At 50.1% G+C, this 60,066-nt stretch overlaps 48 non-coding genes and 1 pseudogene across 48 annotated transcripts; 24 read left to right on the forward strand and 25 right to left on the reverse strand.

Moving 5' to 3' along the window:
- Nucleotides 1-6,347: 6,347 nt before the first annotated feature.
- Nucleotides 6,348-6,419, reverse strand: trnag-ucc (transfer RNA glycine (anticodon UCC)). The gene has a single exon. It is a non-coding gene; the product is annotated as a tRNA-Gly (tRNA).
- Nucleotides 6,420-6,506: 87 nt separating this feature from the next.
- trnav-cac (transfer RNA valine (anticodon CAC)) lies at nt 6,507-6,579 on the forward strand. The gene has a single exon. It is a non-coding gene; the product is annotated as a tRNA-Val (tRNA).
- A 1,526-nt stretch (nt 6,580-8,105) lies between these two features.
- On the reverse strand, nt 8,106-8,177 carry trnag-ucc (transfer RNA glycine (anticodon UCC)). Its single transcript has one exon. It is a non-coding gene; the product is annotated as a tRNA-Gly (tRNA).
- An 87-nt stretch (nt 8,178-8,264) lies between these two features.
- Nucleotides 8,265-8,337, forward strand: trnav-cac (transfer RNA valine (anticodon CAC)). The gene has a single exon. It is a non-coding gene; the product is annotated as a tRNA-Val (tRNA).
- A 1,526-nt stretch (nt 8,338-9,863) lies between these two features.
- trnag-ucc (transfer RNA glycine (anticodon UCC)) lies at nt 9,864-9,935 on the reverse strand. Its single transcript has one exon. It is a non-coding gene; the product is annotated as a tRNA-Gly (tRNA).
- Nucleotides 9,936-10,022: 87 nt separating this feature from the next.
- trnav-cac (transfer RNA valine (anticodon CAC)) lies at nt 10,023-10,095 on the forward strand. Its single transcript has one exon. It is a non-coding gene; the product is annotated as a tRNA-Val (tRNA).
- Nucleotides 10,096-11,625: 1,530 nt separating this feature from the next.
- trnag-ucc (transfer RNA glycine (anticodon UCC)) lies at nt 11,626-11,697 on the reverse strand. The gene has a single exon. It is a non-coding gene; the product is annotated as a tRNA-Gly (tRNA).
- An 87-nt stretch (nt 11,698-11,784) lies between these two features.
- On the forward strand, nt 11,785-11,857 carry trnav-cac (transfer RNA valine (anticodon CAC)). Its single transcript has one exon. It is a non-coding gene; the product is annotated as a tRNA-Val (tRNA).
- Nucleotides 11,858-13,383: 1,526 nt separating this feature from the next.
- trnag-ucc (transfer RNA glycine (anticodon UCC)) lies at nt 13,384-13,455 on the reverse strand. Its single transcript has one exon. It is a non-coding gene; the product is annotated as a tRNA-Gly (tRNA).
- An 87-nt stretch (nt 13,456-13,542) lies between these two features.
- trnav-cac (transfer RNA valine (anticodon CAC)) lies at nt 13,543-13,615 on the forward strand. Its single transcript has one exon. It is a non-coding gene; the product is annotated as a tRNA-Val (tRNA).
- Nucleotides 13,616-15,141: 1,526 nt separating this feature from the next.
- trnag-ucc (transfer RNA glycine (anticodon UCC)) lies at nt 15,142-15,213 on the reverse strand. Its single transcript has one exon. It is a non-coding gene; the product is annotated as a tRNA-Gly (tRNA).
- Nucleotides 15,214-15,300: 87 nt separating this feature from the next.
- trnav-cac (transfer RNA valine (anticodon CAC)) lies at nt 15,301-15,373 on the forward strand. Its single transcript has one exon. It is a non-coding gene; the product is annotated as a tRNA-Val (tRNA).
- A 1,689-nt stretch (nt 15,374-17,062) lies between these two features.
- Nucleotides 17,063-17,135, forward strand: trnav-uac (transfer RNA valine (anticodon UAC)). Its single transcript has one exon. It is a non-coding gene; the product is annotated as a tRNA-Val (tRNA).
- A 1,530-nt stretch (nt 17,136-18,665) lies between these two features.
- Nucleotides 18,666-18,737, reverse strand: trnag-ucc (transfer RNA glycine (anticodon UCC)). The gene has a single exon. It is a non-coding gene; the product is annotated as a tRNA-Gly (tRNA).
- An 87-nt stretch (nt 18,738-18,824) lies between these two features.
- Nucleotides 18,825-18,897, forward strand: trnav-cac (transfer RNA valine (anticodon CAC)). The gene has a single exon. It is a non-coding gene; the product is annotated as a tRNA-Val (tRNA).
- A 1,530-nt stretch (nt 18,898-20,427) lies between these two features.
- trnag-ucc (transfer RNA glycine (anticodon UCC)) lies at nt 20,428-20,499 on the reverse strand. Its single transcript has one exon. It is a non-coding gene; the product is annotated as a tRNA-Gly (tRNA).
- An 87-nt stretch (nt 20,500-20,586) lies between these two features.
- trnav-cac (transfer RNA valine (anticodon CAC)) lies at nt 20,587-20,659 on the forward strand. Its single transcript has one exon. It is a non-coding gene; the product is annotated as a tRNA-Val (tRNA).
- A 1,526-nt stretch (nt 20,660-22,185) lies between these two features.
- trnag-ucc (transfer RNA glycine (anticodon UCC)) lies at nt 22,186-22,257 on the reverse strand. Its single transcript has one exon. It is a non-coding gene; the product is annotated as a tRNA-Gly (tRNA).
- Nucleotides 22,258-22,344: 87 nt separating this feature from the next.
- Nucleotides 22,345-22,417, forward strand: trnav-cac (transfer RNA valine (anticodon CAC)). Its single transcript has one exon. It is a non-coding gene; the product is annotated as a tRNA-Val (tRNA).
- Nucleotides 22,418-23,947: 1,530 nt separating this feature from the next.
- Nucleotides 23,948-24,019, reverse strand: trnag-ucc (transfer RNA glycine (anticodon UCC)). Its single transcript has one exon. It is a non-coding gene; the product is annotated as a tRNA-Gly (tRNA).
- Nucleotides 24,020-24,106: 87 nt separating this feature from the next.
- Nucleotides 24,107-24,179, forward strand: trnav-cac (transfer RNA valine (anticodon CAC)). The gene has a single exon. It is a non-coding gene; the product is annotated as a tRNA-Val (tRNA).
- A 1,526-nt stretch (nt 24,180-25,705) lies between these two features.
- Nucleotides 25,706-25,777, reverse strand: trnag-ucc (transfer RNA glycine (anticodon UCC)). The gene has a single exon. It is a non-coding gene; the product is annotated as a tRNA-Gly (tRNA).
- An 87-nt stretch (nt 25,778-25,864) lies between these two features.
- Nucleotides 25,865-25,937, forward strand: trnav-cac (transfer RNA valine (anticodon CAC)). Its single transcript has one exon. It is a non-coding gene; the product is annotated as a tRNA-Val (tRNA).
- A 1,530-nt stretch (nt 25,938-27,467) lies between these two features.
- Nucleotides 27,468-27,539, reverse strand: trnag-ucc (transfer RNA glycine (anticodon UCC)). The gene has a single exon. It is a non-coding gene; the product is annotated as a tRNA-Gly (tRNA).
- An 87-nt stretch (nt 27,540-27,626) lies between these two features.
- trnav-cac (transfer RNA valine (anticodon CAC)) lies at nt 27,627-27,699 on the forward strand. Its single transcript has one exon. It is a non-coding gene; the product is annotated as a tRNA-Val (tRNA).
- Nucleotides 27,700-29,225: 1,526 nt separating this feature from the next.
- Nucleotides 29,226-29,297, reverse strand: trnag-ucc (transfer RNA glycine (anticodon UCC)). The gene has a single exon. It is a non-coding gene; the product is annotated as a tRNA-Gly (tRNA).
- An 87-nt stretch (nt 29,298-29,384) lies between these two features.
- Nucleotides 29,385-29,457, forward strand: trnav-cac (transfer RNA valine (anticodon CAC)). The gene has a single exon. It is a non-coding gene; the product is annotated as a tRNA-Val (tRNA).
- Nucleotides 29,458-30,987: 1,530 nt separating this feature from the next.
- Nucleotides 30,988-31,059, reverse strand: trnag-ucc (transfer RNA glycine (anticodon UCC)). The gene has a single exon. It is a non-coding gene; the product is annotated as a tRNA-Gly (tRNA).
- An 87-nt stretch (nt 31,060-31,146) lies between these two features.
- trnav-cac (transfer RNA valine (anticodon CAC)) lies at nt 31,147-31,219 on the forward strand. Its single transcript has one exon. It is a non-coding gene; the product is annotated as a tRNA-Val (tRNA).
- A 1,526-nt stretch (nt 31,220-32,745) lies between these two features.
- On the reverse strand, nt 32,746-32,817 carry trnag-ucc (transfer RNA glycine (anticodon UCC)). The gene has a single exon. It is a non-coding gene; the product is annotated as a tRNA-Gly (tRNA).
- An 87-nt stretch (nt 32,818-32,904) lies between these two features.
- On the forward strand, nt 32,905-32,977 carry trnav-cac (transfer RNA valine (anticodon CAC)). Its single transcript has one exon. It is a non-coding gene; the product is annotated as a tRNA-Val (tRNA).
- Nucleotides 32,978-34,507: 1,530 nt separating this feature from the next.
- trnag-ucc (transfer RNA glycine (anticodon UCC)) lies at nt 34,508-34,579 on the reverse strand. Its single transcript has one exon. It is a non-coding gene; the product is annotated as a tRNA-Gly (tRNA).
- An 87-nt stretch (nt 34,580-34,666) lies between these two features.
- trnav-cac (transfer RNA valine (anticodon CAC)) lies at nt 34,667-34,739 on the forward strand. The gene has a single exon. It is a non-coding gene; the product is annotated as a tRNA-Val (tRNA).
- Nucleotides 34,740-36,265: 1,526 nt separating this feature from the next.
- On the reverse strand, nt 36,266-36,337 carry trnag-ucc (transfer RNA glycine (anticodon UCC)). Its single transcript has one exon. It is a non-coding gene; the product is annotated as a tRNA-Gly (tRNA).
- An 87-nt stretch (nt 36,338-36,424) lies between these two features.
- trnav-cac (transfer RNA valine (anticodon CAC)) lies at nt 36,425-36,497 on the forward strand. The gene has a single exon. It is a non-coding gene; the product is annotated as a tRNA-Val (tRNA).
- A 1,530-nt stretch (nt 36,498-38,027) lies between these two features.
- On the reverse strand, nt 38,028-38,099 carry trnag-ucc (transfer RNA glycine (anticodon UCC)). The gene has a single exon. It is a non-coding gene; the product is annotated as a tRNA-Gly (tRNA).
- An 87-nt stretch (nt 38,100-38,186) lies between these two features.
- On the forward strand, nt 38,187-38,259 carry trnav-cac (transfer RNA valine (anticodon CAC)). The gene has a single exon. It is a non-coding gene; the product is annotated as a tRNA-Val (tRNA).
- Nucleotides 38,260-39,789: 1,530 nt separating this feature from the next.
- Nucleotides 39,790-39,861, reverse strand: trnag-ucc (transfer RNA glycine (anticodon UCC)). The gene has a single exon. It is a non-coding gene; the product is annotated as a tRNA-Gly (tRNA).
- Nucleotides 39,862-39,948: 87 nt separating this feature from the next.
- trnav-cac (transfer RNA valine (anticodon CAC)) lies at nt 39,949-40,021 on the forward strand. The gene has a single exon. It is a non-coding gene; the product is annotated as a tRNA-Val (tRNA).
- A 1,530-nt stretch (nt 40,022-41,551) lies between these two features.
- trnag-ucc (transfer RNA glycine (anticodon UCC)) lies at nt 41,552-41,623 on the reverse strand. Its single transcript has one exon. It is a non-coding gene; the product is annotated as a tRNA-Gly (tRNA).
- An 87-nt stretch (nt 41,624-41,710) lies between these two features.
- On the forward strand, nt 41,711-41,783 carry trnav-cac (transfer RNA valine (anticodon CAC)). The gene has a single exon. It is a non-coding gene; the product is annotated as a tRNA-Val (tRNA).
- A 1,530-nt stretch (nt 41,784-43,313) lies between these two features.
- trnag-ucc (transfer RNA glycine (anticodon UCC)) lies at nt 43,314-43,385 on the reverse strand. The gene has a single exon. It is a non-coding gene; the product is annotated as a tRNA-Gly (tRNA).
- Nucleotides 43,386-43,478: 93 nt separating this feature from the next.
- On the forward strand, nt 43,479-43,551 carry trnav-aac (transfer RNA valine (anticodon AAC)). Its single transcript has one exon. It is a non-coding gene; the product is annotated as a tRNA-Val (tRNA).
- An 8,149-nt stretch (nt 43,552-51,700) lies between these two features.
- Nucleotides 51,701-51,882, reverse strand: LOC132898398 (U2 spliceosomal RNA). Its single transcript, XR_009656506.1, has one exon. It is a non-coding gene; the product is annotated as a U2 spliceosomal RNA (small nuclear RNA).
- A 275-nt stretch (nt 51,883-52,157) lies between these two features.
- Nucleotides 52,158-52,355, reverse strand: LOC132898745 (U2 spliceosomal RNA). The gene has a single exon (XR_009656577.1). It is a non-coding gene; the product is annotated as a U2 spliceosomal RNA (small nuclear RNA).
- Nucleotides 52,356-52,543: 188 nt separating this feature from the next.
- Nucleotides 52,544-52,651, reverse strand: LOC132896166 (U5 spliceosomal RNA; annotated as a pseudogene).
- A 346-nt stretch (nt 52,652-52,997) lies between these two features.
- trnad-guc (transfer RNA aspartic acid (anticodon GUC)) lies at nt 52,998-53,069 on the forward strand. Its single transcript has one exon. It is a non-coding gene; the product is annotated as a tRNA-Asp (tRNA).
- A 1,551-nt stretch (nt 53,070-54,620) lies between these two features.
- Nucleotides 54,621-54,784, forward strand: LOC132899045 (U1 spliceosomal RNA). Its single transcript, XR_009656617.1, has one exon. It is a non-coding gene; the product is annotated as a U1 spliceosomal RNA (small nuclear RNA).
- Nucleotides 54,785-59,184: 4,400 nt separating this feature from the next.
- Nucleotides 59,185-59,257, reverse strand: trnat-agu (transfer RNA threonine (anticodon AGU)). Its single transcript has one exon. It is a non-coding gene; the product is annotated as a tRNA-Thr (tRNA).
- Between the last annotated feature and the right edge of the window lie 809 nt (nt 59,258-60,066).

A 60,066-nucleotide genomic window follows, 5' to 3' on the forward strand; every position in this document is an offset into this window, starting at 1 on the left:
TGCAAAATATTTTGGATAAATCCTCCACTACCCCCCTTCGTCCGCGGTGAGTGGGACCATGAAACTCGCGGACGAGAAATGGAGTGCAATGTCTAGGCAAACAAAGGCGGCCCTGAGCATCGATCCGAACGCCGTCAGACGGCTGCGCGCCGCATGAGTCCCAGAAATGGTTGTCTGAGGCCGAAGCGGAGGCCTGGAGGGAGATCAAGTCAATGTCCGGAAGAACGGCACTAATCATACGGCTGGATGAGACCAGGGAGAGAGTAAGCGAAGGCGGAAAAACACCGGAGGCAGCCGCGGCTTTGGCAATGCGATCGGCGAGAGAGTTTCCCCTGATCTCAAAAGAGTCCCCAATACAATGAGCACGAGTCTTAACAATGGCTAAAGAGCGCGGGAGAAGACACGCTGTAATAAGATCAGTAACAAGCGAAGAATGAGAAATGGGCTTACCGTCTGCAGTGGTGAACCCACGCGAAGCCCAAATCCGACCAAAGTCGTGAGCAACGCCGAAAGCGTAACGTGAATCAGTGTAGATAGTGACGTCTGTGTCCTGGGCAATAACACATGCACGAGTTAGAGCGTATAGTTCGGCAGCCTGAGCCGAGGAGAAAGGAAGAGAAAAAGCTTCAACAGTTTCATCAGGAAGGCGGCACACAGAATAACCACACACGAAAACGCCGTCAGAGGGGCGTGAGCACGAGCCGTCCACAAACAGCGAATCACCTGAAAGTAACGGGGTGGAGCGTAAGTCGGGGCGGATACTTGTCTCGAAAAGAATGCTAGAAATGCAGTCGTGTGTTTCAGAAGGAAGAAAATCATCCTGTGAATTGAGGAGGCGCTGAAGCGCGTGCGCGAGAGAATCAAAAGAGGAGGAGGGCTTAACAGTAAGGTTTTCGGTGGCCAAAAGAATAGACTCGTATCCAGAGCGACGCTGCGCAGATAAATGCTGGGTACTGAGGTTCTTTAAAACGTGCACTACATCATGTGAGGTGTGGAGAACGAGCGGGTGAGACAAAACCAGCCGTTCAGCGTCCGTGACCATGACAGCACATGCAGCCACCGCCCTGAGGCAAGCAGGGAGACCCTGTGCCACAGAATCAAGAGTTTTAGAGAGGAACGCACAAGGCCGCATACCCCCCCCGTGCTCCTGCGCCAAAACCCCAGACGCAGTTCCCTGCTGGTTGCACACATATAAATGAAACGGCAAACGGTAATTCGGAAGTCCGAGAGCAGGGGCCGAGCATAAAGCCTGTTTCAAGGCCCTGAAGGCCGTCAGCATCTCATCAGACCACACCAGGGGCTGAGTCAAAGGGTCCGAGTGCAGAATTGCAGAGCGCAGACACTTGTCATAGGTGGAACAGTCAGGAATCCACTGGCGGCAGTAATTGATAAGTCCCAGAAAAGCCATGAGGGCGTGTTTGGTGGCAGGCACCTGAGTGTCTAGGATGACCTGCACACGCTCGGGGCTGAGCCTGCGGGAGCCCTGGGAGAGATCGTGACCCAGATATCGAACAGTGGGGAGGCAGAACTGAAGCTTAGTTCGTGAGACCTTGAAACCTTCTTGCGCCAGAAGAGAGAGGAGAGCGAGTGTGGCTTTAGCGCAAAGGTCCTCGTCCTCCGCCGTTACCAGAAGATCATCCGCGTATTGGAGCACGGAGGAGCCCGAGGGGAGGCACAAATCGGCCAAGGCGTCCCTCACTACGGCTGTAAAAACCGCGGGGGAATCGACATATCCTTGGGGTAACCTGGTCCATGTGTACTGCTTTCCCCTGTGCGTAAAAGCGAACAGGGGCTGCGTGTCGTGGCCCACAGGGACGCTGAAAAAGGCAGAACAGAGATCAATTACAGAGAAAAACGCATGTTCACACGGAATCGAGGCCATAAGAGAGGGAACGTCTGGAACTAATGGGGCGACTGGGATAATTAACTCATTAATCTTACGCAAATCCTGGGTGAAACGCCACGTGCCGTTGGGCTTCTGCACCGGGTTCACTGGAGTGTTATAAGGGCTGACACAGGGAACAACCACACCTTGCTCTAGGAGAGAACACAGAACATCATCAATGCCAGACAGTTTAGCTGGGGAAAGGGGGTACTGTTTTACATATACTGGCGAAGAGTGTTTAATGACCGCCTCGTAAGGGGTACAGTTAACAAAGCCCACCTCGTCCTTATGTTCCGCCCAAAGAGAAGCTGGGAGATCAGAAAGAGAGGGTGTGAGGCAGGTAACGGCACAAGCAGCATTGAGAAGGTTATGGGGGAGAGAAAGAGAGGTGAGGGCAAGAGCAGCCGACGAAGTGTCGTCTGGTATGTCAACAACCATGTGTGAGCCACTAAAAGAAATAGAGAGCCCTAGGAGGCTCATGAGGTCCCGTCCAAGCAGGTTAAAAGGGCAATCAGGCATGCATACAAAGGAGTGAGAAAACTTCAGTAAAGGATCAAGGGCACAAGTAACAGAAAGGGGGGGCGTGCAACTGGAATGGAAAGGAACCCCTTCTATTCCCACAGAGCTTACAGACCGTGTAGATAAAGGACCCGCATATTCCCTCCCCACTGAGGACATGGTAGCCCCGGTGTCGAGTAAAAAAGGATATTCAGTCCCTGCCAGGCATAAAACAATAGTGGGAAGATCTTCGTTAAGAGGGGAGCTGAATAAAAGATTTAACAGCAACGGTCGGGGTTTCATCGCTCTGAGGGCAGCCCTATGGGCGGGCAGGATTTCTCTGCCCTGTGGGGCTTGAACCGGCGCGCATGACGGGTTTCTCGCGTTCCTGCTCATCTCGCTGTTTCGCATGACATTCTCTTATCCAGTGCCCCTCTTTTCCACAATAGTGGCACTTTCCATTTCTCCTCCCTCCCCCACCGCGCGGCCCCATTCGGCGACCCCTCTCCTGTCGGCCATCCACCCGTCCGCCCGGCACAACAGATAAACATGCTTTATTCATCTTACAGTCTAGGAGACCATCGCTCTCCAGCGTGCGTACTCGCTCCCCGGCCTGGCGGAGGACCAGATTATTCCGGTCACTCCAGTGATGTTTTAAAACGCTCTGTATTTCGGGGCGACAATTAGACAAAAAGGTGGACAAGAACATTGGGTTCGGGTTTGCCAAATTGAGTTCGAGACCTCCCAAATGTTGCCAAACTTCCCCAAAGCGTTTCCAAAAGGCCGACGTCAGCTCAGAACGCTCCTGTTTGCAGTTAGTGACCTGTGACAGGTCTCTATTTGCTTGTTTTAAGGCGAGCAGGTATCGCGTCAACTGCTCACGAAGCTGCTGCAGCGCGTCCGGCGTGTCCTTCCAAAAGAAGGTAGTCACGGTGCGCCGACGCGGGCGACCGTCATCCCCTTCATACTCTTCCTTAATATTTTCAGCTTGATCATTGACGGGGGCGAGAACCTGAACGTTTTCTAACAGGGCTGTCTCATCATATGCGCCTCCTAATTTATTTTGCAGAATAAACCGGTAATCAGCTCCCGTAAGCTGACAATTACGAGAAACATTAATTAACTGATCAACAAAAAACAAGGGCTTATCGGGTGACGGAAGAAGCGAGATGATGTCCTTAAGAGCCGACGGGGACGGAGGAGTTATATCAATACCACTGCGCTTTGCGACCCATACACAAGCAGCGTTTTGTGGCGGATAAGGACGCGAGCCGGCGTCTGGACCCACATCGTCGGGATTATCCCAATCGTCATCATCAGTGTCATCATCGGTATCGTCACTACTTTCTTCGTCTTTGCCGTTCTTGGCTGATGCAGGCGCACCCTTTATCCCTCCGGGACGCTGCCCTCTGTCAACCGTGGGGGGGGGGCACGCAGACACAGCAGCCAAGGACGGATATATTTTAGGAATCGTTTTTACAGCTGACGGCGATTTACCAGTAATTTTTCCAGCCTTACTATAAGGTGGAGGTTTACTATCTAACGAGGCTGGAGGAGCAGAATGAGATTTGGATTTTCCTAGCGCCGCCTCCTCCGTTTCCTTGGTGACGGGTGCAGCCCGAGGCTTCGGGATGGATTTCAGGACTGAACGGGGAGTATAAGCCTGTTTAAAATTATCCCAAATCTTCTTCATATCATACCATTTGGCATATCCTTACCGCATATACGGGCGATCCCATCCGGGGTCCCCTAATCCCTCATAAATCATGCGATAGGCTGATGCAAGATAACCAGGATCGAATGTACCTTGACGAGGATATGAAGGAATTTGAGGGTTGGCCTCGGTCCAACCTGCCAAATTATCGAGCCAGGGAGAAACATAATAAGCAAAACCGCACCTAGTCATCCATTCGGCCGGGGTTTCCCCTGGCGCAGGCTTAGGGAACGAGCTTCCCATCGTACAATGACAACAAACGGATCTGAAGAGGAACAGACAACAAATATAGTACAAATTTGTATAGCGCGCTCTTCCTGGACTCGAACCAGGGAAAACTGTCCTCCGTAGGACACTACGAAACTACTGCCAACCAGGTAGTCAATCAAACATGTCTTACCTGATTGAGAGTATCACGTCGGGGTCACCAAATTGTTAGAACCTGTGTCTGTCTCAGTTCAGATGCGTTGACGTAAGAGCGCTCTGGAGCAGGGTTGAAACAAACCACACGAGTTAAATCAATCTGGTTTATTCAGGCACTGCTCAGTGATACACACAGAGAGCAGGGTTTATATACATCAGAAGCTTGCGTGACAAGATAAGTAAGGGGCTCGGGGGCACAAGGTCAACTCGCCAGATAAGGAGTCGTTTTTATTATACATGAAAGAGCAGACCATACACCCCCTAGAACAGGAGGAACCAGGAATGTGGTTTCAGCGAAACTAGAAGGTACAGAGAAAATAAAAGAGTATGTTCTCGCGATTATGCACGTTTACCAGGGTGTGAAAGGGTCATAAGTTCAGTACAGCTATGCACGAGAACACACATACAATCTTACAGACACATTTGCTGAACAAATCTTACACAGTGACTCTCCAGTTCTCTGTTTGTGGACAAATATACACCTGTGGCTTGTTGCCAACGAAAGGAAAACACGCAGGAGCCCGTGTTGTTCACCGCTTCATGGGTCGAACGTACGCAGGGGCAAACTGATGTCATTCAACCCTGCAAACAACTACTTACGTCGCTCGTGGAAAGCGGAAGGAACAGTCCTCAGTCATCTCCTTGGCCCGTCCAAACAAGGCATTTGATTTCTTCCCGTGATGTTGTTGCAGCGCTTTTCAGTGCTGATCCTCGTCACACTCGACCACCAGCTGATCTCTACGACGCCAAGGCCGTGCCCCTATCCTCGTGACAGTCGCTTAAGCGTGATCTGTGTTCTTCTTGAGGCCCAGGCAAGAGCTAACACACGCGTGGTTTCTGTGCTGTAGCGGCGGCCACGTTCGCTTAACACGAGAACGGTCCCCGATTCGAAACCGGGCGGAATCGCTGCTCGTTTTCTTGAACCTGGCAGCGAACAAATGGCGAGCTGCGATCTCTGCTCCGTCCGTGCCTTTTGGAACAGTCCCAAACCGAGACGCTGGAAAAGCTTCGCGTGTTTTCTGCTGTGCAGTGGTTTCCCCTTTCACCTGACAAGCGAATCGACGCTCCTGAGAAACCTGGCAGAGCCATGCTTTGCCTTTTGAGCTCTGCTTCCCTTAACGTCCAGTTATCGCCTTGCTAAAATCAGGTACCCTCGAAACAGCCAGAAGGACAGACCCTTAACGTGACCGGATTGCTTTCTGTAGCTTAGTGGTTGTCATGTCCTCCTAGGTGCAGTCGACCGTCGGGACAAAACCTCGTTTGCACAGTTTCCCTGCCTCTCTGGTTTTCCATCAAGGTCCGTGACGGCTGCTTTAAAAACAAAATCGGGCACGATCTACATTTCTGTTGGCTGTGGAAGCATGGACATTGCAATTCGTCAAGGGGAGGTGGTGTTCTCAAATGCCACTTCGTTGCTCGTTTACGGAGTGAGGTCAGGTCAACAGGGCTGCACACGGCATCAGACCGCTGCAAAGTGGCATTGACTCTGGAATGCTTCATCATGTCTCAACGAGTATTTGCCGGCCAACATTCAGACACATTTGCTTATTGACTCTCAAACCGTGACTGTGCAGTCCTCTGTTTGTGGAAAACATGCAAAGAAGCAGCTTGCCGCCAACGAAAGACAAGCACGCAGGCGCCCGCGTCCTTGAAGCACGCCCAGGTTTGCGCAAACCGATGCCATTCGACTGCATGCAACGCGAGCGGAAAGCAGAAGGAGCAGCCCTCAGTCACCTCCTTGGCAAGGCAGTGACGAGCAACCGATCCCTCCCGGGTGCCCGGCCACGCTCTCTGCCTTCCATCAGAGAAACGAAGCGTTAAAGAGTGTGCGTTGGCCGGGAATCGAACCCAGGTCAACTGCTTGGAAGGCAGCTATGCTAGCCACTATACCACCAACGCTGCGTGCCTGGCCTGGGGACAGATGCCTAAGTGCCATTGCTTCTGAACTTGAGGCCCAGGCAACAGCGGCTCGGTCCAAGCGCTGAGGTTTCTGTAGTGTAGTGGTTATCACGTTCGTCTCACACACGAAAGGTCCCCGGTTCGAAACCGGGCAGAAACAGCGGTGGGTGGGTTTGTTTATTTATTTATTTATTTTTGGAGTGACTGCTGAGCTGTGATCTCTGCTCTGACCGTGCCAACTACGGAAGTGTTTGCTTTTCACCAGCCAAGGTATGGACACATTTGCTGAACAAATCTTACACAGTGACTCTCCAGTTCTCTGTTTGTGGACAAATATACACCTGTCGCTTGTTGCCAACGAAAGGAAAACACGCAGGAGCCCGTGTTGTTCACCGCTTCATGGGTCGAACGTACGCAGGGGCAAACTGATGTCATTCAACCCTGCAAACAACTACTTACGTCGCTCGTGGAAAGCGGAAGGAACAGTCCTCAGTCATCTCCTTGGCCCGTCCAAACAAGGCATTTGATTTCTTCCCGTGATGTTGTTGCAGCGCTTTTCAGTGCTGATCCTCGTCACACTCGACCACCAGCTGATCTCTACGACGCCAAGGCCGTGCCCCTATCCTCGTGACAGTCGCTTAAGCGTGATCTGTGTTCTTCTTGAGGCCCAGGCAAGAGCTAACACACGCGTGGTTTCTGTGCTGTAGCGGCGGCCACGTTCGCTTAACACGAGAACGGTCCCCGATTCGAAACCGGGCGGAATCGCTGCTCGTTTTCTTGAACCTGGCGGCGAACAAATGGCGAGCTGCGATCTCTGCTCCGTCCGTGCCTTTTGGAACAGTCCCAAACCGAGACGCTGGAAAAGCTTCGCGTGTTTTCTGCTGTGCAGTGGTTTCCCCTTTCACCTGACAAGCGAATAGACGCTCCTGAGAAACCTGGCAGAGCCATGCTTTGCCTTTTGAGCTCTGCTTCCCTTAACGTCCAGTTATCGCCTTGCTAAAATCAGGTACCCTCGAAACAGCCAGAAAGACAGACCCTTAACGTGACCGGATTGCTTTCTGTAGCTTAGTGGTTGTCATGTCCTCCTAGGTGCAGTCGACCGTCGGGACAAAACCTCGTTTGCACGGTTTCCCTGCCTCTCTGGTTTTCCATCAAGGTCCGTGACGGCTGCTTTAAAAACAAAATCGGGCACGATCTACATTTCTGTTGGCTGTGGAAGCATGGACATTGCAATTCGTCACGGGGAGGTGGTGTTCTCAAATGCCACTTCGTTGCTCGTTTACGGAGTGAGGTCAGGTCAACAGGGCTGCACACGGCATCAGACCGCTGCAAAGTGGCATTGACTCTGGAATGCTTCATCATGTCTCAACGAGTATTTGCCGGCCAACATTCAGACACATTTGCTTCTTGACTCTCAAACCGTGACTGTGCAGTCCTCTGTTTGTGGAAAACATGCAAAGAAGCAGCTTGCCGCCAACGAAAGACAAGCACGCAGGCGCCCGCGTCCTTGAAGCACGCCCAGGTTTGCGCAAACCGATGCCATTCGACTGCATGCAACGCGAGCGGAAAGCAGAAGGAGCGGCCCTCAGTCACCTCCTTGGCAAGGCAGTGACGAGCAACCGATCCCTCCCGGGTGCCCGGCCACGCTCTCTGCCTTCCATCAGAGAAACGAAGCGTTAAAGGGTGTGCGTTGGCCGGGAATCAAACCCGGGTCAACTGCTTGGAAGGCAGCTATGCTAGCCACTATACCACCAACGCTGCGTGCCTGGCCTGGGGACAGATGCCTAAGTGCCATTGCTTCTGAACTTGAGGCCCAGGCAACAGCGGCTCGGTCCAAGCGCTGAGGTTTCTGTAGTGTAGTGGTTATCACGTTCGTCTCACACACGAAAGGTCCCCGGTTCGAAACCGGGCAGAAACAGCGGTGGGTGGGTTTGTTTATTTATTTATTTATTTTTTGAGTGACTGCTGAGCTGTGATCTCTGCTCTGACCGTGCCAACTACGGAAGTGTTTGCTTTTCACCAGCCAAGGTATGGACACATTTGCTGAACAAATCTTACACAGTGACTCTCCAGTTCTCTGTTTGTGGACAAATATACACCTGTTGCTTGTTGCCAACGAAAGGAAAACACGCAGGAGCCCGTGTTGTTCACCGCTTCATGGGTCGAACGTACGCAGGGGCAAACTGATGTCATTCAACCCTGCAAACAACTACTTACGTCGCTCGTGGAAAGCGGAAGGAACAGTCCTCAGTCATCTCCTTGGCCCGTCCAAACAAGGCATTTGATTTCTTCCCGTGATGTTGTTGCAGCGCTTTTCAGTGCTGATCCTCGTCACACTCGACCACCAGCTGATCTCTACGACGCCAAGGCCGTGCCCCTATCCTCGTGACAGTCGCTTAAGCGTGATCTGTGTTCTTCTTGAGGCCCAGGCAAGAGCTAACACACGCGTGGTTTCTGTGCTGTAGCGGCGGCCACGTTCGCTTAACACGAGAACGGTCCCCGATTCGAAACCGGGCGGAATCGCTGCTCGTTTTCTTGAACCTGGCGGCGAACAAAGGGCGAGCTGCGATCTCTGCTCCGTCCGTGCCTTTTGGAACAGTCCCAAACCGAGACGCTGAAAAAGCTTTGCGTGTTTTCTGCTGTGCAGTGGTTTCCCCTTTCACCTGACAAGCGAATCGACGCTCCTGAGAAACCTGGCAGAGCCATGCTTTGCCTTTTGAGCTCTGCTTCCCTTAACGTCCAGTTATCGCCTTGCTAAAATCAGGTACCCTCGAAACAGCCAGAAAGACAGACGCTTAACGTGACCGGATTGCTTTCTGTAGCTTAGTGGTTGTCATGTCCTCCTAGGTGCAGTCGACCGTCGGGACAAAACCTCGTTTGCACGGTTTCCCTGCCTCTCTGGTTTTCCATCAAGGTCCGTGACGGCTGCTTTAAAAACAAAATCGGGCACGATCTACATTTCTGTTGGCTGTGGAAGCATGGACATTGCAATTCGTCACGGGGAGGTGGTGTTCTCAAATGCCACTTCGTTGCTCGTTTACGGAGTGAGGTCAGGTCAACAGGGCTGCACACGGCATCAGACCGCTGCAAAGTGGCATTGACTCTGGAATGCTTCATCATGTCTCAACGAGTATTTGCCGGCCAACATTCAGACACATTTGCTTATTGACTCTCAAACCGTGACTGTGCAGTCCTCTGTTTGTGGAAAACATGCAAAGAAGCAGCTTGCCGCCAACGAAAGACAAGCACGCAGGCGCCCGCGTCCTTGAAGCACGCCCAGGTTTGCGCAAACCGATGCCATTCGACTGCATGCAACGCGAGCGGAAAGCAGAAGGAGCGGCCCTCAGTCACCTCCTTGGCAAGGCAGTGACGAGCAACCGATCCCTCCCAGGTGCCCGGCCACGCTCTCTGCCTTCCATCAGAGAAACGAAGCGTTAAAGGGTGTGCGTTGGCCGGGAATCGAACCCAGGTCAACTGCTTGGAAGGCAGCTATGCTAGCCACTATACCACCAACGCTGCATGCCTGGCCTGGGGACAGATGCCTAAGTGCCATTGCTTCTGAACTTGAGGCCCAGGCAACAGCGGCTCGGTCCAAGCGCTGAGGTTTCTGTAGTGTAGTGGTTATCACGTTCGTCTCACACACGAAAGGTCCCCGGTTCGAAACCGGGCAGAAACAGCGGTGGGTGGGTTTGTTTATTTATTTATTTATTTATTTTTGGAGTGACTGCTGAGCTGTGATCTCTGCTCTGACCGTGCCAACTACGGAAGTGTTTGCTTTTCACCAGCCAAGGTATGGACACATTTGCTGAACAAATCTTACACAGTGACTCTCCAGTTCTCTGTTTGTGGACAAATATACACCTGTCGCTTGTTGCCAACGAAAGGAAAACACGCAGGAGCCCGTGTTGTTCACCGCTTCATGGGTCGAACGTACGCAGGGGCAAACTGATGTCATTCAACCCTGCAAACAACTACTTACGTCGCTCGTGGAAAGCGGAAGGAACAGTCCTCAGTCATCTCCTTGGCCCGTCCAAACAAGGCATTTGATTTCTTCCCGTGATGTTGTTGCAGCGCTTTTCAGTGCTGATCCTCGTCACACTCGACCACCAGCTGATCTCTACGACGCCAAGGCCGTGCCCCTATCCTCGTGACAGTCGCTTAAGCGTGATCTGTGTTCTTCTTGAGGCCCAGGCAAGAGCTAACACACGCGTGGTTTCTGTGCTGTAGCGGCGGCCACGTTCGCTTAACACGAGAACGGTCCCCGATTCGAAACCGGGCGGAATCGCTGCTCGTTTTCTTGAACCTGGCGGCGAACAAATGGCGAGCTGCGATCTCTGCTCCGTCCGTGCCTTTTGGAACAGTCCCAAACCGAGACGCTGGAAAAGCTTCGCGTGTTTTCTGCTGTGCAGTGGTTTCCCCTTTCACCTGACAAGCGAATCGACGCTCCTGAGAAACCTGGCAGAGCCATGCTTTGCCTTTTGAGCTCTGCTTCCCTTAACGTCCAGTTATCGCCTTGCTAAAATCAGGTACCCTCGAAACAGCCAGAAAGACAGACCCTTAACGTGACCGGATTGCTTTCTGTAGCTTAGTGGTTGTCATGTCCTCCTAGGTGCAGTCGACCGTCGGGACAAAACCTCGTTTGCACGGTTTCCCTGCCTCTCTGGTTTTCCATCAAGGTCCGTGACGGCTGCTTTAAAAACAAAATCGGGCACGATCTACATTTCTGTTGGCTGTGGAAGCATGGACATTGCAATTCGTCACGGGGAGGTGGTGTTCTCAAATGCCACTTCGTTGCTCGTTTACGGAGTGAGGTCAGGTCAACAGGGCTGCACACGGCATCAGACCGCTGCAAAGTGGCATTGACTCTGGAATGCTTCATCATGTCTCAACGAGTATTTGCCGGCCAACATTCAGACACATTTGCTTATTGACTCTCAAACCGTGACTGTGCAGTCCTCTGTTTGTGGAAAACATGCAAAGAAGCAGCTTGCCGCCAACGAAAGACAAGCACGCAGGCGCCCGCGTCCTTGAAGCACGCCCAGGTTTGCGCAAACCGATGCCATTCGACTGCATGCAACGCGAGCGGAAAGCAGAAGGAGCGGCCCTCAGTCACCTCCTTGGCAAGGCAGTGACGAGCAACCGATCCCTCCCGGGTGCCCGGCCACGCTCTCTGCCTTCCATCAGAGAAACGAAGCGTTAAAGGGTGTGCGTTGGCCGGGAATCAAACCCGGGTCAACTGCTTGGAAGGCAGCTATGCTAGCCACTATACCACCAACGCTGCGTGCCTGGCCTGGGGACAGATGCCTAAGTGCCATTGCTTCTGAACTTGAGGCCCAGGCAACAGCGGCTCGGTCCAAGCGCTGAGGTTTCTGTAGTGTAGTGGTTATCACGTTCGTCTCACACACGAAAGGTCCCCGGTTCGAAACCGGGCAGAAACAGCGGTGGGTGGGTTTGTTTATTTATTTATTTATTTTTTGAGTGACTGCTGAGCTGTGATCTCTGCTCTGACCGTGCCAACTACGGAAGTGTTTGCTTTTCACCAGCCAAGGTATGGACACATTTGCTGAACAAATCTTACACAGTGACTCTCCAGTTCTCTGTTTGTGGACAAATATACACCTGTTGCTTGTTGCCAACGAAAGGAAAACACGCAGGAGCCCGTGTTGTTCACCGCTTCATGGGTCGAACGTACGCAGGGGCAAACTGATGTCATTCAACCCTGCAAACAACTACTTACGTCGCTCGTGGAAAGCGGAAGGAACAGTCCTCAGTCATCTCCTTGGCCCGTCCAAACAAGGCATTTGATTTCTTCCCGTGATGTTGTTGCAGCGCTTTTCAGTGCTGATCCTCGTCACACTCGACCACCAGCTGATCTCTACGACGCCAAGGCCGTGCCCCTATCCTCGTGACAGTCGCTTAAGCGTGATCTGTGTTCTTCTTGAGGCCCAGGCAAGAGCTAACACACGCGTGGTTTCTGTGCTGTAGCGGCGGCCACGTTCGCTTAACACGAGAACGGTCCCCGATTCGAAACCGGGCGGAATCGCTGCTCGTTTTCTTGAACCTGGCGGCGAACAAAGGGCGAGCTGCGATCTCTGCTCCGTCCGTGCCTTTTGGAACAGTCCCAAACCGAGACGCTGAAAAAGCTTTGCGTGTTTTCTGCTGTGCAGTGGTTTCCCCTTTCACCTGACAAGCGAATCGACGCTCCTGAGAAACCTGGCAGAGCCATGCTTTGCCTTTTGAGCTCTGCTTCCCTTAACGTCCAGTTATCGCCTTGCTAAAATCAGGTACCCTCGAAACAGCCAGAAAGACAGACGCTTAACGTGACCGGATTGCTTTCTGTAGCTTAGTGGTTGTCATGTCCTCCTAGGTGCAGTCGACCGTCGGGACAAAACCTCGTTTGCACGGTTTCCCTGCCTCTCTGGTTTTCCATCAAGGTCCGTGACGGCTGCTTTAAAAACAAAATCGGGCACGATCTACATTTCTGTTGGCTGTGGAAGCATGGACATTGCAATTCGTCACGGGGAGGTGGTGTTCTCAAATGCCACTTCGTTGCTCGTTTACGGAGTGAGGTCAGGTCAACAGGGCTGCACACGGCATCAGACCGCTGCAAAGTGGCATTGACTCTGGAATGCTTCATCATGTCTCAACGAGTATTTGCCGGCCAACATTCAGACACATTTGCTTATTGACTCTCAAACCGTGACTGTGCAGTCCTCTGTTTGTGGAAAACATGCAAAGAAGCAGCTTGCCGCCAACGAAAGACAAGCACGCAGGCGCCCGCGTCCTTGAAGCACGCCCAGGTTTGCGCAAACCGATGCCATTCGACTGCATGCAACGCGAGCGGAAAGCAGAAGGAGCGGCCCTCAGTCACCTCCTTGGCAAGGCAGTGACGAGCAACCGATCCCTCCCAGGTGCCCGGCCACGCTCTCTGCCTTCCATCAGAGAAACGAAGCGTTAAAGGGTGTGCGTTGGCCGGGAATCGAACCCGGGTCAACTGCTTGGAAGGCAGCTATGCTAGCCACTATACCACCAACGCTGCATGCCTGGCCTGGGGACAGATGCCTAAGTGCCATTGCTTCTGAACTTGAGGCCCAGGCAACAGCGGCTCGGTCCAAGCGCTGAGGTTTCTGTAGTGTAGTGGTTATCACGTTCGTCTCACACACGAAAGGTCCCCGGTTCGAAACCGGGCAGAAACAGCGGTGGGTGGGTTTGTTTATTTATTTATTTATTTTTTGAGTGACTGCTGAGCTGTGATCTCTGCTCTGACCGTGCCAACTACGGAAGTGTTTGCTTTTCACCAGCCAAGGTATGGACACATTTGCTGAACAAATCTTACACAGTGACTCTCCAGTTCTCTGTTTGTGGACAAATATACACCTGTCGCTTGTTGCCAACGAAAGGAAAACACGCAGGAGCCCGTGTTGTTCACCGCTTCATGGGTCGAACGTACGCAGGGGCAAACTGATGTCATTCAACCCTGCAAACAACTACTTACGTCGCTCGTGGAAAGCGGAAGGAACAGTCCTCAGTCATCTCCTTGGCCCGTCCAAACAAGGCATTTGATTTCTTCCCGTGATGTTGTTGCAGCGCTTTTCAGTGCTGATCCTCGTCACACTCGACCACCAGCTGATCTCTACGACGCCAAGGCCGTGCCCCTATCCTCGTGACAGTCGCTTAAGCGTGATCTGTGTTCTTCTTGAGGCCCAGGCAAGAGCTAACACACGCGTGGTTTCTGTGCTGTAGCGGCGGCCACGTTCGCTTAACACGAGAACGGTCCCCGATTCGAAACCGGGCGGAATCGCTGCTCGTTTTCTTGAACCTGGCGGCGAACAAAGGGCGAGCTGCGATCTCTGCTCCGTCCGTGCCTTTTGGAACAGTCCCAAACCGAGACGCTGAAAAAGCTTCGCGTGTTTTCTGCTGTGCAGTGGTTTCCCCTTTCACCTGACAAGCGAATCGACGCTCCTGAGAAACCTGGCAGAGCCATGCTTTGCCTTTTGAGCTCTGCTTCCCTTAACGTCCAGTTATCGCCTTGCTAAAATCAGGTACCCTCGAAACAGCCAGAAAGACAGACCCTTAACGTGACCGGATTGCTTTCTGTAGCTTAGTGGTTGTCATGTCCTCCTAGGTGCAGTCGACCGTCGGGACAAAACCTCGTTTGCACGGTTTCCCTGCCTCTCTGGTTTTCCATCAAGGTCCGTGACGGCTGCTTTAAAAACAAAATCGGGCACGATCTACATTTCTGTTGGCTGTGGAAGCATGGACATTGCAATTCGTCACGGGGAGGTGGTGTTCTCAAATGCCACTTCGTTGCTCGTTTACGGAGTGAGGTCAGGTCAACAGGGCTGCACACGGCATCAGACCGCTGCAAAGTGGCATTGACTCTGGAATGCTTCATCATGTCTCAACGAGTATTTGCCGGCCAACATTCAGACACATTTGCTTATTGACTCTCAAACCGTGACTGTGCAGTCCTCTGTTTGTGGAAAACATGCAAAGAAGCAGCTTGCCGCCAACGAAAGACAAGCACGCAGGCGCCCGCGTCCTTGAAGCACGCCCAGGTTTGCGCAAACCGATGCCATTCGACTGCATGCAACGCGAGCGGAAAGCAGAAGGAGCGTCCCTCAGTCACCTCCTTGGCAAGGCAGAGACGAGCAACCGATCCCTCCCGGGTGCCCGGCCACGCTCTCTGCCTTCCATCAGAGAAACGAAGCGTTAAAGGGTGTGCGTTGGCCGGGAATCGAACCCGGGTCAACTGCTTGGAAGGCAGCTATGCTAGCCACTATACCACCAACACTGCGTGCCTGGCCTGGGGACAGATGCCTAAGAGCCATTGCTTCTGAACTTGAGGCCCAGGCAACAGCGGCTCGGTCCAAGCGCTGAGGTTTCTGTAGTGTAGTGGTTATCACGTTCGTCTCACACACGAAAGGTCCCCGGTTCGAAACCGGGCAGAAACAGCGGTGGGTGGGTTTGTTTATTTATTTATTTATTTATTTTTTGAGTGACTGCTGAGCTGTGATCTCTGCTCTGACCGTGCCAACTACGGAAGTGTTTGCTTTTCACCAGCCAAGGTATGGACACATTTGCTGAACAAATCTTACACAGTGACTCTCCAGTTCTCTGTTTGTGGACAAATATACACCTGTCGCTTGTTGCCAACGAAAGGAAAACACGCAGGAGCCCGTGTTGTTCACCGCTTCATGGGTCGAACGTACGCAGGGGCAAACTGATGTCATTCAACCCTGCAAACAACTACTTACGTCGCTCGTGGAAAGCGGAAGGAACAGTCCTCAGTCATCTCCTTGGCCCGTCCAAACAAGGCATTTGATTTCTTCCCGTGATGTTGTTGCAGCGCTTTTCAGTGCTGATCCTCGTCACACTCGACCACCAGCTGATCTCTACGACGCCAAGGCCGTGCCCCGATCCTCGTGACAGTCGCTTAAGCGTGATCTGTGTTCTTCTTGAGGCCCAGGCAAGAGCTAACACACGCGTGGTTTCTGTGCTGTAGCGGCGGCCACGTTCGCTTAACACGAGAACGGTCCCCGATTCGAAACCGGGCGGAATCGCTGCTCGTTTTCTTGAACCTGGCGGCGAACAAAGGGCGAGCTGCGATCTCTGCTCCGTCCGTGCCTTTTGGAACAGTCCCAAACCGAGACGCTGAAAAAGCTTCGCGTGTTTTCTGCTGTGCAGTGGTTTCCCCTTTCACCTGACAAGCGAATCGACGCTCCTGAGAAACCTGGCAGAGCCATGCTTTGCCTTTTGAGCTCTGCTTCCCTTAACGTCCAGTTATCGCCTTGCTAAAATCAGGTACCCTCGAAACAGCCAGAAAGACAGACCCTTAACGTGACCGGATTGCTTTCTGTAGCTTAGTGGTTGTCATGTCCTCCTAGGTGCAGTCGACCGTCGGGACAAAACCTCGTTTGCACGGTTTCCCTGCCTCTCTGGTTTTCCATCAAGGTCCGTGACGGCTGCTTTAAAAACAAAATCGGGCACGATCTACATTTCTGTTGGCTGTGGAAGCATGGACATTGCAATTCGTCACAGGGAGGTGGTGTTCTCAAATGCCACTTCGTTGCTCGTTTACGGAGTGAGGTCAGGTCAACAGGGCTGCACACGGCATCAGACCGCTGCAAAGTGGCATTGACTCTGGAATGCTTCATCATGTCTCAACGAGTATTTGCCGGCCAACATTCAGACACATTTGCTTATTGACTCTCAAACCGTGACTGTGCAGTCCTCTGTTTGTGGAAAACATGCAAAGAAGCAGCTTGCCGCCAACGAAAGACAAGCACGCAGGCGCCCGCGTCCTTGAAGCACGCCCAGGTTTGCGCAAACCGATGCCATTCGACTGCATGCAACGCGAGCGGAAAGCAGAAGGAGCGTCCCTCAGTCACCTCCTTGGCAAGGCAGTGACGAGCAACCGATCCCTCCCGGGTGCCCGGCCACGCTCTCTGCCTTCCATCAGAGAAACGAAGCGTTAAAGGGTGTGCGTTGGCCGGGAATCGAACCCGGGTCAACTGCTTGGAAGGCAGCTATGCTAGCTACTATACCACCAATGCTGCGTGCCTGGCCTGGGGACAGATGCCTAAGTGCCATTGCTTCTGAACTTGAGGCCCAGGCAACAGCGGCTCGGTCCAAGCGCTGAGGTTTCTGTAGTGTAGTGGTTATCACGTTCGTCTTACACACGAAAGGTCCCCGGTTCGAAACCGGGCAGAAACAGCGGTGGGTGGGTTTGTTTGTTTATTTATTTATTTATTTTTTGAGTGACTGCTGAGCTGTGATCTCTGCTCTGACCGTGCCAACTACGGAAGTGTTTGCTTTTCACCAGCCAAGGTATGGACACATTTGCTGAACAAATCTTACACAGTGACTCTCCAGTTCTCTGTTTGTGGACAAATATACACCTGTCGCTTGTTGCCAACGAAAGGAAAACACGCAGGAGCCCGTGTTGTTCACCGCTTCATGGGTCGAACGTACGCAGGGGCAAACTGATGTCATTCAACCCTGCAAACAACTACTTACGTCGCTCGTGGAAAGCGGAAGGAACAGTCCTCAGTCATCTCCTTGGCCCGTCCAAACAAGGCATTTGATTTCTTCCCGTGATGTTGTTGCAGCGCTTTTCAGTGCTGATCCTCGTCACACTCGACCACCAGCTGATCTCTACGACGCCAAGGCCGTGCCCCGATCCTCGTGACAGTCGCTTAAGCGTGATCTGTGTTCTTCTTGAGGCCCAGGCAAGAGCTAACACACGCGTGGTTTCTGTGCTGTAGCGGCGGCCACGTTCGCTTAACACGAGAACGGTCCCCGATTCGAAACCGGGCGGAATCGCTGCTCGTTTTCTTGAACCTGGCGGCGAACAAAGGGCGAGCTGCGATCTCTGCTCCGTCCGTGCCTTTTGGAACAGTCCCAAACCGAGACGCTGAAAAAGCTTCGCGTGTTTTCTGCTGTGCAGTGGTTTCCCCTTTCACCTGACAAGCGAATCGACGCTCCTGAGAAACCTGGCAGAGCCATGCTTTGCCTTTTGAGCTCTGCTTCCCTTAACGTCCAGTTATCGCCTTGCTAAAATCAGGTACCCTCGAAACAGCCAGAAAGACAGACCCTTAACGTGACCGGATTGCTTTCTGTAGCTTAGTGGTTGTCATGTCCTCCTAGGTGCAGTCGACCGTCGGGACAAAACCTCGTTTGCACGGTTTCCCTGCCTCTCTGGTTTTCCATCAAGGTCCGTGACGGCTGCTTTAAAAACAAAATCGGGCACGATCTACATTTCTGTTGGCTGTGGAAGCATGGACATTGCAATTCGTCACGGGGAGGTGGTGTTCTCAAATGCCACTTCGTTGCTCGTTTACGGAGTGAGGTCAGGTCAACAGGGCTGCACACGGCATCAGACCGCTGCAAAGTGGCATTGACTCTGGAATGCTTCATCATGTCTCAACGAGTTTTTGCCGGCCAACATTCAGACACATTTGCTTATTGACTCTCAAACCGTGACTGTGCAGTCCTCTGTTTGTGGAAAACATGCAAAGAAGCAGCTTGCCGCCAACGAAAGACAAGCACGCAGGCGCCCGCGTCCTTGAAGCACGCCCAGGTTTGCGCAAACCGATGCCATTCGACTGCATGCAACGCGAGCGGAAAGCAGAAGGAGCGGCCCTCAGTCACCTCCTTGGCAAGGCAGTGACGAGCAACCGATCCCTCCCGGGTGCCCGGCCACGCTCTCTGCCTTCCATCAGAGAAACGAAGCGTTAAAGGGTGTGCGTTGGCCGGGAATCGAACCCGGGTCAACTGCTTGGAAGGCAGCTATGCTAGCCACTATACCACCAACGCTGCGTGCCTGGCCTGGGGACAGATGCCTAAGTGCCATTGCTTCTGAACTTGAGGCCCAGGCAACAGCGGCTCGGTCCAAGCGCTGAGGTTTCTGTAGTGTAGTGGTTATCACGTTCGTCTCACACACGAAAGGTCCCCGGTTCGAAACCGGGCAGAAACAGCGGTGGGTGGGTTTGTTTATTTATTTATTTATTTATTTTTTGAGTGACTGCTGAGCTGTGATCTCTGCTCTGACCGTGCCAACTACGGAAGTGTTTGCTTTTCACCAGCCAAGGTATGGACACATTTGCTGAACAAATCTTACACAGTGACTCTCCAGTTCTCTGTTTGTGGACAAATATACACCTGTCGCTTGTTGACAACGAAAGGAAAACACGCAGGAGCCCGTGTTGTTCACCGCTTCATGGGTCGAACGTACGCAGGGGCAAACTGATGTCATTCAACCCTGCAAACAACTACTTACGTCGCTCGTGGAAAGCGGAAGGAACAGTCCTCAGTCATCTCCTTGGCCCGTCCAAACAAGGCATTTGATTTCTTCCCGTGATGTTGTTGCAGCGCTTTTCAGTGCTGATCCTCGTCACACTCGACCACCAGCTGATCTCTACGACGCCAAGGCCGTGCCCCGATCCTCGTGACAGTCGCTTAAGCGTGATCTGTGTTCTTCTTGAGGCCCAGGCAAGAGCTAACACACGCGTGGTTTCTGTGCTGTAGCGGCGGCCACGTTCGCTTAACACGAGAACGGTCCCCGATTCGAAACCGGGCGGAATCGCTGCTCGTTTTCTTGAACCTGGCGGCGAACAAAGGGCGAGCTGCGATCTCTGCTCCGTCCGTGCCTTTTGGAACAGTCCCAAACCGAGACGCTGAAAAAGCTTCGCGTGTTTTCTGCTGTGCAGTGGTTTCCCCTTTCACCTGACAAGCGAATCGACGCTCCTGAGAAACCTGGCAGAGCCATGCTTTGCCTTTTGAGCTCTGCTTCCCTTAACGTCCAGTTATCGCCTTGCTAAAATCAGGTACCCTCGAAACAGCCAGAAAGACAGACCCTTAACCTGACCGGATTGCTTTCTGTAGCTTAGTGGTTGTCATGTCCTCCTAGGTGCAGTCGACCGTCGGGACAAAACCTCGTTTGCACGGTTTCCCTGCCTCTCTGGTTTTCCATCAAGGTCCGTGACGGCTGCTTTAAAAACAAAATCGGGCACGATCTACATTTCTGTTGGCTGTGGAAGCATGGACATTGCAATTCGTCACGGGGAGGTGGTGTTCTCAAATGCCACTTCGTTGCTCGTTTACGGAGTGAGGTCAGGTCAACAGGGCTGCACACGGCATCAGACCGCTGCAAAGTGGCATTGACTCTGGAATGCTTCATCATGTCTCAACGAGTATTTGCCGGCCAACATTCAGACACATTTGCTTATTGACTCTCAAACCGTGACTGTGCAGTCCTCTGTTTGTGGAAAACATGCAAAGAAGCAGCTTGCCGCCAACGAAAGACAAGCACGCAGGCGCCCGCGTCCTTGAAGCACGCCCAGGTTTGCGCAAACCGATGCCATTCGACTGCATGCAACGCGAGCGGAAAGCAGAAGGAGCGGCCCTCAGTCACCTCCTTGGCAAGGCAGTGACGAGCAACCGATCCCTCCCGGGTGCCCGGCCACGCTCTCTGCCTTCCATCAGAGAAACAAAGCGTTAAAGGGTGTGCGTTGGCCGGGAATCGAACCCGGGTCAACTGCTTGGAAGGCAGCTATGCTAGCCACTATACCACCAACGCTGCGTGCCTGGCCTGGGGACAGATGCCTAAGTGCCATTGCTTCTGAACTTGAGGCCCAGGCAACAGCGGCTCGGTCCAAGCACTGAGGTTTCTGTAGTGTAGTGGTTATCACGTTCATCTCACACACGAAAGGTCCCCGGTTCGAAACCGGGCACAAACAGCGGTGGGTGGGTTTGTTTATTTATTTATTTATTTTTTGAGTGACTGCTGAGCTGTGATCTCTGCTCTGACCGTGCCAACTACGGAAGTGTTTGCTTTTCACCAGCCAAGGTATGGACACATTTGCTGAACAAATCTTACACAGTGACTCTCCAGTTCTCTGTTTGTGGACAAATATACACCTGTCGCTTGTTGACAACGAAAGGAAAACACGCAGGAGCCCGTGTTGTTCACCGCTTCATGGGTCGAACGTACGCAGGGGCAAACTGATGTCATTCAACCCTGCAAACAACTACTTACGTCGCTCGTGGAAAGCGGAAGGATCAGTCCTCAGTCATCTCCTTGGCCCGTCCAAACAAGGCATTTGATTTCTTCCCGTGATGTTGTTGCAGCGCTTTTCAGTGCTGATCCTCGTCACACTCGACCACCAGCTGATCTCTACGACGCCAAGGCCGTGCCCCTATCCTCGTGACAGTCGCTTAAGCGTGATCTGTGTTCTTCTTGAGGCCCAGGCAAGAGCTAACACACGCGTGGTTTCTGTGCTGTAGCGGCGGCCACGTTCGCTTAACACGAGAACGGTCCCCGATTCGAAACCGGGCGGAATCGCTGCTCGTTTTCTTGAACCTGGCGGCGAACAAAGGGCGAGCTGCGATCTCTGCTCCGTCCGTGCCTTTTGGAACAGTCCCAAACCGAGACGCTGGAAAAGCTTCGCGTGTTTTCTGCTGTGCAGTGGTTTCCCCTTTCACCTGACAAGCGAATCGACGCTCCTGAGAAACCTGGCAGAGCCATGCTTTGCCTTTTGAGCTCTGCTTCCCTTAACGTCCAGTTATCGCCTTGCTAAAATCAGGTACCCTCGAAACAGCCAGAAAGACAGACCCTTAACGTGACCGGATTGCTTTCTGTAGCTTAGTGGTTGTCATGTCCTCCTAGGTGCAGTCGACCGTCGGGACAAAACCTCGTTTGCACGGTTTCCCTGCCTCTCTGGTTTTCCATCAAGGTCCGTGACGGCTGCTTTAAAAACAAAATCGGGCACGATCTACATTTCTGTTGGCTGTGGAAGCATGGACATTGCAATTCGTCACGGGGAGGTGGTGTTCTCAAATGCCACTTCGTTGCTCGTTTACGGAGTGAGGTCAGGTCAACAGGGCTGCACACGGCATCAGACCGCTGCAAAGTGGCATTGACTCTGGAATGCTTCATCATGTCTCAACGAGTATTTGCCGGCCAACATTCAGACACATTTGCTTATTGACTCTCAAACCGTGACTGTGCAGTCCTCTGTTTGTGGAAAACATGCAAAGAAGCAGCTTGCCGCCAACGAAAGACAAGCACGCAGGCGCCCGCGTCCTTGAAGCACGCCCAGGTTTGCGCAAACCGATGCCATTCGACTGCATGCAACGCGAGCGGAAAGCAGAAGGAGCGGCCCTCAGTCACCTCCTTGGCAAGGCAGTGACGAGCAACCGATCCCTCCCGGGTGCCCGGCCACGCTCTCTGCCTTCCATCAGAGAAACGAAGCGTTAAAGGGTGTGCGTTGGCCGGGAATCGAACCCGGGTCAACTGCTTGGAAGGCAGCTATGCTAGCCACTATACCACCAACGCTGCGTGCCTGGCCTGGGGACAGATGCCTAAGTGCCATTGCTTCTGAACTTGAGGCCCAGGCAACAGCGGCTCGGTCCAAGCGCTGAGGTTTCTGTAGTGTAGTGGTTATCACGTTCGTCTCACACACGAAAGGTCCCCGGTTCGAAACCGGGCACAAACAGCGGTGGGTGGGTTTGTTTATTTATTTATTTATTTATTTTTTGAGTGACTGCTGAGCTGTGATGTCTGCTCTGACCGTGCCAACTACGGAAGTGTTTGCTTTTCACCAGCCAAGGTATGGACACATTTGCTGAACAAATCTTACACAGTGACTCTCCAGTTCTCTGTTTGTGGACAAATATACACCTGTCACTTGTTGACAACGAAAGGAAAACACGCAGGAGCCCGTGTTGTTCACCGCTTCATGGGTCGAACGTACGCAGGGGCAAACTGATGTCATTCAACCCTGCAAACAACTACTTACGTCGCTCGTGGAAAGCGGAAGGAACAGTCCTCAGTCATCTCCTTGGCCCGTCCAAACAAGGCATTTGATTTCTTCCTGTGATGTTGTTGCAGCGCTTTTCAGTGCTGATCCTCGTCACACTCGACCACCAGCTGATCTCTACGACGCCAAGGCCGTGCCCCTATCCTCGTGACAGTCGCTTAAGCGTGATCTGTGTTCTTCTTGAGGCCCAGGCAAGAGCTAACACACGCGTGGTTTCTGTGCTGTAGCGGCGGCCACGTTCGCTTAACACGAGAACGGTCCCCGATTCGAAACCGGGCGGAATCGCTGCTCGTTTTCTTGAACCTGGCGGCGAACAAATGGCGAGCTGCGATCTCTGCTCCGTCCGTGCCTTTTGGAACAGTCCCAAACCGAGACGCTGAAAAAGCTTCGCGTGTTTTCTGCTGTGCAGTGGTTTCCCCTTTCACCTGACAAGCGAATCGACGCTCCTGAGAAACCTGGCAGAGCCATGCTTTGCCTTTTGAGCTCTGCTTCCCTTAACGTCCAGTTATCGCCTTGCTAAAATCAGGTACCCTCGAAACAGCCAGAAAGACAGACCCTTAACGTGACCGGATTGCTTTCTGTAGCTTAGTGGTTGTCATGTCCTCCTAGGTGCAGTCGACCGTCGGGACAAAACCTCGTTTGCACGGTTTCCCTGCCTCTCTGGTTTTCCATCAAGGTCCGTGACGGCTGCTTTAAAAACAAAATCGGGCACGATCTACATTTCTGTTGGCTGTGGAAGCATGGACATTGCAATTCGTCACGGGGAGGTGGTGTTCTCAAATGCCACTTCGTTGCTCGTTTACGGAGTGAGGTCAGGTCAACAGGGCTGCACACGGCATCAGACCGCTGCAAAGTGGCATTGACTCTGGAATGCTTCATCATGTCTCAACGAGTATTTGCCGGCCAACATTCAGACACATTTGCTTATTGACTCTCAAACCGTGACTGTGCAGTCCTCTGTTTGTGGAAAACATGCAAAGAAGCAGCTTGCCGCCAACGAAAGACAAGCACGCAGGCGCCCGCGTCCTTGAAGCACGCCCAGGTTTGCGCAAACCGATGCCATTCGACTGCATGCAACGCGAGCGGAAAGCAGAAGGAGCGGCCCTCAGTCACCTCCTTGGCAAGGCAGTGACGAGCAACCGATCCCTCCCGGGTGCCCGGCCACGCTCTCTGCCTTCCATCAGAGAAACGAAGCGTTAAAGGGTGTGCGTTGGCCGGGAATCAAACCCGGGTCAACTGCTTGGAAGGCAGCTACGCTAGCCACTACACCACCAACGCTGCGTGCCTGGCCTGGGGACAGATGCCTAAGTGCCATTGCTTCTGAACTTGAGGCCCAGGCAACAGCGGCTCGGTCCAAGCGCTGAGGTTTCTGTAGTGTAGTGGTTATCACGTTCGTCTCACACACGAAAGGTCCCTGGTTCGAAACCGGGCAGAAACAGCGGTGGGTGGGTTTGTTTATTTATTTATTTATTTTTTGAGTGACTGCTGAGCTGTGATCTCTGCTCTGACCGTGCCAACTACGGAAGTGTTTGCTTTTCACCAGCCAAGGTATGGACACATTTGCTGAACAAATCTTACACAGTGACTCTCCAGTTCTCTGTTTGTGGACAAATATACACCTGTCGCTTGTTGACAACGAAAGGAAAACACGCAGGAGCCCGTGTTGTTCACCGCTTCATAGGTCGAACGTACGCAGGGGCAAACTGATGTCATTCAACCCTGCAAACAACTACTTACGTCGCTCGTGGAAAGCGGAAGGAACAGTCCTCAGTCATCTCCTTGGCCTGTCCAAACAAGGCATTTGATTTCTTCCCGTGATGTTGTTGCAGCGCTTTTCAGTGCTGATCCTCGTCACACTCGACCACCAGCTGATCTCTACGACGCCAAGGCCGTGCCCCTATCCTCGTGACAGTCGCTTAAGCGTGATCTGTGTTCTTCTTGAGGCCCAGGCAAGAGCTAACACACGCGTGGTTTCTGTGCTGTAGCGGCGGCCACGTTCGCTTAACACGAGAACGGTCCCCGATTCGAAACCGGGCGGAATCGCTGCTCGTTTTCTTGAACCTGGCGGCGAACAAATGGCGAGCTGCGATCTCTGCTCCGTCCGTGCCTTTTGGAACAGTCCCAAACCGAGACGCTGAAAAAGCTTCGCGTGTTTTCTGCTGTGCAGTGGTTTCCCCTTTCACCTGACAAGCGAATCGACGCTCCTGAGAAACCTGGCAGAGCCATGCTTTGCCTTTTGAGCTCTGCTTCCCTTAACGTCCAGTTATCGCCTTGCTAAAATCAGGTACCCTCGAAACAGCCAGAAAGACAGACCCTTAACGTGACCGGATTGCTTTCTGTAGCTTAGTGGTTGTCATGTCCTCCTAGGTGCAGTCGACCGTCGGGACAAAACCTCGTTTGCACGGTTTCCCTGCCTCTCTGGTTTTCCATCAAGGTCCGTGACGGCTGCTTTAAAAACAAAATCGGGCACGATCTACATTTCTGTTGGCTGTGGAAGCATGGACATTGCAATTCGTCACGGGGAGGTGGTGTTCTCAAATGCCACTTCGTTGCTCGTTTACGGAGTGAGGTCAGGTCAACAGGGCTGCACACGGCATCAGACCGCTGCAAAGTGGCATTGACTCTGGAATGCTTCATCATGTCTCAACGAGTATTTGCCGGCCAACATTCAGACACATTTGCTTATTGACTCTCAAACCGTGACTGTGCAGTCCTCTGTTTGTGGAAAACATGCAAAGAAGCAGCTTGCCGCCAACGAAAGACAAGCACGCAGGTGCCCGCGTCCTTGAAGCACGCCCAGGTTTGCGCAAACCGATGCCATTCGACTGCATGCAACGCGAGCGGAAAGCAGAAGGAGCGGCCCTCAGTCACCTCCTTGGCAAGGCAGTGACGAGCAACCGATCCCTCCCGGGTGCCCGGCCACGCTCTCTGCCTTCCATCAGAGAAACGAAGCGTTAAAGGGTGTGCGTTGGCCGGGAATCAAACCCGGGTCAACTGCTTGGAAGGCAGCTACGCTAGCCACTACACCACCAACGCTGCGTGCCTGGCCTGGGGACAGATGCCTAAGTGCCATTGCTTCTGAACTTGAGGCCCAGGCAACAGCGGCTCGGTCCAAGCGCTGAGGTTTCTGTAGTATAGTGGTTATCACGTTCGTCTCACACACGAAAGGTCCCCGGTTCGAAACCGGGCAGAAACAGCGGTGGGTGGGTTTGTTTATTTATTTATTTATTTATTTTTTGAGTGACTGCTGAGCTGTGATCTCTGCTCTGACCGTGCCAACTACGGAAGTGTTTGCTTTTCACCAGCCAAGGTATGGACACATTTGCTGAACAAATCTTACACAGTGACTCTCCAGTTCTCTGTTTGTGGACAAATATACACCTGTCGCTTGTTGACAACGAAAGGAAAACACGCAGGAGCCCGTGTTGTTCACCGCTTCATGGGTCGAACGTACGCAGGGGCAAACTGATGTCATTCAACCCTGCAAACAACTACTTACGTCGCTCGTGGAAAGCGGAAGGAACAGTCCTCAGTCATCTCCTTGGCCCGTCCAAACAAGGCATTTGATTTCTTCCCGTGATGTTGTTGCAGCGCTTTTCAGTGCTGATCCTCGTCACACTCGACCACCAGCTGATCTCTACGACGCCAAGGCCGTGCCCCTATCCTCGTGACAGTCGCTTAAGCGTGATCTGTGTTCTTCTTGAGGCCCAGGCAAGAGCTAACACACGCGTGGTTTCTGTGCTGTAGCGGCGGCCACGTTCGCTTAACACGAGAACGGTCCCCGATTCGAAACCGGGCGGAATCGCTGCTCGTTTTCTTGAACCTGGCGGCGAACAAATGGCGAGCTGCGATCTCTGCTCCGTCCGTGCCTTTTGGAACAGTCCCAAACCGAGACGCTGAAAAAGCTTCGCGTGTTTTCTGCTGTGCAGTGGTTTCCCCTTTCACCTGACAAGCGAATCGACGCTCCTGAGAAACCTGGCAGAGCCATGCTTTGCCTTTTGAGCTCTGCTTCCCTTAACGTCCAGTTATCGCCTTGCTAAAATCAGGTACCCTCGAAACAGCCAGAAAGACAGACCCTTAACGTGACCGGATTGCTTTCTGTAGCTTAGTGGTTGTCATGTCCTCCTAGGTGCAGTCGACCGTCGGGACAAAACCTCGTTTGCACGGTTTCCCTGCCTCTCTGGTTTTCCATCAAGGTCCGTGACGGCTGCTTTAAAAACAAAATCGGGCACGATCTACATTTCTGTTGGCTGTGGAAGCATGGACATTGCAATTCGTCACGGGGAGGTGGTGTTCTCAAATGCCACTTCGTTGCTCGTTTACGGAGTGAGGTCAGGTCAACAGGGCTGCACACGGCATCAGACCGCTGCAAAGTGGCATTGACTCTGGAATGCTTCATCATGTCTCAACGAGTTTTTGCCGGCCAACATTCAGACACATTTGCTTATTGACTCTCAAACCGTGACTGTGCAGTCCTCTGTTTGTGGAAAACATGCAAAGAAGCAGCTTGCCGCCAACGAAAGACAAGCACGCAGGCGCCCGCGTCCTTGAAGCACGCCCAGGTTTGCGCAAACCGATGCCATTCGACTGCATGCAACGCGAGCGGAAAGCAGAAGGAGCGGCCCTCAGTCACCTCCTTGGCAAGGCAGTGACGAGCAACCGATCCCTCCCGGGTGCCCGGCCACGCTCTCTGCCTTCCATCAGAGAAACGAAGCGTTAAAGGGTGTGCGTTGGCCGGGAATCGAACCCGGGTCAACTGCTTGGAAGGCAGCTATGCTAGCCACTATACCACCAACGCTGCGTGCCTGGCCTGGGGACAGATGCCTAAGTGCCATTGCTTCTGAACTTGAGGCCCAGGCAACAGCGGCTCGGTCCAAGCGCTGAGGTTTCTGTAGTGTAGTGGTTATCACGTTCGTCTCACACACGAAAGGTCACCGGTTCGAAACCGGGCACAAACAGCGGTGGGTGGGTTTGTTTATTTATTTATTTATTTTTTGAGTGACTGCTGAGCTGTGATCTCTGCTCTGACCGTGCCAACTACGGAAGTGTTTGCTTTTCACCAGCCAAGGTATGGACACATTTGCTGAACAAATCTTACACAGTGACTCTCCAGTTCTCTGTTTGTGGACAAATATACACCTGTCGCTTGTTGACAACGAAAGGAAAACACGCAGGAGCCCGTGTTGTTCACCGCTTCATGGGTCGAACGTACGCAGGGGCAAACTGATGTCATTCAACCCTGCAAACAACTACTTACGTCGCTCGTGGAAAGCGGAAGGATCAGTCCTCAGTCATCTCCTTGGCCCGTCCAAACAAGGCATTTGATTTCTTCCCGTGATGTTGTTGCAGCGCTTTTCAGTGCTGATCCTCGTCACACTCGACCACCAGCTGATCTCTACGACGCCAAGGCCGTGCCCCTATCCTCGTGACAGTCGCTTAAGCGTGATCTGTGTTCTTCTTGAGGCCCAGGCAAGAGCTAACACACGCGTGGTTTCTGTGCTGTAGCGGCGGCCACGTTCGCTTAACACGAGAACGGTCCCCGATTCGAAACCGGGCGGAATCGCTGCTCGTTTTCTTGAACCTGGCGGCGAACAAAGGGCGAGCTGCGATCTCTGCTCCGTCCGTGCCTTTTGGAACAGTCCCAAACCGAGACGCTGGAAAAGCTTCGCGTGTTTTCTGCTGTGCAGTGGTTTCCCCTTTCACCTGACAAGCGAATCGACGCTCCTGAGAAACCTGGCAGAGCCATGCTTTGCCTTTTGAGCTCTGCTTCCCTTAACGTCCAGTTATCGCCTTGCTAAAATCAGGTACCCTCGAAACAGCCAGAAAGACAGACCCTTAACGTGACCGGATTGCTTTCTGTAGCTTAGTGGTTGTCATGTCCTCCTAGGTGCAGTCGACCGTCGGGACAAAACCTCGTTTGCACGGTTTCCCTGCCTCTCTGGTTTTCCATCAAGGTCCGTGACGGCTGCTTTAAAAACAAAATCGGGCACGATCTACATTTCTGTTGGCTGTGGAAGCATGGACATTGCAATTCGTCACGGGGAGGTGGTGTTCTCAAATGCCACTTCGTTGCTCGTTTACGGAGTGAGGTCAGGTCAACAGGGCTGCACACGGCATCAGACCGCTGCAAAGTGGCATTGACTCTGGAATGCTTCATCATGTCTCAACGAGTATTTGCCGGCCAACATTCAGACACATTTGCTTATTGACTCTCAAACCGTGACTGTGCAGTCCTCTGTTTGTGGAAAACATGCAAAGAAGCAGCTTGCCGCCAACGAAAGACAAGCACGCAGGCGCCCGCGTCCTTGAAGCACGCCCAGGTTTGCGCAAACCGATGCCATTCGACTGCATGCAACGCGAGCGGAAAGCAGAAGGAGCGGCCCTCAGTCACCTCCTTGGCAAGGCAGTGACGAGCAACCGATCCCTCCCGGGTGCCCGGCCACGCTCTCTGCCTTCCATCAGAGAAACGAAGCGTTAAAGGGTGTGCGTTGGCCGGGAATCGAACCCGGGTCAACTGCTTGGAAGGCAGCTATGCTAGCCACTATACCACCAACGCTGCGTGCCTGGCCTGGGGACAGATGCCTAAGTGCCATTGCTTCTGAACTTGAGGCCCAGGCAACAGCGGCTCGGTCCAAGCGCTGAGGTTTCTGTAGTGTAGTGGTTATCACGTTCGTCTCACACACGAAAGATCCCCGGTTCGAAACCGGGCACAAACAGCGGTGGGTGGGTTTGTTTATTTATTTATTTATTTATTTTTTGAGTGACTGCTGAGCTGTGATCTCTGTTCTGACCATGCCAACTACGGAAGTGTTTGCTTTTCACCAGCCAAGGTATGGACACATTTGCTGAACAAATCTTACACAGTGACTCTCCAGTTCTCTGTTTGTGGACAAATATACACCTGTCACTTGTTGACAACGAAAGGAAAACACGCAGGAGCCCGTGTTGTTCACCGCTTCATGGGTCGAACGTACGCAGGGGCAAACTGATGTCATTCAACCCTGCAAACAACTACTTACGTCGCTCGTGGAAAGCGGAAGGAACAGTCCTCAGTCATCTCCTTGGCCCGTCCAAACAAGGCATTTGATTTCTTCCTGTGATGTTGTTGCAGCGCTTTTCAGTGCTGATCCTCGTCACACTCGACCACCAGCTGATCTCTACGACGCCAAGGCCGTGCCCCTATCCTCGTGACAGTCGCTTAAGCGTGATCTGTGTTCTTCTTGAGGCCCAGGCAAGAGCTAACACACGCGTGGTTTCTGTGCTGTAGCGGCGGCCACGTTCGCTTAACACGAGAACGGTCCCCGATTCGAAACCGGGCGGAATCGCTGCTCGTTTTCTTGAACCTGGCGGCGAACAAATGGCGAGCTGCGATCTCTGCTCCGTCCGTGCCTTTTGGAACAGTCCCAAACCGAGACGCTGAAAAAGCTTCGCGTGTTTTCTGCTGTGCAGTGGTTTCCCCTTTCACCTGACAAGCGAATCGACGCTCCTGAGAAACCTGGCAGAGCCATGCTTTGCCTTTTGAGCTCTGCTTCCCTTAACGTCCAGTTATCGCCTTGCTAAAATCAGGTACCCTCGAAACAGCCAGAAAGACAGACCCTTAACGTGACCGGATTGCTTTCTGTAGCTTAGTGGTTGTCATGTCCTCCTAGGTGCAGTCGACCGTCGGGACAAAACCTCGTTTGCACGGTTTCCCTGCCTCTCTGGTTTTCCATCAAGGTCCGTGACGGCTGCTTTAAAAACAAAATCGGGCACGATCTACATTTCTGTTGGCTGTGGAAGCATGGACATTGCAATTCGTCACGGGGAGGTGGTGTTCTCAAATGCCACTTCGTTGCTCGTTTACGGAGTGAGGTCAGGTCAACAGGGCTGCACACGGCATCAGACCGCTGCAAAGTGGCATTGACTCTGGAATGCTTCATCATGTCTCAACGAGTTTTTGCCGGCCAACATTCAGACACATTTGCTTATTGACTCTCAAACCGTGACTGTGCAGTCCTCTGTTTGTGGAAAACATGCAAAGAAGCAGCTTGCCGCCAACGAAAGACAAGCACGCAGGCGCCCGCGTCCTTGAAGCACGCCCAGGTTTGCGCAAACCGATGCCATTCGACTGCATGCAACGCGAGCGGAAAGCAGAAGGAGCGGCCCTCAGTCACCTCCTTGGCAAGGCAGTGACGAGCAACCGATCCCTCCCGGGTGCCCGGCCACGCTCTCTGCCTTCCATCAGAGAAACGAAGCGTTAAAGGGTGTGCGTTGGCCGGGAATCGAACCCGGGTCAACTGCTTGGAAGGCAGCTATGCTAGCCACTATACCACCAACGCTGCGTGCCTGGCCTGGGGACAGATGCCTAAGTGCCATTGCTTCTGAACTTGAGGCCCAGGCAACAGCGGCTCGGTCCAAGCGCTGAGGTTTCTGTAGTGTAGTGGTTATCACGTTCGTCTCACACACGAAAGGTCCCCGGTTCGAAACCGGGCACAAACAGCGGTGGGTGGGTTTGTTTATTTATTTATTTATTTTTTGAGTGACTGCTGAGCTGTGATCTCTGCTCTGACCGTGCCAACTACGGAAGTGTTTGCTTTTCACCAGCCAAGGTATGGACACATTTGCTGAACAAATCTTACACAGTGACTCTCCAGTTCTCTGTTTGTGGACAAATATACACCTGTCGCTTGTTGACAACGAAAGGAAAACACGCAGGAGCCCGTGTTGTTCACCGCTTCATGGGTCGAACGTACGCAGGGGCAAACTGATGTCATTCAACCCTGCAAACAACTACTTACGTCGCTCGTGGAAAGCGGAAGGATCAGTCCTCAGTCATCTCCTTGGCCCGTCCAAACAAGGCATTTGATTTCTTCCCGTGATGTTGTTGCAGCGCTTTTCAGTGCTGATCCTCGTCACACTCGACCACCAGCTGATCTCTACGACGCCAAGGCCGTGCCCCTATCCTCGTGACAGTCGCTTAAGCGTGATCTGTGTTCTTCTTGAGGCCCAGGCAAGAGCTAACACACGCGTGGTTTCTGTGCTGTAGCGGCGGCCACGTTCGCTTAACACGAGAACGGTCCCCGATTCGAAACCGGGCGGAATCGCTGCTCGTTTTCTTGAACCTGGCGGCGAACAAAGGGCGAGCTGCGATCTCTGCTCCGTCCGTGCCTTTTGGAACAGTCCCAAACCGAGACGCTGGAAAAGCTTCGCGTGTTTTCTGCTGTGCAGTGGTTTCCCCTTTCACCTGACAAGCGAATCGACGCTCCTGAGAAACCTGGCAGAGCCATGCTTTGCCTTTTGAGCTCTGCTTCCCTTAACGTCCAGTTATCGCCTTGCTAAAATCAGGTACCCTCGAAACAGCCAGAAAGACAGACCCTTAACGTGACCGGATTGCTTTCTGTAGCTTAGTGGTTGTCATGTCCTCCTAGGTGCAGTCGACCGTCGGGACAAAACCTCGTTTGCACGGTTTCCCTGCCTCTCTGGTTTTCCATCAAGGTCCGTGACGGCTGCTTTAAAAACAAAATCGGGCACGATCTACATTTCTGTTGGCTGTGGAAGCATGGACATTGCAATTCGTCACGGGGAGGTGGTGTTCTCAAATGCCACTTCGTTGCTCGTTTACGGAGTGAGGTCAGGTCAACAGGGCTGCACACGGCATCAGACCGCTGCAAAGTGGCATTGACTCTGGAATGCTTCATCATGTCTCAACGAGTATTTGCCGGCCAACATTCAGACACATTTGCTTATTGACTCTCAAACCGTGACTGTGCAGTCCTCTGTTTGTGGAAAACATGCAAAGAAGCAGCTTGCCGCCAACGAAAGACAAGCACGCAGGCGCCCGCGTCCTTGAAGCACGCCCAGGTTTGCGCAAACCGATGCCATTCGACTGCATGCAACGCGAGCGGAAAGCAGAAGGAGCGGCCCTCAGTCACCTCCTTGGCAAGGCAGTGACGAGCAACCGATCCCTCCCGGGTGCCCGGCCACGCTCTCTGCCTTCCATCAGAGAAACGAAGCGTTAAAGGGTGTGCGTTGGCCGGGAATCGAACCCGGGTCAACTGCTTGGAAGGCAGCTATGCTAGCCACTATACCACCAACGCTGCGTGCCTGGCCTGGGGACAGATGCCTAAGTGCCATTGCTTCTGAACTTGAGGCCCAGGCAACAGCGGCTCGGTCCAAGCGCTGAGGTTTCTGTAGTGTAGTGGTCATCACGTTCGTCTCACACACGAAAGATCCCCGGTTCGAAACCGGGCACAAACAGCGGTGGGTGGGTTTGTTTATTTATTTATTTATTTATTTTTTGAGTGACTGCTGAGCTGTGATCTCTGCTCTGACCATGCCAACTACGGAAGTGTTTGCTTTTCACCAGCCAAGGTATGGACACATTTGCTGAACAAATCTTACACAGTGACTCTCCAGTTCTCTGTTTGTGGACAAATATACACCTGTCACTTGTTGACAACGAAAGGAAAACACGCAGGAGCCCGTGTTGTTCACCGCTTCATGGGTCGAACGTACGCAGGGGCAAACTGATGTCATTCAACCCTGCAAACAACTACTTACGTCGCTCGTGGAAAGCGGAAGGAACAGTCCTCAGTCATCTCCTTGGCCCGTCCAAACAAGGCATTTGATTTCTTCCTGTGATGTTGTTGCAGCGCTTTTCAGTGCTGATCCTCGTCACACTCGACCACCAGCTGATCTCTACGACGCCAAGGCCGTGCCCCTATCCTCGTGACAGTCGCTTAAGCGTGATCTGTGTTCTTCTTGAGGCCCAGGCAAGAGCTAACACACGCGTGGTTTCTGTGCTGTAGCGGCGGCCACGTTCGCTTAACACGAGAACGGTCCCCGATTCGAAACCGGGCGGAATCGCTGCTCGTTTTCTTGAACCTGGCGGCGAACAAATGGCGAGCTGCGATCTCTGCTCCGTCCGTGCCTTTTGGAACAGTCCCAAACCGAGACGCTGAAAAAGCTTCGCGTGTTTTCTGCTGTGCAGTGGTTTCCCCTTTCACCTGACAAGCGAATCGACGCTCCTGAGAAACCTGGCAGAGCCATGCTTTGCCTTTTGAGCTCTGCTTCCCTTAACGTCCAGTTATCGCCTTGCTAAAATCAGGTACCCTCGAAACAGCCAGAAAGACAGACCCTTAACGTGACCGGATTGCTTTCTGTAGCTTAGTGGTTGTCATGTCCTCCTAGGTGCAGTCGACCGTCGGGACAAAACCTCGTTTGCACGGTTTCCCTGCCTCTCTGGTTTTCCATCAAGGTCCGTGACGGCTGCTTTAAAAACAAAATCGGGCACGATCTACATTTCTGTTGGCTGTGGAAGCATGGACATTGCAATTCGTCACGGGGAGGTGGTGTTCTCAAATGCCACTTCGTTGCTCGTTTACGGAGTGAGGTCAGGTCAACAGGGCTGCACACGGCATCAGACCGCTGCAAAGTGGCATTGACTCTGGAATGCTTCATCATGTCTCAACGAGTATTTGCCGGCCAACATTCAGACACATTTGCTTATTGACTCTCAAACCGTGACTGTGCAGTCCTCTGTTTGTGGAAAACATGCAAAGAAGCAGCTTGCCGCCAACGAAAGACAAGCACGCAGGCGCCCGCGTCCTTGAAGCACGCCCAGGTTTGCGCAAACCGATGCCATTCGACTGCATGCAACGCGAGCGGAAAGCAGAAGGAGCGGCCCTCAGTCACCTCCTTGGCAAGGCAGTGACGAGCAACCGATCCCTCCCGGGTGCCCGGCCACGCTCTCTGCCTTCCATCAGAGAAACGAAGCGTTAAAGGGTGTGCGTTGGCCGGGAATCAAACCCGGGTCAACTGCTTGGAAGGCAGCTACGCTAGCCACTACACCACCAACGCTGCGTGCCTGGCCTGGGGACAGATGCCTAAGTGCCATTGCTTCTGAACTTGAGGCCCAGGCAACAGCGGCTCGGTCCAAGCGCTGAGGTTTCTGTAGTGTAGTGGTTATCACGTTCGTCTCACACACGAAAGGTCCCTGGTTCGAAACCGGGCAGAAACAGCGGTGGGTGGGTTTGTTTATTTATTTATTTATTTTTTGAGTGACTGCTGAGCTGTGATCTCTGCTCTGACCGTGCCAACTACGGAAGTGTTTGCTTTTCACCAGCCAAGGTATGGACACATTTGCTGAACAAATCTTACACAGTGACTCTCCAGTTCTCTGTTTGTGGACAAATATACACCTGTCGCTTGTTGACAACGAAAGGAAAACACGCAGGAGCCCGTGTTGTTCACCGCTTCATAGGTCGAACGTACGCAGGGGCAAACTGATGTCATTCAACCCTGCAAACAACTACTTACGTCGCTCGTGGAAAGCGGAAGGAACAGTCCTCAGTCATCTCCTTGGCCTGTCCAAACAAGGCATTTGATTTCTTCCCGTGATGTTGTTGCAGCGCTTTTCAGTGCTGATCCTCGTCACACTCGACCACCAGCTGATCTCTACGACGCCAAGGCCGTGCCCCTATCCTCGTGACAGTCGCTTAAGCGTGATCTGTGTTCTTCTTGAGGCCCAGGCAAGAGCTAACACACGCGTGGTTTCTGTGCTGTAGCGGCGGCCACGTTCGCTTAACACGAGAACGGTCCCCGATTCGAAACCGGGCGGAATCGCTGCTCGTTTTCTTGAACCTGGCGGCGAACAAATGGCGAGCTGCGATCTCTGCTCCGTCCGTGCCTTTTGGAACAGTCCCAAACCGAGACGCTGAAAAAGCTTCGCGTGTTTTCTGCTGTGCAGTGGTTTCCCCTTTCACCTGACAAGCGAATCGACGCTCCTGAGAAACCTGGCAGAGCCATGCTTTGCCTTTTGAGCTCTGCTTCCCTTAACGTCCAGTTATCGCCTTGCTAAAATCAGGTACCCTCGAAACAGCCAGAAAGACAGACCCTTAACGTGACCGGATTGCTTTCTGTAGCTTAGTGGTTGTCATGTCCTCCTAGGTGCAGTCGACCGTCGGGACAAAACCTCGTTTGCACGGTTTCCCTGCCTCTCTGGTTTTCCATCAAGGTCCGTGACGGCTGCTTTAAAAACAAAATCGGGCACGATCTACATTTCTGTTGGCTGTGGAAGCATGGACATTGCAATTCGTCACGGGGAGGTGGTGTTCTCAAATGCCACTTCGTTGCTCGTTTACGGAGTGAGGTCAGGTCAACAGGGCTGCACACGGCATCAGACCGCTGCAAAGTGGCATTGACTCTGGAATGCTTCATCATGTCTCAACGAGTATTTGCCGGCCAACATTCAGACACATTTGCTTATTGACTCTCAAACCGTGACTGTGCAGTCCTCTGTTTGTGGAAAACATGCAAAGAAGCAGCTTGCCGCCAACGAAAGACAAGCACGCAGGTGCCCGCGTCCTTGAAGCACGCCCAGGTTTGCGCAAACCGATGCCATTCGACTGCATGCAACGCGAGCGGAAAGCAGAAGGAGCGGCCCTCAGTCACCTCCTTGGCAAGGCAGTGACGAGCAACCGATCCCTCCCGGGTGCCCGGCCACGCTCTCTGCCTTCCATCAGAGAAACGAAGCGTTAAAGGGTGTGCGTTGGCCGGGAATCAAACCCGGGTCAACTGCTTGGAAGGCAGCTACGCTAGCCACTACACCACCAACGCTGCGTGCCTGGCCTGGGGACAGATGCCTAAGTGCCATTGCTTCTGAACTTGAGGCCCAGGCAACAGCGGCTCGGTCCAAGCGCTGAGGTTTCTGTAGTATAGTGGTTATCACGTTCGTCTCACACACGAAAGGTCCCCGGTTCGAAACCGGGCAGAAACAGCGGTGGGTGGGTTTGTTTATTTATTTATTTATTTATTTTTTGAGTGACTGCTGAGCTGTGATCTCTGCTCTGACCGTGCCAACTACGGAAGTGTTTGCTTTTCACCAGCCAAGGTATGGACACATTTGCTGAACAAATCTTACACAGTGACTCTCCAGTTCTCTGTTTGTGGACAAATATACACCTGTCGCTTGTTGCCAACGAAAGGAAAACACGCAGGAGCCTGTGTTGTTCACCGCTTCATGGGTCGAACGTACGCAGGGGCAAACTGATGTCATTCAACCCTGCAAACAACTACTTACGTCGCTCGTGGAAAGCGGAAGGATCAGTCCTCAGTCATCTCCTTGGCCCGTCCAAACAAGGCATTTGATTTCTTCCCGTGATGTTGTTGCAGCGCTTTTCAGTGCTGATCCTCGTCACACTCGACCACCAGCTGATCTCTACGACGCCAAGGCCGTGCCCCTATCCTCGTGACAGTCGCTTAAGCGTGATCTGTGTTCTTCTTGAGGCCCAGGCAAGAGCTAACACACGCGTGGTTTCTGTGCTGTAGCGGCGGCCACGTTCGCTTAACACGAGAACGGTCCCCGATTCGAAACCGGGCGGAATCGCTGCTCGTTTTCTTGAACCTGGCGGCGAACAAAGGGCGAGCTGCGATCTCTGCTCCGTCCGTGCCTTTTGGAACAGTCCCAAACCGAGACGCTGAAAAAGCTTCGCGTGTTTTCTGCTGTGCAGTGGTTTCCCCTTTCACCTGACAAGCGAATCGACGCTCCTGAGAAACCTGGCAGAGCCATGCTTTGCCTTTTGAGCTCTGCTTCCCTTAACGTCCAGTTATCGCCTTGCTAAAATCAGGTACCCTCGAAACAGCCAGAAGGACAGACCCTTAACGTGACCGGATTGCTTTCTGTAGCTTAGTGGTTGTCATGTCCTCTTAGGTGCAGTCGACCGTCGGGACAAAACCTCGTTTGCACGGTTTCCCTGCCTCTCTGGTTTTCCATCAAGGTCCGTGACGGCTGCTTTAAAAACAAAATCGGGCACGATCTACATTTCTGTTGGCTGTGGAAGCATGGACATTGCAATTCGTCACGGGGAGGTGGTGTTCTCAAATGCCACTTCGTTGCTCGTTTACGGAGTGAGGTCAGGTCAACAGGGCTGCACACGGCATCAGACCGCTGCAAAGTGGCATTGACTCTGGAATGCTTCATCATGTCTCAACGAGTATTTGCCGGCCAACATTCAGACACATTTGCTTATTGACTCTCAAACCGTGACTGTGCAGTCCTCTGTTTGTGGAAAACATGCAAAGAAGCAGCTTGCCGCCAACGAAAGACAAGCACGCAGGCGCCCGCATCCTTGAAGCACGCCCAGGTTTGCGCAAACCGATGCCATTCGACTGCATGCAACGCGAGCGGAAAGCAGAAGGAGCGGCCCTCAGTCACCTCCTTGGCAAGGCAGTGACGAGCAACCGATCCCTCCCGGGTGCCCGGCCACGCTCTCTGCCTTCCATCAGAGAAACGAAGCGTTAAAGGGTGTGCGTTGGCCGGGAATCGAACCCGGGTCAACTGCTTGGAAGGCAGCTATGCTAGCCACTATACCACCAACGCTGCGTGCCTGGCCTGGGGACAGATGCCTAAGTGCCATTGCTTCTGAACTTGAGGCCCAGGCAACAGCGGCTCGGTCCAAGGGCTGAGGTTTCTGTAGTATAGTGGATATCACGTTCGTCTCACACACGAAAGGTCCCTGGTTCGAAACCGGGCAGAAACAGCGGTGGGTGGGTTTGTTTATTTATTTATTTATTTATTTTTTGAGTGACTGCTGAGCTGTGATCTCTGCTCTGACCGTGCCAACTACGGAAGTGTTTGCTTTTCACCAGCCAAGGTATGGACACATTTGCTGAACAAATCTTACACAGTGACTCTCCAGTTCTCTGTTTGTGGACAAATATACACCTGTCGCTTGTTGCCAACGAAAGGAAAACACGCAGGAGCCCGTGTTGTTCACCGCTTCATGGGTCGAACGTACGCAGGGGCAAACTGATGTCATTCAACCCTGCAAACAACTACTTACGTCGCTCGTGGAAAGCGGAAGGAACAGTCCTCAGTCATCTCCTTGGCCCGTCCAAACAAGGCATTTGATTTCTTCCCGTGATGTTGTTGCAGCGCTTTTCAGTGCTGATCCTCGTCACACTCGACCACCAGCTGATCTCTACGACGCCAAGGCCGTGCCCCTATCCTCGTGACAGTCGCTTAAGCGTGATCTGTGTTCTTCTTGAGGCCCAGGCAAGAGCTAACACACGCGTGGTTTCTGTGCTGTAGCGGCGGCCACGTTCGCTTAACACGAGAACGGTCCCCGATTCGAAACCGGGCGGAATCGCTGCTCGTTTTCTTGAACCTGGCGGCGAACAAAGGGCGAGCTGCGATCTCTGCTCCGTCCGTGCCTTTTGGAACAGTCCCAAACCGAGACGCTGAAAAAGCTTCGCGTGTTTTCTGCTGTGCAGTGGTTTCCCCTTTCACCTGACAAGCGAATCGACGCTCCTGAGAAACCTGGCAGAGCCATGCTTTGCCTTTTGAGCTCTGCTTCCCTTAACGTCCAGTTATCGCCTTGCTAAAATCAGGTACCCTCGAAACAGCCAGAAGGACAGACCCTTAACGTGACCGGATTGCTTTCTGTAGCTTAGTGGTTGTCATGTCCTCTTAGGTGCAGTCGACCGTCGGGACAAAACCTCGTTTGCACGGTTTCCCTGCCTCTCTGGTTTTCCATCAAGGTCCGTGACGGCTGCTTTAAAAACAAAATCGGGCACGATCTACATTTCTGTTGGCTGTGGAAGCATGGACATTGCAATTCGTCACGGGGAGGTGGTGTTCTCAAATGCCACTTCGTTGCTCGTTTACGGAGTGAGGTCAGGTCAACAGGGCTGCACACGGCATCAGACCGCTGCAAAGTGGCATTGACTCTGGAATGCTTCATCATGTCTCAACGAGTATTTGCCGGCCAACATTCAGACACATTTGCTTATTGACTCTCAAACCGTGACTGTGCAGTCCTCTGTTTGTGGAAAACATGCAAAGAAGCAGCTTGCCGCCAACGAAAGACAAGCACGCAGGCGCCCGCGTCCTTGAAGCACGCCCAGGTTTGCGCAAACCGATGCCATTCGACTGCATGCAACGCGAGCGGAAAGCAGAAGGAGCGGCCCTCAGTCACCTCCTTGGCAAGGCAGTGACGAGCAACCGATCCCTCCCGGGTGCCCGGCCACGCTCTCTGCCTTCCATCAGAGAAACGAAGCGTTAAAGGGTGTGCGTTGGCCGGGAATCGAACCCGGGTCAACTGCTTGGAAGGCAGCTATGCTAGCCACTATACCACCAACGCTGCGTGCCTGGCCTGGGGACAGATGCCTAAGTGCCATTGCTTCTGAACTTGAGGCCCAGGCAACAGCGGCTCGGTCCAAGCGCTGAGGTTTCTGTAGTATAGTGGTTATCATGTTTGTCTCACACACGAAAGGTCCCCGGTTTGAAACCGGGCAGAAACAGCGGTGGGTGGGTTTGTTTATTTATTTATTTATTTATTTTTTGAGTGACTGCTGAGCTGTGATCTCTGCTCTGACCGTGCCAACTACGGAAGTGTTTGCTTTTCACCAGCCAAGGTATGGACACATTTGCTGAACAAATCTTACACAGTGACTCTCCAGTTCTCTGTTTGTGGACAAATATACACCTGTCGCTTGTTGCCAACGAAAGGAAAACACGCAGGAGCCCGTGTTGTTCACCGCTTCATGGGTCGAACGTACGCAGGGGCAAACTGATGTCATTCAACCCTGCAAACAACTACTTACGTCGCTCGTGGAAAGCGGAAGGAACAGTCCTCAGTCATCTCCTTGGCCCGTCCAAACAAGGCATTTGATTTCTTCCCGTGATGTTGTTGCAGCGCTTTTCAGTGCTGATCCTCGTCACACTCGACCACCAGCTGATCTCTACGACGCCAAGGCCGTGCCCCTATCCTCGTGACAGTCGCTTAAGCGTGATCTGTGTTCTTCTTGAGGCCCAGGCAAGAGCTAACACACGCGTGGTTTCTGTGCTGTAGCGGCGGCCACGTTCGCTTAACACGAGAACGGTCCCCGATTCGAAACCGGGCGGAATCGCTGCTCGTTTTCTTGAACCTGGCGGCGAACAAATGGCGAGCTGCGATCTCTGCTCCGTCCGTGCCTTTTGGAACAATCCCAAACCGAGACGCTGAAAAAGCTTCGCGTGTTTTCTGCTGTGCAGTGGTTTCCCCTTTCACCTGACAAGCGAATCGACGCTCCTGAGAAACCTGGCAGAGCCATGCTTTGCCTTTTGAGCTCTGCTTCCCTTAACGTCCAGTTATCGCCTTGCTAAAATCAGGTACCCTCGAAACAGCCAGAAAGACAGACCCTTAACGTGACCGGATTGCTTTCTGTAGCTTAGTGGTTGTCATGTCCTCCTAGGTGCAGTCGACCGTCGGGACAAAACCTCGTTTGCACGGTTTCCCTGCCTCTCTGGTTTTCCATCAAGGTCCGTGACGGCTGCTTTAAAAACAAAATCGGGCACGATCTACATTTCTGTTGGCTGTGGAAGCATGGACATTGCAATTCGTCACGGGGAGGTGGTGTTCTCAAATGCCACTTCGTTGCTCGTTTACGGAGTGAGGTCAGGTCAACAGGGCTGCACACGGCATCAGACCGCTGCAAAGTGGCATTGACTCTGGAATGCTTCATCATGTCTCAACGAGTATTTGCCGGCCAACATTCAGACACATTTGCTTATTGACTCTCAAACCGTGACTGTGCAGTTCTCTGTTTGTGGAAAACATGCAAAGAAGCAGCTTGCCGCCAACGAAAGACAAGCACGCAGGCGCCCGCGTCCTTGAAGCACGCCCAGGTTTGCGCAAACCGATGCCATTCGACTGCATGCAACGCGAGCGGAAAGCAGAAGGAGCGTCCCTCAGTCACCTCCTTGGCAAGGCAGAGACGAGCAACCGATCCCTCCCGGGTGCCCGGCCACGCTCTCTGCCTTCCATCAGAGAAACGAAGCGTTAAAGGGTGTGCGTTGGCCGGGAATCGAACCCGGGTCAACTGCTTGGAAGGCAGCTATGCTAGCCACTATACCACCAACGCTGCGTGCCTGGCCTGGGGACAGATGCCTAAGTGCCATTGCTTCTGAACTTGAGGCCCAGGCAACAGCGGCTCGGTCCAAGCGCTGAGGTTTCTGTAGTGTAGTGGTTATCACGTTCGTCTCACACACGAAAGGTCCCCGGTTCGAAACCGGGCAGAAACAGCGGTGGGTGGGTTTTTTTATTTATTTATTTATTTTTTGAGTGACTGCTGAGCTGTGATCTCTGCTCTGACCGTGCCAACTACGGAAGTGTTTGCTTTTCACCAGCCAAGGTATGGACACATTTGCTGAACAAATCTTACACAGTGACTCTCCAGTTCTCTGTTTGTGGACAAATATACACCTGTCGCTTGTTGCCAACGAAAGGAAAACACGCAGGAGCCCGTGTTGTTCACCGCTTCATGGGTCGAACGTACGCAGGGGCAAACTGATGTCATTCAACCCTGCAAACAACTACTTACGTCGCTCGTGGAAAGCGGAAGGAACAGTCCTCAGTCATCTCCTTGGCCCGTGCAAACAAGGCATTTGATTTCTTCCCGTGATGTTGTTGCAGCGCTTTTCAGTGCTGATCCTCGTCACACTCGACCACCAGCTGATCTCTACGACGCCAAGGCCGTGCCCCTATCCTCGTGACAGTCGCTTAAGCGTGATCTGTGTTCTTCTTGAGGCCCAGGCAAGAGCTAACACACGCGTGGTTTCTGTGCTGTAGCGGCGGCCACGTTCGCTTAACACGAGAACGGTCCCCGATTCGAAACCGGGCGGAATCGCTGCTCGTTTTCTTGAACCTGGCGGCGAACAAAGGGCGAGCTGCGATCTCTGCTCCGTCCGTGCCTTTTGGAACAGTCCCAAACCGAGACGCTGAAAAAGCTTCGCGTGTTTTCTGCTGTGCAGTGGTTTCCCCTTTCACCTGACAAGCGAATCGACGCTCCTGAGAAACCTGGCAGAGCCATGCTTTGCCTTTTGAGCTCTGCTTCCCTTAACGTCCAGTTATCGCCTTGCTAAAATCAGGTACCCTCGAAACAGCCAGAAAGACAGACCCTTTACGTGACCGGATTGCTTTCTGTAGCTTAGTGGTTGTCATGTCCTCCTAGGTGCAGTCGACCGTCGGGACAAAACCTCGTTTGCACGGTTTCCCTGCCTCTCTGGTTTTCCATCAAGGTCCGTGACGGCTGCTTTAAAAACAAAATCGGGCACGATCTACATTTCTGTTGGCTGTGGAAGCATGGACATTGCAATTCGTCACGGGGAGGTGGTGTTCTCAAATGCCACTTCGTTGCTCGTTTACGGAGTGAGGTCAGGTCAACAGGGCTGCACACGGCATCAGACCGCTGCAAAGTGGCATTGACTCTGGAATGCTTCATCATGTCTCAACGAGTATTTGCCGGCCAACATTCAGACACATTTGCTTATTGACTCTCAAACCGTGACTGTGCAGTCCTCTGTTTGTGGAAAACATGCAAAGAAGCAGCTTGCCGCCAACGAAAGACAAGCACGCAGGCGCCCGCGTCCTTGAAGCACGCCCAGGTTTGCGCAAACCGATGCCATTCGACGCGAGCGGAAAGCAGAAGGAGCGGCCCTCAGTCACCTCCTTGGCAAGGCAGTGACGAGCAACCGATCCGTTGCTGCCGTTTCCTCCCGGGTGCCTGGCCACGCTCTCTGCCTTTCATCAGAGAAACGAAGCGTTAAAGGGTGTGCGTTGGCCAGGAATCGAACCCGGGTCAACAGCTTGGAAGGCAGCTATGCTAGCCACTATACCACCAACGCTGCATGCCTGGCCTGGGGACAGATGCCTAAGTTCAAGTTCAGATGCCTCTGAACTTGAGGCCCAGGCAACAGCTGATCGGTCGAAGTGCTGAGGTTTCTGTAGTGTAGTGGTTATCATGTTTGTCTAACACACGAAAGGTCCCTGGTTGGAAACCGGGCAGAAATAGCGATGGGTTTGTTTATTTATTTATTTTTTGAATATGCCGATCCAGTCGTGGTAGTCCACATGCATTCAGCTTCAACACACTGGAATGGACAGTCTGTGTCGAATGTATACAGTGCCATAGAATGCTGATTTTTCAGCATCTTTTAAGGTCAATTATAGCAGGAGTGAGAGTATTGAAGAACACAGAAAATAACCACAGTAAGAAGTGGACTCATCAGGAATTGAGCATAAACCATCACCAAACACAAACAGCAAAATCCCCAGTGTTGAATTCAGTGGCGTAGCCAGGATTTTTTTCATGGGGTGGCCAAAGGGGGGCCAAGGATATACAGGGGGTGGCCATGCTGTGACTAAATAAAGCTGAGGTGAGGGGGTCCGGGGGTCCTTCCCTGGGAAATTTTGAATTAGCTAGATTTGAGTTCCTGTATTCTGATGTATCTGGTGGCATATCTGGTGCCTAACTCATGAACAAAACCCATGTGAGCCAAGAGGTCAGAAATTAATGTATTCATTTATTTTTGTAACATAAAGCATCTGCAAAACAAAGAAACCATCCAACTTGTTTACTCTAGTTAAGCATCAGGATTTTAACGATCACTACTAAAATGCAGAAGTAAAAACTAAAAGATCACCTGCCCCAGGCACCTGGGAAGTAGTAAGGATATTAGTCAGGCTTGAATAAAGAGTGCTTTGCTCAGGAAAAGGAAAATACTTGTATACTTAACTCATACATACAACATATGTAAACACTTACAACACGTTGTGATATTGTCCATTGTAAGTACTGTACAAACTAAATGTGTTGAGTTACAAAATGTGTTTGTGTGTGTGTGCGTACATGTGTGTGAGTGAGTGAAAGTGTTACACTGATGTAACACATGACATAGATGAGGTGTAGTGCATGAGTGGTGTGTGTGTGTGTGAGAGAGACAGGGGGGAAAGTATGTGCACTGCATGTAGATATAGATGAGCTCTGTGTGTGTGAAGATATGTTACATGTAAATACAAAAATGAAGTGCATAAGTTGTGTGTGTGTGTGAGAGAGAGTGTATGTTCAGAGTGCATGAGTGTTGTGTGCGTTATACGTGAATATAGAAATGTAGTGCATGAGTGGTGTGTGTGTTGAGAGTGCACGAGTGTTGTGTATACCAGTGAGTGTGTTACATGTAAATATAGAAATGTAGTGCATCATGCATGAGTGGTGTGTGTGTGTAAGAGAGGGTGTGTGTTGAGAGTGCATGAGTTGTATCTTATAGTGAGTGAGAGAAAGACAGTGTGTGTGTTAAGAGAGTGAAGTGTGTGTTCATATATGACTGAGAGAGAGAGAGAGTGTTAAGACAGTGCATGAGTGTTACATTTAAATATAAAAATTTAGTGCATGAGTTGTGTGTCTGTGTTGAGTGTATGAATGTTACATGTAAATATAGAAATGTAGTGCACAAATTGTGTGTGTGAGAGATAGACAGTGTGTTAAGAGAGTGCATAAGTGTTGTGTATGAGTGAGTGTGTTACATGTAAATATAGAAATGTGGCGCATGAGAGGGGTAGGGGGACAGTGTGTGTTGAGAGAATGCATGAGTGTTGTGTATGTATGAGTGTGACAATTATTAATCAATGTGTACTCCCACCAGTAACACACAACATCTCACACACATTAATATAAACAATCACACAACTTCTCTATATCTACTGTGTATCTAGTATCTATCTATGTGTGCCCACAGCACAAATCCCACTGTAGCCGGATATCTATAAAGACACATATTTATCTATACGGTTGCATTTACATGTAAACGAAGGTTTCAGTCACTGAAAACGGATACTTTCGAAAACCCCAGGCAAAGTGGAGATTTCTGGAAACTCAGGAGATTTCTGGAAACTCTGAATTGTCTGAGGACAGAATTGTAACTGTATATATACAAAGTGAGAACTTGAAGAAAGTATGAGATGAATAACTTACCTCCCAAATTAATCGCACATTCACGTAGTTCGTAGGTTGTTGTGTTGTAGGACTAGAGCATGACTATCTGATACCACCTGCTGCTTGAACACGCGAAACGTTTATGTGCTACGGTAATATGCATCCCCGCAGAAACCAAATAGGCGGAACAAAAATCCAGCGGGTGGAACTAACATTTCGTGGGACATACTGGTTTTATAAATTTTATTGTCCGGCCCTGGGGTGGCCAGGGCGGGGCCAAGGCGTGCCCTGGGGTGGCCACGGCCCCTCCTGCCCCCCCCCCCCCCCCCCCCCCCCAGTGTGTGTGTGTGTATATATAAGGAAGCTCGATAATCAATTTATATTGACTAAAGTAGAGGGGTGGGATTAAATAAGTTTTTACTTCAGCCCACTCCTTTTCGGACATGTAAACTCAAAACTGCTTAGTGCGTCCTTGTTTGCAGGCACATGCACACATAGGGCTTTAGGGGTGCTTGAGCCCCTGCCCTTTTTGCCTCTAATTAAATGTTGCCCTTTTAAAATAATAATAATAATAATAATAATAATAATAATAATACAGTCCTGTTAGAAGTTTAAAACAACGGCGGTACAAAAACTCCACGGCAATCTACCAATGTTCTTGTAATCCGGGGTGGTTGTGTGCACTGTAATCCGGGGTGGCTGTGTGTGCTGTAATCCGGGGTGGCTGTGTGCGCTGTAATCCGGTGTGGCTGTGTGCGCTGTAATCCGGGGTGGCTGTGTGCGCTGTAATCCGGGGTGGTTGTGTGCGCTGTAATCCGGGGTGGCTGTGTGCGCTGTAATCCGGGGTGGCTGTGTGCGCTGTAATCCGGGGTGGCTGTGTGCGCTGTAACCCGGGGTGGCTGTGTGCGCTGTAATCCGAGGTGGTTGTGTGCTCTGTAATCCGGGGTGGCTGTGTGCGCTGTAATCCGGGGTGGCTGTGTGCGCTGTAATGCAGGGTGGTTGTGTGCGCTGTAATCCGGGGTGGCTGTGTGCGCTGTAATCCGGGGTGGCTGTGTGCGCTGTAATCCGGGGTGGCTGTGTGCGCTGTAATCCGGGGTGGCTGTGTGCGTTGAGCTGCCGCTTCTCTGTCCATTGCTGCTCCGCTCGCGTGCGGCCAGAGAGAGGGCGTGCACGGACTGAGTGAGAGGGAAGAAGCCGCTACACGCGCTGCCACAATGATAACAGAGGAGGCGGACAGTGAGGCAGCTGGAACATGTGAGCTGTGGTCTAACAGTTAGCCCTTTCAAACTGTATGGACATGACATCTGGGCGTTTGTAGGGTAGGGTGACCACCTGCTCATAAACCCAAGGGGGGAAAAGGGGTATGTTTTTGAGGGACAATGTGGGACGGCGCCGCACCGGCCGCTGGAAGACTCACAGATAGTGGTTTACCCATTTCTAGCACATACTACCTTACATGGTATATCAATAATACCCTATTCTGCTGTTATTGGTGATGTATTGTCATGAACAGGCCACCAAATGTGTTTTTTTTTTAAATAAACATTCATAATATTTTGACCATTCAATGACTTAACAGACACACTTCCACTTATGATTTACTGAAGCTACTCAATTTTATTTATTTTCCATTACAATTTATTCACTTTAAATCAATCATAATATAATATTGAGTCTGAGGCTTTGCAGTGCATCAGTACAGCAGGAATAGTGACAAGTCTCCATTTAGTTTTCAGTGGATTAACAGGAATTGTAGTGGCTCAGCACCACAGAAACAGTAGAAAAAAAGTCTCTTAACTCACAACCACAGCAAAAACTCTTCTGTGTTTGGGGACACCTTTAGGCCTTTGGGGACACGTTTAGGACTCACCAGCATCTGCATACATGTCAACCTTTGGTCAATCAAACCTGTATAGCCAACCTCCAAAATCCGTATTTCCCTTATAAAATCCGTATAAGATGCAAATTAAAATAATTTACCTAAAATTTGAATGATAATTAACAATGATATATCCCAGTTACTTTTTATTCAGTATTAATAACAATAAACCTTCAGAATGAATACAAAGCTCCAATGTTCGACAAAAACACAAAGTGCCACTCTAATGTTCTTAATTGTACTCCATGACAGCTTTTTTAGCACTCTGCACCAATACTCACTAGGCTGCATGTCACAGCAAGTGTCTGTGTTGATCTTGCCGGAGTGCCCATTCAGAATCTTTTCAGTCGCTAGTGAAAGTCGCTCAGATGGAAATACGCATTTCAAACAAAATACTTCCTGGTTGGCGGGATTCTTGCAATGCGGTGTGCGCATGATCAAAAGTGGAACGAAGTCTCGCTACCACAAGATAACGCGCGATTTCATAAGACTCTTTACTGGCTGTTTGTGCTTTCTGTGGTGTACAGTACGTTTGTAAATGTTATGCGCTCTTTTATCATCATGGGAATTTATTATAGCTCTAAATAAATATTGAAGTTTTTTTAAAGAATCCGTATAACTTTATTTGTACGCCCGTATACTACGTTTATTGAATCAAATCCGTATAAAATACGGACATTCCGTATAGGTTGACATGTATGCATCTGAATGAAATAAGGAAGAGAGATAAGAGACAGAATTAAATTAATTTTTATTTTTTTTCACTGACGTTAGCTAGATAGCTAACGCAACACTGTTACATCCATTAATATAACTTTTAACTTTAACTTTGGTTGTTGTCTCTCGTTGGTCATTCAGGGGTCTTCTGAGGACTTTCAAGCAATCTTCGACGGAGGCAGGGGCAAGCACGTCCGTGACGATGGCTTCTGCCTTTGTCCGACCACATGCCATCATCTTCGCAATGTCGGAGTCCTGATACATCGTTGCAGCTAGCTTTGTGCCACAATCTCCTGCCCGATATGATATTGCGTGTTGGGCAGTGTGATACACACACGTCACCTCTGCCGCAGTCACTTTGCCAGCTAGAGAGTCGTTTTTAGGTCGGAGGAAAGCATCCATAGATTTAGACGTTTCTTTCTGTTGCACACGTTTCTTGTGAGTCTCCGCGAGCCTGTGTCGTTTCAGGGCTACTGACATTTGTGCGAGTAATTTAAGTCTCTGTAGTTTAATAATCTGATTGTTAACTGACATGACCTGACCTGTTACTGTTCACAATCGATTGCCTCGGGCGTGCTTCGGTGTACATGCAAGTATCATATACCGTCGGGAAGCTTACATTCTCCTCTTGTATATATAACTAGTCGTCGACCTCTTCCACAATGTGCTCAAATCAAATGTGGGTTATGTTTGACAGGGGCGGCACGGTGGTGTAGTGGTTAGCGCTGTCGCCTCACAGCAAGAAGGTCCTGGGTTCGAGCCCCGGGGCCGGCGAGGGCCTTTCTGTGCGGAGTTTGCATGTTCTCCCCGTGTCTGCGTGGGTGTGCTCCGGTTTCCCCCACAGTCCAAAGACATGCAGGTTAGGTTAACTGGTGACTCTAAATTGACTGTAGGTGTGAATGTGAGTGTCTATGTGTCAGCCCTGTGATGACCTGGCGACTTGTCCAGGGTGTACCCCGCCTTTCGCCTGTAGTCAGCTGGGATAGGCTCCAGCTTGCCTGCGACCCTGTAGAAGGATAAAGCGGCTAGAGATAATGAGATGAGATGTTTGACAAAAAAAACAAAAACAAAAGCTTGTGAAAAATGCAGGGCTTTGAACCGGTTCAAGGAATGAAAACGAAAACTGGGAACTTTTTCTATTTCACATGGAACAGAAATGAAACCAGAAACTTTATTATTTTTTATGTTCCGGAACAGAAACGCTTATTAAAAATAATGGTAACCGGTTAATACCGGTTTTTATTTCGTTCCTCAAAGTTTCTGTAGCCTACAAATAAAAGTCATTCTTCTCCTGCGCAAGTTTCTATGACCCGCTGGGGTTCACTTCCTGTGTGACATTCGCTGACTGAATGGAGAGAGCGGGAAGGTGGACTGCTATCACATCTCCATGTGATAATAAGTGAATTACTGAGTGTCTGAGCAAAGAAGAGCCTGAACGTTGCAACCTCCCTATTGGCTGTTTGTAAAAATGTATCAATTGTTGCTCTTCATCGCGGGCTCGAGAGACGAGACCTGACGAGTTAGTTCGTTGGTAGCAGAACAAAATGTCTGGACACAAATCGGGTTTTCAGAAAAGGAAAGAAAATAAACGGAGGGTCGAAAATACAAAAAAGGAGGGAGAAAATGCAAAACGAGTTTTAAGGTAGGACAAATGGTTACTAACTTTTTAAGGCAGCCCGCCGTGGCTGCAGGCTTCCAGTTGGTGTCATTGAATGTTTACTTTTCTGAGGCAGCCCGCCGTGGCTGCCTGCAGGCTTATTTATTATAGCCCATTTAGTTAAAATAGTTTATATAAAATGTTTATAGTTATGTGATGATTGTCCTGATTTAGACTGTTTTTTTTTTTTTGGGGGGGGGGGGGGGGGGGGGGGGTTGTGCGATGTTGCACCTGGGTCCAGATTAGGGCAGAACCGGCCCTGGCTACATTTCAGGTGTAGTTTGTTTTATGTATGTATGTACTTGCATAGATGTGTACTTGGCCTTCCAATATGGCGCCTAACAAAATCTCGCGGCGCGGGTGACGTCATGCGGTAGCCCTCTATAGGGTCTGACTAGCCTTTGGTAACACACTAAACGAATTATCTTTCATTTTTGGCACTTTTTCTGTTTGTGTAGATGGGAAGACATACTGAGAATCCAAATCGCCAACATTTGAAATAATAATTGTTTTGAATTATTTGTCTTATTTAATGAAGGTTGTAATAGAATTAGCCTACATTTGGCTTAAGCTGGATGAGACAGAGACATAATTTTATAGCCATTTGTTAAACAGCTGACAGGGAACGTAATTAACCGTTCCGGGAACGAAATTTTTTTGTTCTAACCGGTTCGGGAACTTCTATTTAATGGTGGAACCCAAAACCGGAAACGTTAAAATTCCGTTTCTGTTCGGAACGAACCAATAGGAAAAAAATTCTGGTTCAAAGCCCTGGAAAAATGTACTCAGAAGCCTATGCAAAGAAGAGAGGCTCTCTGATCTCCTTCTCCTCTCGATTGAAAAAGACATACCGATAAATCACAATGAGGTCATTAATATCTACAGGGCATGGCCCCCAGAAGGTTACTGCTTTAAGGCCCCTGGAATGTTAGGCTTCTACCTTATAAGAAGAAGGACTGATTTTTTATCATTTTGTCCATTAGGCTATTTACTTATTTGTTCAAAGTTCAGGTTTCACTGTTCAATGTTAAATCTTTAACAATAAAAAAGCCTAATAATGCACCAGTGTTTTATTGCTTTGCATGTCTTCCAAGCCTATGATAATGTGAGTGACAATTTTGCTGACACAAAAGAAATGGCAATTGCATATCACTTTCACCAACACAGGACACATAGCTAAGTACTTACCTTCCTCTTAGTACGTTAATTTTAATTCTACATTTCCATATTTTGGAAAGGACCGGGGGAAAAAATAATGCACTTGCTGCCCTTTTTCTGACTTTGAGCCCCTGCCCCTCTATAATCCTGTGCACGTCCCTGCTTGTTTGTATTTTTGTCTTGTTTTCTTTTGTTTTGATATATTATTATTACCTATATTATTTAAGGTTTATTTTCTAATTTAGTGGCTTTTTACGTGTTCTTGTTGCAAATGCTGTTTTGTTTTTCTTGTTATCTGCTTATTTATTCATTGTTTGTTTACATGTTTGAAATAAACTATCATCATCATCATCACTGCAACCGCACTTGCTAATTGACACGGTCGCCAAAAGTGCAGGCTATTTTCGCGGCCACGCCCCCAGAGTGAATATTCATGAGCGAACTGGGCGTGGTGTTTTGCCCAGTGGAAACCTACAGTAACCCTTTGTGTGCCGCGCACGGGGCGGGATTTTTTTTCTTCAATCAGAAATATTGGTAGGGACACGCCCATTCCGCCCACACCCAATTCTACACCTGTGTTGTTGAGCATGGAGAAAACCAGAAAATAGGGAAAAAGTTAGGGCAGGCAAAATAATTTTTTTTTCTTTCTTTTTTAAAATACGGTAACCATTCCTTAATCTAGGATAATACCACATGAGCGTATAGAATAAAAGAACCAAATTCCTATTTTAATTCTCTACTGTAAAAAAAAAAAAACATTTATTAACTTCACTGAAAGAGTGTCAAATAAGAATTAAAAAATCCTTTTTTTGAGCAAAGGCATTATTCCTGAAAATACTACAATATCAGGTTGATAGGAGCAAACCCCCATTCCAGCTCCCTGTTCTAAAAAAAATAATCTGCTTGATATAACATTTTCATTTACAGAACATATCAGATATTAAATTGATAAGAATAGATATACCACACTTGACCTTAACCAAAAGGCCGAAAAGCAATAACTTACGTTGAACTCGTTAACATTTCTCTCCCATACCGCCCACACCCAATTCTACACCTGTGTTGTTGAGCATGGAGAAAACCAAAAAATAGGGAAAAAAGTTAGGGCAGGCAAAATAATTTTTTTTCTTTTTTAAAATAAGGTAACCATTCCTAAATCTACTATAGTACCATATGAATGTATACAATAAAAGGAACAAATTCTTATTTTTATTCTCTACTCTAAAAAAAAACATTGATCAACTTCATTTAAAGAGTGTGTTAAATAAGGGGAAAAAAGCTCTCTTGAGAACAAAGACAGATGTACTATAACATTAGATTGGTATATGAAAAGAGCAAACTCCAATCCCAGCTCCTTACTCTAAAAAAAAAAACCTGCTGGATATAACACTCTCGTTTAAAGAACAAATCAAATATTAAATTGATTAGAATAGATATTACACTTGATCCTAGCCAAAATGCGAATAAATAATAATTTATTGCAGCTAATGGCTTTAAATATACCACTTCCACATATTAAAATCCAGAAAGGTAAACACAGCTAGACTCCGCCCCCAACAGCTGGATCCTTTTGAAGAGAGACATCATCTTTTGGGGCGTGTGGGAGATGCTTCCATACAAAAAGATCAACAGTTCTAACATTTGTTGACTAAAAATGTTCAGGTCTACCAGAGCAAAGCCTGCAAAAATATACTGAACTCATTTCTCTCCACAGAAATCTTTAGTAAAAGGCGAAAGATTTATGCGTCAATGAAGAGAAACCTGAGCTGCACTTAACACTGGATCAGGTTAGTGACACTGGATTGGAGGTGCCTTTACAGCTTTATTAGCCATTGCACGCAGGCAGAGAAATGTCTGACCAACGAGCTTTTTTGAAAGAATGATAGATAGATAGATAGATAGATAGATAGATAGGCAAGCGGGGTGGGTGGTTTTGAATTTTGAAAAGGAACAGTTGAGTGCTGTGTGATCTGTCCAATATCACGGATGTAGGCCTATAAATTAAATATGAAAACAACAGCTGGAGTTTGATTATTGACAGGAACGGTGTTGACCCCAGCAGTAAGTGCTTTCCATACCACATTTTTTATTGATAAATGAGGGTTGGTGCGTCATCCTTGTTAGTATAGTGGACAGTATCTCTGCCTGTCACGCGGAAGACCGGGGTTCGATTCCCCGACGGGGAGACTTTAAACATTTATTAACTTGTGCAGCAGGGGGATGGAGTGGTTCACACTGTCGCCTCACAGCAAGAAGGTTCTGGGTTTGAGCCCAGCGGCTGGTGGGGGCCTTTCTGTGTGGAGTTTGCGTGTTCTCCCTGTGTCAGCTCTGGTTAACCCCACAGTTCAAAGACATGTAGTTCGGTTAACATGGGGTGGTGTTGGGCTGAAGTGCCCTTGAGCATATGTATATAAAATGTGTGTGTATGAATAACCACATCTTGCGTCAATTAAATCTTATTAATAGTAACAGATCTAGATAAATCCAGTAACTATAGACCATACTTTAATATGCCTAAAGTCAATGTTAATGTCAATTATGACTATTATGAATTGCCAATGGTAGACCCTCTGATGATGTTCTGCTAATAATATTCTATTTCTAAGTCTAGTAAAAGTCAGACAAAAAAAAAAGTTTTCTGTGTTCTTAGCTTCTGGTAAATATCAGAAAATTGAGTTAGCTAATTTAATGGACGCCCACTAACCTATCTTTGCGCATGGAGCGTTAGCAAACCTCCCTCGTGATAGTGAGAACTGGCAGCCTGGATTTTTCCATTGGCTCGCGCGCTTGACCCCCAATCCAATGTTGCTTTGGTTGGCCAAAGTTATGAGGTTGCTGTGGGGTACTAAGACTAGACTAAATAACAAAATTAAACAATTCAGACATCCCTAGTCTCCCGGATGCTCTGGGAGTCTCCCCGGGAGCATGTAGACAGAGACAGAAAAGGCAGGAGAAACTTGATCTAAGTCTTATTTGGAAAGTTGTAAATTAAATTGGAATGACTGGCTATTGCTGATATGTGGTTTGATGTTGTGACATGTCAGTAAGTTTAGCAAACAATTGATTTGATTGATGTAGATTTATGGTGTGAGATGTAAAGAACTATTGTTAATATGTGAATTGATGGTGTGAGATGTAAACAAGTAATGCAAATAATACGGTAGATTGATGAGATGTAAAGAACTATTGCTAATATGTGAATTGGTGGTGTATATTGTGAATAGGTTTTACAAATTACAGTGTAGATTGATGGTGAAACGTAGGCTTAATAAGTTACCAATATGTGCATTGATGTGAGATATAAATAACTAGGCCATAAGCTGATAAAATATGTATTAAACTGATGGTGCGATAAATAAAAATGTTTTGAGAGATATTGACCACTGTGAGTGAAGAAGAGCTCCCCCTCCTTACAAAAGCCAATTTAACCACTGTCCGAACCAATGGATTTTTGACCAAAATGCTCTGAACGGATCAAACTTTGGTGCGCGAACCAGAACGGAACCCATTCCCTGTTGGTGGAAACGGGCTACGTGTCGGTTGGTGCGAAGTCTTGTCGGGTCCATATCTTGTCTGACCAGTAGAGGGAGCGCACATGAAATCACCACCAGTGTCTTGTGCTGACTTGGAAGAGGAGGGGCCAAAAATTATGCAAAACCCTGTTCAGACGCTTTGCCTGCCCTCATGGAGCGGCCTACACCCTTGCAGGGTTACATCTCAGCCAGGCAAAGAAGCTCATACTTACCTGGCAGGGGCAACACCATGATCAAGAAGGTGGTTTGCCCAAAGTGAGGCCTAGCCATTGCGCTCAGGTTGTGCTGACTTTTGTGAATTCCTCAAATGCAGGAATCTCAACTGCATAATTTTTGATAGTGGGGGACTGCGTTCGCGCTCTCCCCTTTTGCCTAATTCTGTGGGAGTCAAAGATAGAGCTGTTTTACATCAAGAGCTACTAGCTGCTTTAAATCTTTGAGGAGCTAGAAGGGTTATGCTCTTAAGGGTAACATGTGGAAAAAAAATTCTCTGGTTCTGTGTATTGCTGGGTTTCTGAGCACTAGGAAACAGGTTTTGTTCAGGCTTCTTTTATCCTTAGCACCCAGCTAGGGTTTCCATGAGTTTTGAGCAGAAAATGGTTGTTGAGGATGCACCGTGGACGGAGAGAATTTCACTGGGGTCATGCAGACCTTTGTGAATTCCTCAAATGCAGGAATATCGACTGCATAATTTCTGAAAGTGGGGGAATGCGTTCCTGCTCTCTCCTCTTTCCCATAACCCTGACAGAGTCAAAAATAGAGCTGGTGGCTTTTCTATCTATCTATCTATCTATCTATCCTTCCTTCCTTCTTTCCCCTCCCCTGATGTTGTGCGCTGGAGTGCAAGTTGCACGATGTGTTTGAAGTCTTATGAAGACAAGTGGGCTCAGGGACCAAAGTGCAACATGTGGAGAAAATGTAGCTGGCTCTGCATGTTGCTGTTATTTTCGCTCTGCTCGCACGGCTTTCCGACCACCAGGGAACGTGTTCTTGAATGGGTTTAGGTCAGGCTTCTGGGAACCTTGGCACGAGCAAGGGTCTTGATCAGGGGCGTCACTAGGAATTCAGCTTTACTGGGGCACTGCAGGGGCGGCACGGTGGTGTAGTGGTTAGCGCTGTCGCCTCACAGCAAGAAGGTCCGGGTTCGAGCCCCGTGGCCGGCGAGGGCCTTTCTGTGTGGAGTTTGCATGTTCTCCCCGTGTCCGCGTGGGTTTCCTCCGGGTGCTCCGGTTTCCCCCACAGTCCAAAGACATGCAGGTTAGGTTAACTGGTGACTCTAAATTGACCATAGGTGTGAATGTGAGTGTGAATGGTTGTCTGTGTCTATGTGTCAGCCCTGTGATGACCTGGCGACTTGTCCAGGGTGTACCCCGCCTCTCGCCCGTAGTCAGCTGGGATAGGCTCCAGTTTGCCTGCGACCCTGTGGAACAGGATAAAGCGGCTAGAGATGATGAGATGAGATGAGATGAGATGGGGCACTGCACCCCCCCTCCCCAACACACACACAAAATGCCCCCCCCGCACAATGCACCTTAACGTTCCTGTCCCCAACCTATGCAAAGTGGATAATTCTCATGCTCTTGTGGATGAAGTTATGCGAGAAATAGGTCAATGAGACGGAAAACACATCCCAGTCCCCAAAAAAATTATTGTTGGCATTTGGGCTTTTAATGCATGCTGATGCTAAACATGTCACCTCAACTCTCACGATTTACGAACTTAGCTGGTTAGTTATGACTGACTAGCACATAGCCTACAACCTTAATCTTACCTCTCTCACCCTCCTCCTCATCTGTCACTGTTTCCCTGCCCCTGTCTCTGCTTCGTGAGAAGAATTGTCTGATATCCATCTGGAAAAGTAATTTAATATCATTTAATTCGATGTAGTTTAATGGGTTTGTTAGAATATGGTTTGCTTAGTTTTGTTGCAAAAACTTCGCACTACCTTAACTCATCCAGAGCCCGTTCTCTGACTCATCCAAAGAGTAGACTCATCTCTCCAGTAGGCTAAATGGACTCATGGCACGCCGCACGCACACTATGTTTACAGTGAGAATCTCCCAGACCAATCAGAAAATTAGTTAGAAAGAAGAGGCGATAGAAGTTTGAAACACACTCTGTCCTACAGCTTACAGTAGATAAATGATCTGCCAAAGAAACTAGTTTGTTACAAAAATCGTTCAACATTTTCTTACTGGGGCACAGCTGATTTTTACTGGGGCATGTGCCCCAGTAAAAAAGGCCTAGTGATGCCCTTGGTCTCCATGAGTTTTCAACAGAAATTTGTCATCAAGAATGCGTCATCGACAGAAGGCATTGCACAGTGCACAGCAGAAGTAAACAGTCGTCCGGAGATGGTGGATCGCATTGCTTGCCCGCAAGCTTTGTTCTTTTATTTCTTCCCTGGTGGTCAGAAAGCCGTGCGAGCAGAAGTGAAAACACCAGCAACATGCGGAGCCAGGTACATTTTCTCCACACACTGCGCTTTGGTGCCTGAGCCTCCTTGTCTTCATAAGACTTGCAGACATAGCAGATATTTGCTTTCTTCCAAAATACGAGCACAGACCAACTAGTAATCATAAGAAGATGTAGAAACTTATCCTAAACTAAAAACACGCCCTCTGATGTCGTCACGGTTCGCACCAGGAAAAAAAGCAAAAAACAAAACTTCTATCCGGAAGGGGACCGACTTTTCAGGTTCCGAACCCAGAGATTAAATTGGGCGGAGCCCTCGGAGCTCACTGAAGCTGAGCTCCCTCTGCTTCAGTGTTTATTATAATATAATACTTTTCTCATCTCATCTCATTATCTCTAGCCGCTTTATCCTTCTACAGGGTCGCAGGCAAGCTGGAGCCTATCCCAGCTGACTACGGGCGAAAGGTGGGGTACACCCTGGACAAGTCGCCAGGTCATCACAGGGCTGACACATAGACACAGACAACCATTCACACTCACACCTACGGTCAATTTAGAGTCACCAGTTAATCTAACCTGCATGTCTTTGGACTGTGGGGGAAACCGGAGCACCCGGAGGAAACCCACGCAGACACAGGGAAAACATGCAAACTCTGCACAGAAAGGCCCTCGCCGGCCACGGGGCTCAAACCCGGACCTTCTTGCTGTGAGGCGACAGCGCTAACCACTACACCACTGTGCCGCCCGTACGTTTACTATAAAATACTTTATATTTTATGAGGATTTGTGTTGTACAAAGTTGTAACTATCTGCTAAACATGATGCCTTAGCAAAGTAGACAGAGGTAAGTCATGGTTCTTTTGTTTATTTTGTCTTTAGTTGAGAAACTTTCTCAGGCAAAATATACTAGTGCAGCAGATGACATAAGTAGCGTTAGCTAACACTGACAGACAGGATGCTAGTCGAAAAATTCACGCATCCATTTGCTAAAGTTCAGATTTTTTTGTCTGTAGTTCTGTCATATTTTATCTATATTTACTAAGTTGTAGCTGTTTTCTGTGTTTTTAGCTTTTAGGTAAATATCAGAAAATTGAGTTAGCTAATTTAATGGATGCCTTAAATGGTCGACCTGAACTGCTGGCGACATGGATTTCTCTTGGCTGCATCGTTCTGAAAGTGTTTGTTTCATGAAAGGTACATCAGAAAATACCTGGTTTTCTGTGTGTGATGTGCTCAAATACACTGTAAAGTTGGCAGATAAATAAAAAAATGCTTCTTTGCATCTGAATTCTGTTCCAAAAATTACTAAAAGCTTGTCCACCATTATTAGATCACAGCGACTGACGGGTAGGCAGATTTCACTTGGCTGCATCGTTCTTAAAGTGCTAGTCTAATGAAAGTTACGTCAGAAAACCCCCAGTTTTCTGTGTGTGCTGTGCTCAATTACACTGTAAAGTTGGCGAATAAATAAAAAACTGTTTCGAAAAATGCTTTTTTGCATCTGAATCCTGTTCCAAAAATCACGAAAAGCTTGCCCGCCATTATTAGATCGCAGCGATTTACAGCTTGGCGGCGCTGCACGCTTGACGTTATTTGCACCAGGACCTTCTTTTGTTTCCACACGGACTCTATAATATTCTCCTCAGTGGTGTGAATTCTTGATACCGATTCTTTTGAAAAAGACACAAAAGCTCTTCAAATTCATCCTCAATCTTTGTTTTTTTGTTTGAGGATGATTTGGAGACGATAGCCGAGCAAGCAGACTCAAAAGAGAACCCATCCTCATCTGGGTCACACCAGATAGTGAGATTATAAAGAAGTTCCCTTCTATAACTTTGTGCCACATTGTCAAAATTTGCAACAGACCCCTTGCACTGATCTCACACTTATATTAGCAACCGTTACTGCCATTATCCTGGGGGACAAGTGAACTTTGTTTACATACTGAAGGCAAGCAATATTGAAGATGTCAGATGTCTGCAGTTTGAAGAAAGCTACCACTAGAAAAGCTTTACTACCAGATTGCTTGGATAATCTAAGTCAGAGAGAAGCAAAGGATAGATACAGACAGAAGTTAGCTTATTTATGATGTGTGCAAAATTGCTTGAATTTTTTTGGAGTGACGATGTCCATTTTTGGCCTGGGTTTACCTACATGGATGTTGGAATGTACCTTCTCACTGCATTTTCCCTGTTTTAATAAATTTAAAAAAAAAAACTTATCGTTTACTGAAAGAGAAGGGCAGGGAGGATTGAGAATCCATCAGCTGTGGTTTGTTTACACTTGATACTAAAACTGGTAGCGTCCTAGCCAACAAAAGCAAGATTCAGAGACAGTTTCACTAACTCTTTATAGGCTCCAGTGAGAATTGAACTCACAACCCCTGGTTTACTAAACCAGGGCTCTCACCACTGAGCTAAGGAGCCTTAACTCTTTTACACTCACTGAAGATTGAGGCCAAGTATAGATTAGACCGTATCTGTCTCGTTTTCTTCGCGGATGCACTGTCCGTTTACATTAAAATGCCTGGAAACGCCGGGAAACGGGAATCCGCCAGGGTCCACGTATTCAATCCAGATCGTGTCTGGTCCGGTGCTGTGTAAACATTGAGAATACGTGGATACGCTGTGCTGAGCTCTAGCTGGCGTCGTCATTGGACAACGTCACTGTGACATCCACCTTCCTGATTCGCTGGCGTTGGTCATGTGACGCGACTGCTGAAAAACGGCACGGACTTCCGCCTTGTATCACCTTTCATTAAAGAGTATAAAAGTATGAAAATACTGCAAATACTGATGCAAATACTGCCCATTGTGTAGTTATGATTGTCTTTAGGCTTGCCATCCTTCCACTTGCAAGTGGTAAGTGACGTGCATGCCCGATATGCACTGAGATCACACACACAGCTGCTCAGTCCCGAATCGTGGCTTGTGCACTTCACTCGCGCGCTCTGTGAGCTGCGCAGGGCTGGATTGCGCACCCTCCAGAGGGCACTCGCTGTTCAGGGCGGAGTGATTTGGAGCGCAGGATGCCTGCGGAGCCGAGCGTATCCGTGTATTGGTGTTGCTGTGTGCACGCGAGTCGTGTATTGGCGTTGCTGTGTGCACACTAATCGTTTTAAAAGCGTTAATCTGATGATCCGCTGATACGGTCTAATGTAAACCCCACCTGAGGCCACAGCAGAACCTTGAAGACCCTGCACTGATCCCCAAAACAGCCCCCAGAAACTGCTGTA

The sequence above is a fragment of the Neoarius graeffei genome, chromosome 1 (assembly GCF_027579695.1).
Source record: "Neoarius graeffei isolate fNeoGra1 chromosome 1, fNeoGra1.pri, whole genome shotgun sequence".
NCBI classification, from domain to species: domain Eukaryota; kingdom Metazoa; phylum Chordata; class Actinopteri; order Siluriformes; family Ariidae; genus Neoarius; species Neoarius graeffei.